This window comes from Pseudochaenichthys georgianus, chromosome 17 (assembly GCF_902827115.2).
Source record: "Pseudochaenichthys georgianus chromosome 17, fPseGeo1.2, whole genome shotgun sequence".
NCBI classification, from domain to species: Eukaryota; Metazoa; Chordata; class Actinopteri; order Perciformes; family Channichthyidae; genus Pseudochaenichthys; species Pseudochaenichthys georgianus.
Genome location: NC_047519.1, coordinates 2,440,114 through 2,512,202, shown reverse-complemented (window position 1 = coordinate 2,512,202; position 72,089 = coordinate 2,440,114). Strand labels below are relative to the sequence as shown.

Genomic DNA, 72,089 nt, shown 5'->3' with positions numbered 1-72,089 from the left:
GGTTTGGACCTACTTTTTCTTCAAATAAACTGATCTCACCTTTTGGATTGGGACAATAAAAGGGAAAATCTGTGCTCTCCTCCCCTGCTTCAAAGGTAAGATTGCACCCTGCCACACACATGTTTAGGTAGGAACACACCCCATTTACTGATATCAAAATCCTTCGGGATCGCTTAAACAGATTAAAAAGAGTTGTCTGAATAGAAACAGCAGTTAATTGAACCTGGTTCTTCGGGGAGTTAATAGAGGTGAGATCTTGCTGACGTTGGTGGATCTGAGCCAAGCAGTACACTTACATAGACTCAGTAACTTCGGTCAGGTCAATTAGTAGGTCAGAGTAATTTACCGGAATAAATTATCAGGACCTCACCTATACTCTAAACAGACCGCAGCAACAGGATCATCCATGACTCCGAATCCCGGCGTATATAGACACCAAAAAGAAAGACATTTGGGGAAGCTGGGTTAATCGGAACATGAGAGTACACAGGTATAGACAGAGAGAAGGAAGAAGTAACATGTCCCCCGACAAACTAAGCCTATATCAGCAAAACTAGGGGCTGAATCTAATCAGCCCTAACTTTAAGCTTTATCAAAAAGGAAGGTCTTAAGCGCACTCTTAAAAACGGATAGGGTGTCTGCCGCCCGAACACAAACTGGAAGCTGATTCCACAAAAGTGGAGCTTGATAAGAAAAGGCTCTGGCTCCCATTGTACTTTTAGAGACTCTAGGAACAACCAACAACCCTGCATTCTTGGAACGCAATGCCCTAGTTGGACAGTAGGGTATAATGAGTTATTTAAGGTAAGAGGGCTTTGTAGGCGAGAAGAAGAATTTTAAATTCTATCCTGTGTTCTATAGGGAGCCAGTGTAAGGCAGCCAGAACAAGAGTAATGTGGTCCCTTTTCCTAACTCTGGTTAGTACACGAGCTGCAGCATTTTGAATCAGCTGAAGCGACTTGACTGACTTCTTGGTACACCCTGATAATAAAGAGATACAATAATCCAGCCTTGAAGTAACAAATGCATGGACTAGTTTCTCTGCATCGTTTCGAGGCAAGATATGCCTGATTTTTGCAATGTTACGTAGATGGAAGTAGGCGGTCCTTAAAATTGATTTTATGTAGGCGTTAAAGGATAAATCCTGATAAAATATAACACCAAGATTCCTTACAGTCTCACTGGAGGCCAAATTAATGCCATCCATAGTTAGTATATCTTTAGATAATTTGTTTCGTAGATTCTTAGGGCCAAGTACAATAACTTCAGTTTTGGTCGTGTTTAACATCAAAAAGTTTAAGGTCATCCACGTTTTTAAGTCCTTGAGGCAGTCTTGAATTTTATTTAGATGATTAATTTCATCAGGCTTGATTGATAAATATAGTTGGGTATCATCCGCATAACAATGAAAATTTACAAAATGATTCCTTATAATATTGCCTAAACGGAAGCATATATAATGTGAACAAAATAGGTCCGAGCACTGAGCCCTGTGCCACTCCATGGCTAACTTTGGTTTGCGTGGAAGATTCATCGTTGACACGTACAAACTGAGAGCGTTCAGATAGATAGGACCTAAACCAGCCTAAAGCAGTTCCCTGTATGCCAACTAAGTGCTCTAGTCTTTGCAATAGGATATCATGGTCGATAGTATCAAATGCAGCGCTGAGATGAAACAAAACAAGATTAGAGACAAGTCCTTTGTCTGAGGCTATTAGAAGGTCATTTGTGACTTTAACCAGAGCTGTCTCTGTGCTATGATGTGTTCTAAAGTCAGACTGAAAATCTTCAAAGAAATCATTGTTTTTTAAGTAATCACACAACTGTTTTGCGACTGCTTTCTCAATAATTTTTGAGAGGAATGGAAGATTAGAAATAGGTCTCTAGTTGGCTAAAACCTCTGGATCGAGGTTGTGTTAGTTTTAACACTGCTACTTTTAATGATTGTGGAACATAGCCTGATAATAAAAACATATTCATAATATTTAATAAAGAAGTGCTAATTAATGGAAAAACTTCCTTCAATAGCTTAGTTGGAATTGGGTCTAAGATACACGTTGGTGGTTTAGAAGAGAGAATCATTGAATTTAATTGTTCAAGGTTAATGGCTGAAAAGCATTCTACACTGAACAAAAATATAAATGCAACACTTTTGTTTTTGCTCCCATTTTTCATGAGATGAACTCAAAGATCTAAAACATTTTCGAAATACACAAAATAACTATTTCTCTCAAATATTGTTCACAAATCTGAAAAAATCTGTGATCGTGAGCACTTCTCCTTTGCCGAGATAATCCATCCCACCTCACAGGTGTGGCATATCAAGATGCTGAATAGACAGCATGATTATTGCACAGGTGTGCCTTAGGCTGGCCACAATAAAAGGCCACTCTAAAATGTTCAGTTTTATCACACAGCACAATGCCACAGATGTCGCAAGTTTTGAGGGAGCGTGCAATTGCCATGCTGACAGCAGCAATGTCCACCAGAGCTGTTGCCCGTGAATTGAATGTTCATTTCTCTACCATAAGCCGTCTCCAAAGGCGTTTCAGAGAATTTGGCAGTACATCCAACCGGCCTCACAACCGCAGACCACGTGTAACCACACCAGCCCAGGACCTCCACATCCAGCATGTTCACCTCCAAGATCGTCTGAGACCAGCCACTCCGACAGCTGCTGCAACAATCGGTTTGCATAACCAAAGAATTTCTGCACAAACTGTCAGAAACCGTCTCAGGGAAGCTCATCTGCATGCTCGTCGTCCTCATCGGGGTCTCGACCTGACTCCGGTTCGTCGTCGTAACCGACTTGAAAGGGCAAATGCTCACATTCGATGGCGTCTGGCACGTTGGAGAGGTGTTCTCTTCACAGATGAATCCCGGTTTTCACTGTTCAGGGCAGATGGCAGACAGCGTCTGTGGCATTGTGTGGGTGAGCGGTTTTCTGATGTCAATGTTGTGAATCGAGTGGCCCATGGTGGTGGTGGGGTTATGGTATGGGCAGGCGTATGTTATGGACGATGAACACAGGTGCATTTTATTGATGGCATTGTGAATGCACAGAGATACCGTGACGAGATCCAGAGGCCCATTGTTGTGCCATTCAACCACGACCATCACCTCATGTTGCAGCATGATAATGCACGGCCCCATGTTGCAAGGATCTGTACACAATTCCCGGAGGCTGAAAACATCCCAGTTCTTGCATGGCCAGCATACTCACCGGACATGTCACCCATTGAGCATGTTTAGGATGCTCTGGATCGGCGTATACGACCGCGTGTTCCAGTTCCTGCCAATATCCAGCAACTTCGCACAGCCATTGAAGAGGAGTGGACCAACATTCCACAGGCCACAATCAACAACCTGATCAACTCTATGCGAAGGAGATGTGTTGCACTGCGTGAGGCAAATGGTGGTCACACCAGATACTGACTGGTTTTCGGACCCCCCCAATAAAGCAAAACTGCACGTTTCAGAGTGGCCTTTTATTGTGGCCAGCCTAAGGCACACCTGTGCAATAATCATGCTGTCTAATCAGCATCTTGATATGCCATACCTGTGAGGTGGGATGGATTATCTCGGCAAAGGAGAAGTTCTCACTATCACAGTTTTTTTCAGATTTGTGAGCAATATTTGAAAGAAATGGTTATTTTGTGTATATAGAAAATGTTTTAGATCTTTGAGTTCATCTCATGAAAAATAGGAGCAAAAACAAAAGTGTTGCATTTATATTTTTGTTCAGTGTAGTTTACTATCTAGTGTAATATTAGAACTTACGTTTCCGTGAGCTGTTGATAACACTATACTGGTCAAAGGCAAGAGGTTATTCATTTTGTTTCTAAGAGTAACAATTTTATCTAAGGCTCAATCGAGCTGTGGCTCTCTGTCAGCCTGGCTACAGTGCTGAAAAGAAATCTTGCATTATTCTTATTCTCATCTATTAATGAAGAGTAGTAAGCTGCTCTCGCTTTACGCAGTGCTTTCTTATATTCATTGAAAGTAATATGTCAAATTAAACGAGATTCTTCAAGTTTAGTGGAACGCCACATCTTTTTAAGTTGTCTCGACTTTTGCTTTATTTTGCGGGTTTCGGCATTATGCCATGGAGCTAATCTATGTTGTTTTATTTTCTTCTTTTTCAAAGGAGCAACAGAGTCTAATTTTATTCGCAGCGCATCTGTAGCACTATCAACAACATGATCAATTTGGGGTGGTGTACATTTTGTATAAGTTTCCTCCCTTACATGCAGACATGCTAACGAGTTAAGTATTGGTGGAATCTCTTCCTTAAATTTGGCTATAGCACTAACAGATAGGTTTCTGCTGCAGGAGCTTTTGACTAATGCTTTGTAGTCTAGTAACAGTACTTCAAAAGTTACTAAGAAATGGTCGGATAAAGCAGGATTATGCGGTTCGACTAATAGTTGCTCAATTGCAATACCATAAATCAGAACAAGGTTGAGTGTGATTATAGCAGTTCATTTACACTCTGACAGAAACCAACATAATCTAATATAGAGTTAAATGCAACAGTAAGGCTATTTTTATCATCGTCAACATGAATATTAAAGTCACCTACGATAATTACTTTATCTGTTTTAAGTACCAAAGTTGATAAAAACTCAGAGAATTCTGATAAGAATAAGGACCTGGTGCACGGTACACTGTAACAAATAAGATTGGCTGCAAAGTTTTCCAGGTCGGATGCGTAAGACTAAAAATGAGGCTTTCAAAGGATGTATAATTTAATTTTGGTTTAGTATTGATAAGTAAACTTGAGTCAAAGATTGCTGCAACTCCACCTCCTCGGTCCGTGCCTCGAGCAATATGAGTGTTGACATGGCTGGGTGGAGTGGCCTCATTTATGCTGACATATTCTTCATGTCTCAACCAAGTTTCAGTGAGACAGCATATATCAATATTATAATCTGATATTAAATCATTTACCAATATTGCTTTAGATGCTAGAGATCTTATGTTTAAGAGACCACATTTAATCTTCCTGTTTTGTTGCACTGTAGTAGTTGTTACATTTACTTTATTAGGTTATTATGTATGACACCTCTATTAGGTTTTACCTTAAATTGTCCTTGGGCAGACACACACCGTTAATATTGGGTATTTTATTGGGTTTGGGATTCCTATGGATGACTGCACAGGAGAGAGCGCAGAGAAGCGTGTAACGGACCGTCCACACAGCGGCGTGCGTTGACTCTTGGCGGTGGGCGTGTCTGAAGCTTGGGAAGTCAACGCGACCAACAAACAATCACATGAATCTCCCGCCCCCGACATAGCAAAAAAGGAAAAGCCTGGTTCTTCTCCACTATTGCCAAAATGGATGCCGGTTTTGTAGCAAGGGTAGCATGGGTAAGTATAGTAGCAATGGTGGCTTTAGTGTATGCAATGTCTCGTAGGAGGCCATGCAGTGTGCGTCGCTGTTGGGTACATCCGATACTCAGAAAACGTCTGCAACGGGGGGAATACCACATTCTGGTCCAAGAGTTCCGCCTGGATGATGTACTGTTTCAGCAGCAACACCCATATGCGTTTGTCAATCGGACCCGCCGAGCGACTCACCATCTGCCTACGGTACGTTTTGTGTATAAAGAGAGAGAATGCATGCCATGGATGAATGATGAATGAAGTCTGTGATTTAGTTCAGATGGATGACTTCAATTAACATAGCTAGGTAAATACAGTATTGCTCCCCTGTGTACATGGCGTGTGTGTGTGGGGGGGTCTGTGTGTGTGTGTGTGTGTGTGTGTCTCTGTGGTCTGTGTGGGGTCTGTGTGTGTGTCTGTGGTATGTGTGTGTTGGGGGGGTGGTCTGAGGGGGTCTGTGTGTGTGGGGTGTGTGTCTCTGTGGTCTGTGTGTGTTGGGGGGTGGTCTGGGGGGGTCTGTGTGTGTGGGGGGTCTGTGTGCCTGTGGTCTGTGTGTGGGGTCTGTGTCTGTGTGTGGGGGGGTCTGTGTGTGTGTCTGTGGTCTGTGTGTGTGTGTGTGGGGACATATACTTTTTTTTTAATCATGTATATTATTTTTTTCTCAGGTACCTGGCAACCGGTGACTCACACAGGACCATAGCATTCAGCTATCGGGTCGGGCATGCAACCGTGGCTGTCATTGTCAGGGAGGTTGCGGGTGCCATCTGGACCGCCCTGGTTGAGGAAACCATGCCGGTACCACAGACCGAGGACTGGAGAGCCATCGCTGCTGGGTTCCAGGAGCGCTGGAACTTTCCGAATTGCGTTGGTGCCATTGATGGGAAGCACGTGGCTCCGGCACATTCTGGGTCCCTGTACTTCAACTATAAGTCCACCCACTCCTTGGTACTGCTGGCTGTCGTGGATGCCCAGTACCTCTTCAGGGTAGGGATGGGAACGATTAATCGAATATTCGAATATTCGAAATGATTCAGGTATTCGAATAATTATTCATGAGTTATGAATATTTTTATTAATTTTTTTTTTGTATTAATTTTTTTTTTTGGGAGATGCCTAAGTTGATTACATATTATCAAATTGAATAATTCAATGTATACGACACTGCCATAGCTAAATGTGTTAGGTGAAGGTTATACTTCACTTGCGTTTATGTCCAAATCCATCAGATCTAGCTAGTTCTAGCCAAAGATATGGCTGCTGCCCCTGCCTGCACGCAGATCACGCAGACTCAAACCTCATCTTAGGCCCAAATGTGGCGCAAATGAGCTCCGCAGCCGTTGTGAGGTTCCGGCGCTAACAGTTCATGAGCGTGCTCCCCCGCCCCCTGTCAACACTCGCGACACATGGCCAGCCTAAACAACAATAAGCGCTGCTTGGCAACCGTGTGTGGCGGCAAAGTACATAGACATTTTGACTGGAGAGATTTAGTTTTGCCGGTATTCAACATATTTTACCAGTCATAATCCGGTAATTATTTACACTCCAAGAAGAGTCCTACACAGACATGGAGGAAAAGGAGTAATGTGTGGAAATATTTCGACCAGGTTAGTGAGTGCGGTGTAGAGGTCAAACTATGCCAAATTAAACTTTTAACATGCTATACCTTGCTATACCCGCAACCTCCGTTCCAGCTGAGAGGGTCTTCTCTACAGCTGGCCTGATTGTGAATCGCCTCCACATGAAAGCTGTAGGTTTATAGCTGTCAAACTGTGATCACCAGTTCAATACATTTGACAAATTCAACTTGGTTTCTACACTTATTTGAACATGTATGTATTTAAAAAAAAATATTGAAAAAAAATTGGGTATTGTTTTTTTTTACCCAATTTTATTTTTTATACGATGTGTACATTTCGGTTAACCGGTTAACCGTTTTTTGGGGGGTCGAATATTCGAATATACATTTGCTTTCAAATTCCCATCCCTACTTCAGGGTAGTGGATGTCGGAGGCTTTGGAAGGAGCAGCGACGGTGGGAGCCTGCGGAATTCTGCATTTGGAGAGAGCCTCAGAGATGGCAGTCTGCAGCTACCACCTGACACCGTCATCCAGGAGCAGAGCGGCTCGGCCTTCTTCCCCATGTGTTTGTTGGAGATGAGGCTTTTCCGCTGATGGACAACCTGCTGCGTCCGTTCCCTGGACGTCACCTCACACGCGAAAAGAGGATGTTCAACTACCGCCTCAGCTGGGCCAGGTTGGTGGTTGAATGTGCGTTTGGCATCCTCTCATCCCAGTGGAGAATGTTCCGGCGTGTCATCACCACCAGCCCGGAGGTAGCAGAGTTGTGTGTGAAGGCCACCTGTGTGTTGCACAACTTCCTCCGCAGGAAGACGATAGGAAGGACATCCCGCACACCTATCGCAAAGTCCACGGATGAAGCTCCAGGTACTCCAACCCTGCGTAATGCACCGAGGATGGGCTCCAACAACGCCACACGCAGAATCATCCAACTGCGGGACACCTTCTGCAGCTATTTCAATGAGGAGGGTGCAGTGCCATGGCAGCAGAATGTGGTGTAGGGTCACCATGGCTCTTTTAAGAGCCTCCAAACCAAAAGCTCTTTTAAGAGCTACCCATATTTTCTTTAAAAAGCAAATATTCCAAATGAGCCATTTTAAAACAAACATTCCTAATAAACATGTTTCTTAAATTGATATTATGCATTGCTAACAACCTTTTTCCTTCAGCCCTGTTTTTACTGATAAACCACTCGTGATTTCAACAGGTTTTCACATGAACAATTATACAGAAGACAGCACATTATACATCGACATACATGAAGCTTCTGTATCTTCCGTATGTTGTAACTGACAAACGACATAAACAAATGAAGACACAGTATAGCCATAACATACTTTAAATATCTTTTATTTATAATAATGTATATATTGTGAGTGAAGTGTGTGCAGTGATGAGTGCAGTGATGAGTGTAAAACATGTAGTGTGGATCAGTATGGCTGTAAATAACAAAAAAAAAAGTGATTAATCAGTCTTCCTCCTGCTCTGCTTCAAAAAATGCCTTATGAATGGCAAATTTCAGCCTTATCTTCTTTGCCATGGACATCCTTCGCAATGAAGGCAAGAGGCCCCGGAGAAACAACTCGTCCTCGTCCTCCTCCACCACTGGACGAGGTTGAGGTAGTGGCATGGAGAGAACAGGAGCGATGGCTGACAGCAACCCTTTCTCAAAGGCGGACATCTCCCTTCCCCTTCTCCTTTTTCCCCGGCCCTCAACATTATCCTCCTCCTCTCCAGTCTGCCCTGCCTCCTCTCCTGTCTGCCTTGCCTCAGCTTGCTGGCTGCTGGCTGGCTGAGTCTCACCAAGGCTTTCATCTAGCTGGCTTTGGCTCTCATCCTCTGGCACCTGGCTGGGGTCAGGAGTAGTACAGGGGGGTAGAGGCAGGGTTTGCCGGGGGATATTGCTGGACGTCTCACGGTCAATGAGAAATGGGGTTAAAAAACCCATCACTGCCGTGAAACGCCAGGGCTTATATCCCCCTGACGACCCTGCCCCGCTTCTTTTTGCCTCCTTCTCACTAGCTTTCTCCTTCCGGAACCTATCCCTCAGAGACTTCCACCTTGTCCTGCACAATTCCTCTAATGAAATGAAATAATAAAGTTAATTTGTTGAACTACTTGAAGAATTGACTAAATTATTCCTACATTAATGAAAAGCAAATCCCTTTATCACTGTCATTTGCATAAAAGGTTTTACATTCACACTTTATATGATGAACATTTATGACATTAATGTCTATGGTGCTATTTTATGCTACATTCCATGCTGGCTAAATATACTGTCTATGCCTGCAAGCTGTCCATTCAATGTTAAAATTAAGTACACTGGATATATCAAATCAAGTTTTATTTATATAGCACATTTATAAACATTTATAAACGATTTTTGGTCGAGCCAAAGTGCTGTACATATAATAAAACTAGCCTACAGTAGAGACACGTTACAGCTAATACAACAGCACAGTTTGTTCAGAATATCATATATAATATTAAAACTGCGTTCGCACTTGTACGCTCAGTGATGATTGGGCCCTCGCGTCCGTGCGCCTGTCGGGGAGGGCAGCCGGTCGTCCCGGCGTCAAGCAGTCGCGCGCGAGTCCAGGGAAATTAGCCGTTTCTCATTTTCTATAACTTTCCCAGACTCCCAGGTCCTCCGGCAGCGACCCGGAAACGGATGACGGCGCGCCGTCTCGAAGGAAAACAAATGTCTCTAAAGGCTCGTCGAGGATCGATTATCGAGGAGGCTGTCTGGAGGAGCCGTAACCGAGGATACACTGATTTAGAGGAGAGAGGAGTGTCTCTAGAGGAGCTATAACCGAGGGTACACTGAAGTATTCTCCTGAGACGATTTCAGCCAACAGTGATGTTTAAAAGAGGTGTGACGCATGGCTGGACTTCTGTCAACGAAGCACAGCTCTGCAAACTGTTCCCGTTGTGATTATAAGTTATTTGAGATGATCAAATGTGCATCAGACTTTCTGCCCTTTACCGTTTGTTTACTCACTAATCACATCTCCCCTGGATGTTAGGCTATTTTTTTTCAATACAACTGCTTTCATTGTGACGCGATGTTTACAGTGAGAACAGCTGCTAAGGTCAGTGCAGAAACTAGAACAGTGTGTAAAATATATATCGCTCAATAATAAATGTAACAGGCCTACATTTCACACTTTATTTGTAGGCTTTAGGAGATATCTACAAATAAAGAGTAGGGTTAGGGTTAGGGAGTGTATAGGTGTCTGTTGTAATGCATATGCCGCCAGCAAAGGGCATTGTTTGACTAACAGTATGTGTGTGTGTGTGTGTGTGTGTGTGTGTGTGTGTGTGTGTGTGTGTGTGTGTGTGTGTGTGTGTGAGTTGATGTACCAGGCAGACAGGCAGGCCTCAGTGGCTTATCTGACATATAATTGGTAAAAAATGGTACATTCTCCGTTAGCCTACGAGCTCCCCGTTTGAGCAAAGGACTATTCCTTATTAATGTAGCATGACATTGGATATGCTCTGAAGTTGTCCTAGATTGGACTTTTTCCGATCATTCCCCTATGAGGAGTTTGCAGAAATGTGCTTAAAATGCATGAAAAATGCACATTTTTCAAAATGGCCAACTTTTTGAGGGGCGGGGCTAATGGAAGGCAATTTGAAATATGTGTGAAATTATAATAGCAATATGTATACAGTGTTTCGTGAATATTGGAAAAACTATATGCGAGTAGTTTGGAGTCATTTGGAGTCATTTGCGACATGTAAATCGTCAAAAATGGTGTATTCGCTGTTAGCTTACGACCTCCATGATTGAGCTATCAAACATTTTCTTCTCAATTTAGCATAAAATTGGATATGCGCTGAAGTTGTCCTGGATTGGACTTTTTCCGATCATTCCCCTATGAGGAGTTTGCAGAAATGTGCTTAAATTGCAGGAAAAACGCAAATTTTTCAAAATGGCCGACTTTTTGGGGGGCGGGGCTAATGGAAGGCAATTTGAAATATGTGTGCAATCATAATAGTAATGTGTATACAGCGTTTCGTGAATATCGGAAAAACTATTTGCGAGCAGTTTGGAGCAATTTGCGCCATGTGAATCGTCAAAAATGGTGTATTCGCTGTTAGCTTATGACCTCCACGAGTAATTTTTCAAAAATGTGCTCCTCAATTAAAGGAGACCTATCATGCTATATTTAAATGATATAGTGTATGACCATACCTATATAAGGTATATTTATACATTTTATTTTTCAAAATACCAAACAGATCATTTTTTAGACATGCCTCGTTTCGCTAATTTTCGCTCTATTCCAAGCCCGTCTTTGAAAATTCTGAGCAGCAGCTGACCACGCCCCCCTGCAGAAGAGCAGCCATGAGCCGGCGAGAGTCACTTTACCATGCTTGCTGTGATTACGAGTGTCGAATAAACATGTCATCTCAGAGCAATGCATGTGTTCAAGCATATTATCAATTTGATCCAGAAACTGACCCTGAAGCAGCGGAGGTTTTGGTGGAGGTGCAAAAATCTCGGTTGCAGCAGGACGTTTCTGAATGGTTAGCTGACAAGCTGTTGTCCCTATTTATTTTACTCTGTTACGATGCTTGCTCCTTATTCCGTTCATATTTTGGCTAATTAGCAAGAATGCAATGTGTACAGTTTGTAACGCAAAAACAGCGATATATATATATTTATAAAGGGAGACATTCATATTTTCAGCATATATACAATGGCCTCATTGCATTTATTAATAGTTTACAGTCCTTTTCTTCCAACATCGTGCAACAACCGTTGGAAAGTTGAATAACTTAGGATGATCAAAAGTATAACTCCAACAACACCTCAGTTGTCAGCAATGTGTGTAGTTTCATGTGTTTTTAAAAGCTCAGTTATTGACGTCTTTGTGCAAATTGTGCCACGATGCCTTCTGAACGGAGAATGTGTGCTGCATGGAGATACCACAGGTAACATTTTTGACAGCTTTACTAAGTTGTCTGTTTAAATACATTTTTCACATGTCATTCAATATATGTTTATCACAATGTGTCAAGACGGATGCAGTAACCTGTATGGTGGACCATCCTGGATTGGAGCCTGTGTGCCTGAATGTGTTCTCCCTGCAGAATGCGTTGAATATTTACAGAGCTGAACATGGTGGACTACAGTTGAGGCAAATACAGCAGTGAGTGGTTTGTTTGTTTTGACTGAAATTGTAAAACGAATGCTAATATTGTTCATGGAAATAAATACTGGTGTATATGGCTTTATGCAATCTTTCATTCTGTCATTGTACTATTATATTATATACTACACAGCAATGGCATAACACACCCATGTGTACGACAAAAAAGTCCACACACAACCTTATGCTTTTGAAATCAGAATATTCTTTACCCATCCAAACATGAATAATCACGACACATTTTGATATCAACTCGGAACTTTATTGTCAAAATCAACGGTTAAAAAAACCCATAAAAAAAAACTAAATGTAGCCTACTTGTATTTTGTATAAATGACACTAAATATTTTTACAGAAGCTTTGTGAGCTGGTGCTGGGGCTTCCTTGGACGCAGGATCAGAGTGGTGATTCCGGCCTGCGTTGTCCTCAGGATACGCAGGGAGTTTCCTGATCCGTGAAATGTCGATGTTGGGTTCAGACAGCAGCCAAATTGAACCGTGTAGCATACCCGGCGATGACCTCCTCCCTGTCAGGTCGCTCATAATGGTGCAGGGTCCACAAAGACTTGGTCGAAGATGAGGTCCATCAAGTTGGCCACGTAGGGCTGTGCAATGGTAAAAAAAGCACAACAAAAAATGTGGTTTAGATTAGTATATGCATGTAAAAAACTGAAACTTCTTTCTAATTTTTTTATTTTATATTTGTAAATAGTTGTATAATAAATATGTTAAACACTTACGGAATGTGGGGTCAGTCTTTACTGGTTTTGCTCTGCATTCTCCCTTCCTGGCCTTTGGGAACTGCAGTTTATACAGAGGGTTTCCAGTGGATGTAGTGGCTTGTGCACGCTCAGCGTTTTCATTGTAGTGCAGGGCTGCCAAGTACAGTCTTTCATTTCCGCCATGATAAAGAAAAATGTAAATAATAGCAAAGGATGTACAAATTGTCACTAATTAGTAAGTATGTGAGGTGCTGGCCTGTAAAGAAGAATACATAGTTAGAACAAAATCATCTCAACTTAGTATTCAGGATGAGAAAATACTATTTGGATAAATATAGTCTGAAATCCCAAAAGATGGGGCTAAAACTCTCTATTTAGCAAAGCTCTTTGCTTAGCCTTTTCCAATCTGAGTTAGTTTTGAACCGTAACGTGCATGCTGTGTTTCTGACTCAATACAGATGATGTGTTGGAGAGGGGCTGAGCTCAGTAGACTGACTGTAATGAGTGCTAGCCACTAATTAGCCTGTTGCTAGAGGTAAGGCCTTGTCAACAACAACAGACCAACGGGGCTTTAGCTCAGTTTTACTCATGGTGTGTGTCCCCCCTCGCATACATACACAGTGATGTATCCTAACACACCCCCATTTATATTCATGTGCGCAAACAAGTAAACACACAAAAGCTTTTACATATAACGCTGCAAAAAACGGCATGTCTCATTAGCGTAGCGTAGCTTAGCTTACAGATCGATGATATCTGATCGTTCTTACAGACTACAATCACAAAAGCTTTTACATATAACGCTGGAAAAAACGGAATGTCTCATTAGCGTAGCGTAGCTTAGCTTACAGATCGATGATATCTGATCGTTCTTACAGACTACAATCACAAAAGTTTTTACATATAACGCTGGAAAAAACGGCTCTTGCCTACAGAAGATTACGTTTGTTATTATAACTTACTCAATATGATTTTAGAGGATACAAAATACTAATAAATAGGAGAATAAATACTTGTGTTATCGCCTAGGGCGTGGCTTTACAGCCTTCACACAGATCGCCATTACGGCAGTATGCCTGAACATGTTAGCAAATGCCTGATAATTCAAATAAAAGACAAAGCAAAGACAAGAGCGTACAAAATAAAATGCTACAAAAATATATAAACACCTAACCGATTACTATTTGGGTTTGAGGCGACAATTGATACGGCGAAGCTACATGCTACATGCTACAAGCTAGAGATAGCTTTATCAGGAAAAACACCGCTAAATAAAAACTTACAGCTTCAAAATTGGATGTGTCCTCACTGGCCTGGTCCCGGATGGTTGGTATTGATCCCGGGTTTAGCATTACTTTGGAGGCATATCCGTGTTGGACTTGAGATAAGTTCATAAACATGTCCGTCGTAAAATGTTTGGAACACACAAACAGAAATCTGCCGTGGTCTTCTGGCACATGTCCCTTGTAAATGAAGTCGAGCCACAGATTCATTTCTTTTTCCACTGATGGCATTGCTTGCAGTCCCCTGTCCCGAGTCTTGCAGCCAACAACAGCACAACGTTTAACTATCTTAGACATCCTGGCAAGAGCAGGCAAAAACACAGATGTGGGTTGATTTAGCCTGCCGATAGCCTATATGCGAATGAGAGGTTTGGCAATGCACGTGGCCGTGGCTCATTCCCCTGATAGGTGGAGAGTTGACCAATAAGCCGAGGACTTCTCTGTGACGTAGAAAAGTGTTGAAATCTGGATCCGTTTTTTTCAGATCCGTTGCAGCCCCTTTTTTAGAGGAGGAAAATAGAGAGGGTTGTGTTTTCTGACACTTGGTGAGTTCCCTGGAACACCGGGGACACATATTCATGTATAAAAGACGTACAAAGGTGCATTTTGCATGATAGGTCCCCTTTAAGTATCATATTGGTATCACTAAGCCATCAGGGTGGGAGGAGGGGGTCAGGAGGACGGGACTGAACTGACCGCCCAGGGGCAAGGCAGAGGACCAGGAAGGGGTCTTGGGCGGACGGCCCGGGGGTAAGGCAGAGTCCAAAAAGGGGGATTCGGGCGGACGGCCCGGGGGCAAGGCAGAGGACCAGGAAGGGGTCTCGGGCGGACGGCCCGGGGGCAAGGCAGAGTCCAAAAAGGGGGATTCGGGCGGACGGCCCGGGGGCAAGACAGAGTCCAAGGTGGGGACCATGGAGGGGCGAAGGCAGCGGCAGGAAGAGTCAGGGGGCCGGGCCCGAGGGCGAGGACCACTGCACTCAGGGGGCCGGGCTAGAGGGCGAATACCAGACAGCTCTGCAGGCTGGGCAGGAAGGCACTGACGGGACAGTGCCGGAGGCCGGGCAGGACCCGGTGTCGGAGCTGGTGGGACAGGCCTCGGCAGGATCCCCCACCGAAGTGGACCAGGACACGGGATTGGCAGGACCCCCGGCAGGAGAGCAGTCGGCGGGGCCTCCAACAGCACAGGACAAAGGGTTGGCAGGACCCCCGGCAGGAGAGCAGTCGGCGGGACCCCCAACGAGACAGGACACGGAGCCGGCAGGACCCCCGGCAGGAGAGCAGACGGCGGGACCCCCAACGGGACAGGACAAAGGGTCGGCAGGACCCCCGGCAGGAGAGCAGTCGGCGGGGCCTCCAACGGCACAGGACAAAGGGTTGGCAGGACCCCCGGCAGGAGAGTAGTCGGCGGGACCTCCAACGAGACAGGACAAGGAGCTGGCAGGACCCCCGGCAGGAGAGTAGACGGCATGACCCCCAACGGGACAAGACAAAGGGTTGGCAGGACCCCCGGCAGGAGAGTAGTCGGCGGGGCCTCCAACGGCACAGGACTAAGAGTTGGCAGGACCCCCGGCAGAAGAGCAGTCTGCGGGACCTCCAACGGCACAGGACATGGGGTTGGCAGGACCCCCGGCAGAAGAGTAGTCTGCGGGACCTCCAACGGCACAGGACCTGGGGTTGGCAGGACCCCCAGCAGAAGAGTAGTCTGCGGGACCTCCAACAGCACTTCAGTAGGGACTTGAGATGGGACTAGAGAAGGGACTAGGAAAGTGACCTGAGGAGGGACTAGGGAAGGGACTACAGAGGGGACCAGAGGAGGAACTAGAGAACGAAACTCGAGAGGAGACTCGAGAGGGGAACTAGAGAGGGTACTCGAGGAGGGACTAGAGGAGGGACTAGAGGAGGGACTAGAGGAGAGACTATTGGAGTGCTTAGAGGAGGGACTAGAGGAGGGAACTTGAGAGGGGACTCGAGAGGGGAACTAGAGAGGGGACTCGAGAAGTGACTAGAGATGGGACTAGGGAATTGACTAGAGGCGGGACTAGAGATGGAACTTGAGAGGTGACTCGAGAGGGGACTGGAGACGGGACTAGAGAAGGGACTTGGGAAGGGACTAGAGGAGAGACTAGAGGAGGGCCTCGGGAAGGGACCAGAGGAGGGACTAGAGAGGTGACTAAAGGGGGGACTGGAGAAGGGACTAGGGAAGTGACTAGAGAAGGGACTTGAGAAGGGACTTGAGAAGGGAATTGAGTAGGGACTATGGCAGCTGGGACCAGGACTGGGGCCGGAACCATGGCTGCTGGGGCCAGAACTGGGGCTGTAACCATGGCTGTAAAGTCCGGTTCCGGAGCAGGGACCATGGCTGCTGGGACCGGCACTGGAGCCGGAACCATGGCTGCTGGGCAGGGAACCGGAACACGGATCCATGGCTGTGTGGGGTGGTACTGGAGCACGGTACCATGGCTATGTGGGATGGTACTGGGGAACGGAACCATGACTGCTCGGGGTGAACTGGTTCTGGAACCCTGTCCCTTTGGGCTCGTGCTGCCAACCTGGCCTTGCGACCCCTTCCTTTAGGAGCCGTTTGGAGGCTCCGTGGACCTCCAAAGGCCAGACGAGTACCAGCGAATGGCTCCTGGACAGTAGCAAACACTGGGTGAGAAGCAGGGGCTGACGCCAGACGGACCACACCACACCGATGCGTGTGGTGTCAAAACAGGAGTTGGGAGACCTGGGTCTGTCAGGATCGGGAAAACAAATTGTGAGGTAATCCAAAAGCCTGGCAGGTAAGAATTTCACCAAACTTTGATTCCTCAGTGTAAGGTGGACTGCATCTGCCAGAGCAGCATCTCACTGCGGAACCCTGACCGCTCCTATCCATTGATCAGAGCAGGTAGCCAAAGAAAAAGTAAAATCCAATAATTCCTGCTCAAAAGGATCTGCTGGGCCCATATTTGAGGTCGGGTTGTAATGTTACGGTGTGTGAAGCAGGTAGGACCCAAATGCAGATTAAAGTCAAAATAATTCCTTTATTTCAAGGCTATATATACACAGACAGAACACTCACAGAGGACAAGCCAAATCACAAGACAACCCGACAAAGAGAGACAGAAAACCCAGAACTTAAATACACCCAGGACTAATCACATAAACACGAGACAGGTGAGGAGGGAGGAGAAAACGCATAGGTACCAGGTGAACACAATTGGGTAATCAGAGAGGGAAACCGACAGAAAGCAAACAGGCAGGAAACGGGGGTGAACACTTTACAAAATAAAATAGGAAACCCAAAGATAGAAAAGGACACGAAAAATACAAACACAGACAAATCCTAACAGGCCCACCTTTTTGCGAGTACGTTTGAATTGATGGCGGAAATATTTATCGTTTGAACATGTTCATCTCCTAGGGTAATGTGTCTCACCCTCCACCGATGCTGTATACAAAGTTTGGTGTTGAAAAACTGAACATTTAAATTTAAATAAATATTAACTGTTTATGTAAATTATGCTAATAAAAAAAAATATGTAGGCGGAGCTTTGTGTTCCAAGACGATTATTTCTAGTGCAGGTCCTCCCGGATATGTGTGCAAAATTTCAGGTCATTCTGAGTTACGGTGCGACTTTGTAAATGTATTCCGAATTGGGATTTTGATAGGTGGCGCTAGCGAGCAAGTTGGACAATTTGAACCCATTGACTCCAGAATAAGGTAGTTTTCACCAGTCCTGGCGTCCGTGCAAAATTATACAACTTTGTCAGCGTCCTAAAGGCCTCAAAAACAGGAAACGCCAGCAGAAAAAAATAAATAATTAAAACTGCGGTCGCACTTGTGCGCGCAGTGATGAGCGGGCCCTCGCGTCCGTGCGCCCAGTCCTCCGAAATGAGCCGTTTGTCATCCCTCTAAATTGTTAACCTGACTTTGCGCTCCTTTGTTTCTGACCAGGAAATCTTAGGCATGTGCGCCAGTTCTGTTGGTACCATTTTTCCTGCATCAACCAGTTAGCGATATGCCGACAGTGAAGAATAAACATATTTAAAAGTAGTTTAGCTAGCTCCAGAGGTAGATGGAATAGCTACGTGTGTTTGGTCTAACTGTTAGTGTGTGTTTTGCTCAGCTCCGCAGTCTGTCACAGCAACAATTAAAATGTAAACCTAAGACGCAAAGAAGTGCAAGATAACAGATAAATATAAACAACCATAATGTAGATTCAATGATATGAGAGAAGTTGTAGATTAAGTGTAGACAGTATTTAAAAAAAAAGACAATGTAATAAGTATATACAGTATATGCAAAATGACAAGTACTATATGGCACACAGATTTAATTTTTTAATTATAAGTAAAAGTATGTAAGGCTGAAGTGACAGCAGTGATGAGCTCTACACGTCTACACTCATATGTCTGTACTGCAGTCAGCGGAGGTTTGGGTGGATGATGTTCCTGAGCGCTGTTCCAGCTTGCTTTATCCAGCACCTCAGGTGGCAGCTCTGTCCTTCTGATTGGCCGTGCACTTTTCAAAGTAGGGGTCGTTCCCCAGCAGATCCATTTCTCCAGAATTGTGGTAATCACAGTGAAAACAAGAGATCATAATAAAGACATGGTTGCTAAAGCATAATTGAACAATGTAACTGTAAGTCTTATAGACAGAGAAAGTGTTTGTGTGGGGGAGGGGGGGTGTGTTTATTTGTAGGCTTTAGGAGATTTTTCATGAAACCATATCGTGCTTCACATAATAAATACAAGGGCTGTAGCCTAATATTTATATTTATTATATGCTTTAGGAGCTGTTTGTGTTTGTTGTAGAACGTGTAGGTGTGTGTTGTAGAACGTGTATGTGTATTTGTGTGTCTGTGTGTGTGTGTGTGTGTGTTTGTGAGCGTTGATGTGCCAGGCAGACAGGCAGGATTCAGTAGGTTATCTGACATATAAATGTTCCAAAAAGGTGGAACATTAATAATAATAGCCAATTTGAAATATGTCCACAATCATAAGAGCAATGCGTATACAGTGTTTCGTGAATATCGGAATAACTATAGTAGTTTTGTGTCATTTGGAGTAATTTGTGACATGTAAATCGTCAAAAATGGTACATTCTCCGTTAGCTTACGAGCTCCCCGTTTGAGCTAGCAACTATTTTTTTCACAATTTAGCATCATATTGGATAGGGGCTGAACCTGTCCTGCATTGGAATTTTTACGATCATTCCCCTAGGAGGAGTTTGCAAGAACGTGCTTAAAATGGCTGAGAAACGCACATTTTTCAAAATGGCCGACTTTCTGGGGGGCGGGGCTAATGGAAGGCAATTTGAAATATGTGTGCAATCATAATAGCAATACGTATACAGCGTTTCGTGAATATCGGAATAACTATATCTAAGTAGTTTGGAGTAATTCGCGACATGTAAATCGTCAAAAATGGTGTATTCGCTGTTAGCTTACGACCTCCACGAGTAATTTTTTAAATATATGCTCCTCAATTAACCTGTTAAGCCCCGAGCCTGTTTTTCAGGTTTCAGGCTCGAAAATGACATTCCCAGAACAAATGACTATAACTTCACTTCTAAAAGGTTTATATGAATATTTTTTGTTATCAAAGCAAGGTTACATCTGTGAGTTGGATGTAGAAGTGTCAGAATCAATATAGATTTTTCTGTGTCAGAGTAAATTCAGATGGAACATGGCAAAAAAATGTAAATTCCTGTCTCCGCCTAAAGAAAACCCATTACTTCTAGTGAAGACCAACCTTGAATGATGGGTTACTAGCCTAAAAGCTTTAGGAATCCAAAGTATAACATATAATAAGTACCCTGTATCAGGATTGAGGCAAAACAAGTGACATTTGACCTTTTTAGAGAGGTTTATGAAAATAAAGTCCAGGCGGAATAAGCTTTGGGCACATTTGGGCACATTTGGTTCCATCAGTGCCATTTGACCTTTTTCAGGTACCAGACTATAAAAATCATTGTATTACATTGAATCATCACTATAGGTATTCATTCCACTCGGGGGGGGGGGGGGGGTGGTGGTGGTGGTGGGGGGGGGGGGGGTGGTGGTGGTGGTGGTGGTGGAGGAGGAGGGGGTGGAGGTGGAGGGGGTGGTGGAGGTGCAGGGCCTTCAGCAAACTCCAACAATTCTGCAGCAAGCTGCTCCCTGAAAGTCTTCTGGGTGTGTGGCGTTGTCCTGCTGGGGTCACACCCCATCTAACAAATGTGGAAAAACAAAGAGATTCGATTAATTCACTGGCTTATACTTATAGGATAATATTGGACTATAAATGAATAATTTTATACATGTATACATGTATTCACTGGCCATTCATTTAGAAAATGTAACTCCAAAAAGGCAAGTAACACTATTTAGCATTTTGGCTAATCATTCCTGTTGGCTAAGCTAACACTGTGATGCAGGTCCACCAAACACAAAAGCAATACATAAAAAGGATAATATTGGACAATAAATGAATAATACTACAACAAATAAATAAGTAAACATATATATATATATTCATTCACTGGCCATTCATTTAGAAAATGTAACTCCAAAAAGGCAAGTAACACTATTTAGCATTTTGCCTAATCATTCCTGTAGCTTCTTGGCTAAGCTAGCACTGTGAGGCAGTTCCACCGACCACATAATATATAAAAACAGAGAGATTACATACCTTTCCCGTGGTGGAAGTTCAACATCCGAGTCACTACTGTCCGGATCCAGGTCTGGCTGGAGGAGATCTTCATCATCCGACGAAGAGTCATCTGGTATGATCATAGCTATCGTCAGCTAGCATCTCTTGCAGCTGCTCTGTGGTGAATCTCTCCCTTCTGGCTGAGTAATGCATAATGGAGCCGGAGCAGGCGTAGTTTATACTACGAAGGATCATATCTTTGGAACCCATTGGTCGATTTGGGTGATTGACACCTTTTCTGAACCGTTAGAGCCAATAGAATCGAGTGACAGTTAATAAGTCCCGCTAAACACTTACGTCAAGTAAAGAGAGGTTTGCGTAAACAGCATGTGAGACAGCATTACCTCCGGACTGCGAAACTTTATAACTACTCTGCTGCCATGAATGTAATGATAGATTATCAGGAACAATTCTAAAGTGACTAAGAGACATTGGATTAACCTTAAACAGCGTTTTTATTCCCTTGAACAAGAGCTTTGATCACAAAACAGCAACGGTAAGACATATTTATTGTTATGGTTTTGAAAATTGCTGTTTTTTCTCTTCTCTGTTCTGGCTGCTAGCTCAGTAAGTTTGTGTACTACAGTGATGATACTTATAACCAAATAATCTGTGGAGTATCAGCTTTCAGATGATATGTAGTTTGTGCAGAAAATATTAAGTTGTAAAGATCGTTTTGCTAGTTAGCACCGGAAGTAGCATCTGCCCGTTTTAGCTAAGGGCTAATGCTAACGCTTCTTGTGAGACTTGTGTTTTGTTTCTGTAAAAATGGTTCATATAGTCAGTTAGCTGAGATTCTTCTCGTTAACACGGACTAAGGAGCTCCAGGATCCCTCCCTGCCATGAGCAAACAGGCTATTTCACACTGCAAGGCACATCTATGGTGATAAGATACAATTTATAACCGAAAATAGCATGCTAAACGTGGGTAGATTAGTTTCAAAGGTCGGGGGGACAGTTTTAATTCAGTTTGAAATTAAAATGGGTCATTCAGAATGTGCTATTTCTGAATAAATAGCATATTCTGAACACATGTCAAACAGACATTCCTGTTCAAAGTTATCAATTAGTAGCACGATCGGACATGAACACTCTCTCCTCTCCTCTCACCTCTCTATGGCCGCTCCAAGACCCCCACAACACGGACTAAGGAGCTCCAGGATCCCTCCCTGCCTTGAGCAAACAGGCTATTTCACACTTCCATTACATACACCGACAAAGCCACCTCTTTGGGGCCGCTCCAAGACCCCCACAACACGGACTAAGGAGCTCCAGGATCCCTCCCTGCCTTGAGCAAACAGGCTATTTCACACTTCCATTACGTACACCGACAAAACCACCTCTTTGGGGCCGCTCCAAGACCCCAAAAACACGGACTAAGGAGCTCCAGGATCCCTCCCTGCCATGAGCAAACAGGCTATTTCACAATTCCATTACGTACACCGACATTAAAAGTGCATGAAATGTACAGGAATCTGTCCATTTCATCCACATTTGACAACTCATTAAAAGTGCATGAAATGTACAGGAATCTGTCCATTTCATCCACATTTGACGACTCATTAAAAGTGCATGAAATGTACAGGAATCTGTCCATTTCATCCAGGGTGATGCATATGGCTTTCTTACCCAGGAATTAGTGTGTGAAAGATGGGTACAATTACTGTGAATACAGGGATGCACATGGCTTTCTTACCCAGGAATTAGTGTGTGAAAGCTGGGTAAGATTGCTGTGAATATAGGGAGGATATGTCCATTTCCTCCACATTTGACGACTCATTAAAAGTGCATGAAATGGACAGGAATCTGTCCATTTCATCCACATTTGACAACTCATTAAAAGTGCATGAAATGTACAGGAATCTGTCCATCCAGGGTGATGCACATGGCTTTATTACCCAGGAATTAGTGTGTGAAAGATGGGTAAAATCACTGTGAATACAGGGATGCACATGGCTTTCTTACCCAGACACAGATACCTAAAATCACCTATGTGTAGCTGCTCCAAGACCCCCAAAACACGGAATAAGGAGCTCCAGGATCCCTCCCTTTCATGAGCAAACAGGCTATTTCACACTTCCATTACGTACACCGACAAAACCACCTCTTTGGGGCCGCTCCAAGACCATATTCGGCCTTATTCACAGCACCACCTGCCCTGCTGGAGGTTCACACTTTAACTTTTTTTACCCTCTTCTGCCTTACACATCCTCCCACACTTGAGCACTCCTCACTCGGACTAAACATATTCATGCACACCACCAGAACATCGTGCCCCTGGGGACCTTAAAGGGAAAAAACCCATATTGGGTTTTAAAAACAGAGGACAAAGTAAGTAATTTTAACAAACTTTATTTACAGAAATATATACATTGACACTTTATTACATAATAAAATTATTCACTCATCCAGCACAAGGGGATTGAGTACAACAAAACATTGCATATTTACAAGTTGGTCACTGGCAACATTGTCCGTATCGGGTGAAGTTGGTGCAGAGTATAGCACCCTCTCCTCACCCATGTCTGAGGGACTGTGTTCGGCCATTGACTGTTCCCTCTTCGCCGCTCTCCAAGCGTTGACATTTTTGTAGAATTCTTCATCTGACGTCTCGGCATCGGTGGAGTCTTGGTAGGGAGAGGGGCTATGCTCCTCTCCGGAGCTGTCACTGTCGATGTCAATATTCCCCAAATTGTCTTCACTCCCCCCTGATGCTGCTGCTGCTGCTTCCGCCGCTGCTGCTTGCAGTGACTCTGTGAAGAGCAGCCGTATGTCCGCAGCCTCCTTCAAAGAAGGATTCTTGGCATAAAATGTGTCTGCAGTCGCAGTGTTGTGACACATGAAATCACTCACTCTTTGGCGGTTGCCTTTGTCCTGAAACCTCTTCGCATTATCTGCGTGGACTGTGCGGAGGTCGGTGAAGTTAATGGGACCTTGTAGCCCGACATCAGCCCATGCCAACCTCAGGAAGTAGGCAAGGTTCCTCGAAGAGTTCTTTCCCGCTGTGTATAGGAAGTAGCGGTTCTGGGTGCAGGTCAGCGTACCCTTGATTTCCAGCCACCTCTTCATCCATCCAAATTCTTCTATGGTGAGGTACAGCTGCGCTTCCCCGAACGCGTTGGCCGTCTTGTGGTTGCTTACCTGTTATGACAGAGGTAGAGAGCGTCAATACAAGTATCAATCATGCACAACATGTATATCACTGCCAGAATAAATACATTTTTAATAGCACTCACATGGATGAGGTAGCCAAAGGCAGTGCCAGTTGTATCCGCCTTTCGGACCTCTGCGCTGGTCATGTTGGAGTAGACCCCCGGACGGTGGCCATAAATGCAGCTCCAATGGAGGGTCATGTATCCATAGAGCAGTAGCCGGGTTGCGGTAGTCGGATTGCTGGCCATCACGTCCAGGAGCTGAGGGATGCAAGTTTTGGTCGAAGTCAAACATGCCATGATGTATTTATGGCTCGGCAGACCTTCCATCTTGTCCCGCTTCACTTGCATCTGGTGGATAAGAACCTTCTTCTTCAGGGACTTCAGGATGGCAACAAATTCCCGTTTGATTAAAATCATGTCGTTTTGGCTGAGCCTGCTCCCCTTGCATGGTGTGTCTGCCATGTACTTGAGAAAGTGTGATATATTTTTGATATAGAAGTCAGAGGTAGGCTTGACTTTATCAGGCTCTGGGACTACCCACGTATCCTCTTCAGATCCCTCAGAAAGAGCCAGTCAGACAGGCGATTGAAACCGTGAGCCATGAAGCTTAGGAACGATTTCACTCTGCTTATTTTGGAGACTGCGTTTTCTTGGAGCCTCACTGTTGGGTCGATGCCCACATAATGCTCCCGGTATCCTTGCAGATAGTCCTCTGTGAAACATAAAACAGTATTTTAATGACAACACATTGTATGTTACAGAAACTGCATTTGTGACATATTCAACACACTTACCCATGATGCGTGGGAATGTTATGTCCCGCATTATATTCCCCCGGCCCCTGCCGCTGAACCAGGGGGAATGTATGGGAGGGGAGGTTGACGAGGCCTCGGTATACATGGATGCAGGTTCTGAGGAGCTGGATGAATGTGTGTGAGAGGCAATGGGGGACTTGCTGCTGGCGGGAATGGGAGACTTGCTGCAGGCGGGAATGGGAGACTTTCTGCAGGCGGGAATGGGAGACTTGCTGCAGGAGGGACCTTTCGACAGCCTCTTTGGTGTAGACTCTGTTCGGGGTCGTTTCTTTAGAAACACCCGCTCTCGTTCCTCCCCATCCTCAAACCCATGCATGTCCCCGGCCCGCAGGTCCATCCTCTGTCGCTTATGTTTTATCCTCTGCTGCAGCTTGCAGCGCAGGGATTTCACCTCAGCAGCATATCTGTCCGCTGAGCCCTCATTGTGTTTGCCTCCATCCTCCATTCCTTACAGTCCGGGTTGTCACATTCAATCACCAGGGACAAGGGTGGAGGTTGTGACAGGACCTCATCACCCACAGTGTCCATATCCCAAGAGGTAATCATTCCTACTGTGGGGTTTGTCAATCGGAGTTCATGAAGCTCCTTCGTTGCCACTGTCATTTTTAGTTTATTTACAACCACATATATTTCCTCCCGGGACAGCTCAACATGGTCTTTGTCCATGTGGCGGTCCAGCCTTGTCCCGCTGCACTCGCATCCTGCAATGGTACAGGGATGGAGCCTAATGTTTGTCCGTCCGTTGACCAACAACAGCAGAATTTTTCTTTCAACCAAGTTACGCACACTATGGTTCCTCTGCAGGTGCTTGCTCAGGGCGCGGTAGGAACTCTTACAGATCGGACAACCGACCGCCATCCGATCTGTATTCTTGAGCATTTTGGTACCGGGAAATGTCACCAGTAGAAGGTATAGTACCGGGGGCGACAAAGAAGGAAACGTGAAAAAACTCAGGAAAGGTGCACTCAGCTCACTAGAAAGACCCCATGTCAAATCTCTCAAGTTTATTTTCAAAACATTGTTTTTTTTATTTGCATCATCGTGCAAAAGGTGTCCCATGTAGGCACTCGTTAGGCGGGCAGAGATCCCTGTCATGTCTTGGTCTTATAATCCAGACAAGGCGGGGGCCAAAACTGGATGAAATTGACCAAAAAGTTAAAAATAAATACAATAATTCATCCATGGAAAGATGCATGAAAGTGAAAAAAAGTATCCGAAAATAGTGGATCAAAATGTGGGTAGAGTCCCCTGACAACTCCCCTCACTTTCCTCCAGAGTCTGGAAATACTCTGTTATCTTTTGGGAGAACCAGAGGAAAGGGGTGAAAATGGATTAAATGTATCCGAAAATAGTGTATCTTAAATCCCCTGGTAACTCCCCGTACTTTCATCCAGAGTCTGGAAATACTCTGTTATCTTTTTGGGAGAACCATGAAAACCGGCCAAATGTATCCCAAAATACTGCATCTAAATGCCGGTACAGTCCCCTGACAACTGCCCTTACATTCCTCCAGAGTCTGGAAATACTATGTTATCTTTTGGGAGAACCATGAAATCCGGCCAAATGTATCCCAAAATACTGCATCTAAATGCCGGTACAGTCCCCTGACAACTGCCCTTACATTCCTCCAGAGTCTGGAAATACTATGTTATCTTTTGGGAGAACCATGAAATCCGGCCAAATGTATCCCAAAATACTGCATCTAAATGCCGGTACAGTCCCCTGACAACTGCCCTTACATTCCTCCAGAGTCTGGAAATACTATGTTATCTTTTGGGAGAACCATGAAAACCGGCCAAATGTATCCCAAAATACTGCATCTAAATGCCGGTACAGTCCCCTGACAACTGCCCTTACATTCCTCCAGAGTCTGGAAATACTATGTTATATTTTGGGAGAACCAGAGGAAAGGGGTGAAAATGGATCAAATGTATCCAAAAATAGTGTCTCTTAAGGCGGATAGAGTCCCCTGACAACTCTCCTTACATTCCTCCAGAGGCAGAAAAAGTCTAAGTTATCTTTTGGGAGAACCAGAGGAAAGCGGTGAAAATGGAGAAATTGTATCCCAAAATACTGCATCTAAATGCCGGTACAGTCCCCTGACAACTGCCCTTACATTCCTCCAGAGTCTGGAAATACTATGTTATCTTTTTGGGAGAACCATGAAAACCGGCCAAATGTATCCCAAATTACTGCATCTTAATGCCGGTACAGTCCCCTGACAACTGCCCTTACATTCCTCCAGAGTCTGGAAATACTATGTTATCTTTTTGGGAGAACCAGAGAAAAGGGTGAAAATGGATATATTGTATCCGAAAATAGTGTCTCTTGAGGCGGGTAGTGTCCCCTGACAACTCCCCCTACATTCCTCCAGAGTCAGAAAAAGTACAAGTTAACTTTTGGAAGAACCAGAGAAAAGGGTGAAAATTGATAAAATGTATCCGAAAATAGTGTCTCGTTATTCCGTGGCAACTCCCCTTGAATTCCTCCAGAGACCAGTTCAAAAACTTAAAGTTTTGTAAGAACCATGATTGGGGGTCCTCCAGGCAACAAATGTATCCGAAAATAGTGTCTCGTTATTCCGTGACAACTCCCCTTGAATTCCTCCAGAGACCAGTTCAAAAACTTAAAGTTTTGTAAGAACCATGATTGGGGTCCTCCAGGCAACAATTTTATCCGATCCAAAGTGCTCATGTTGCGGATGCATTCCTCCATGATTTCCCCATCATGTGAAAATAGCTCGTTTTTTTCTAAGTGCTCTCAAAAACCGGGTTTCCGATTTCGTGCAGATGGTAGCTTGGAAAAGATGAATGCATTTTTTGGACGGAGGAAGGGAGGTCTTGATTCCCCTCTCCGTTGTAAATTGCAACGGGGGAGTGCAAATATCTCCGGGGCTTCCGCCCGAAGCGCCGAAGACTTGAGCTTTTTGCAGCCCCTCCCCCGTTGGCACTTAGCCGTTTTTTCGAGAATTTTTCAAAACTTCATTTTTGATTATTTTAAGATATAATTGACCGTTTTCTTTACTTTTTTTTGCTTTCCACGGGTGGGGGCGCATGGCAGGCCGCCTATGAGCTCCCAAATTCGGCCTGGAACTTCCGGGAATTGTGGCCTAAGCTCCATAAACTGACAAAGTCATTAAAAGTGAAATGTACAGGACTCTGTCCATTTCATCCACATTTGACGACCCATCAAAAGTGCATGAAATGTACAGGACTAAATAACTGTTCACAGACTAAATAACTTATCAATTGTACCCCAAAATAGTGTATCTTAAGGCGGGTAAAAGTTATGTGAATATGGGGTGACACCAGAGTCAGAAAAAGTCTAAGTCAACTTTTGGAAGAACCAGAGAAAAGGGTGAAAATGGATAAATTGTATCCGAAAATAGTGTCTCTTAAGGCGGGTAAAAGTTATGTGAATATGGGGTGACACCAGCTCCTCCATAACCTTGGGCACCAGGCGAACCTGTGTACCCACACTTAAGCACTCCCCCACGGAGTAAACCAAGAGGGAACACCGGTCAGAAGTTTGTGCCCCTGGTAACACTGAATAACAAAAAAAATGGGGGAATGCCATTATTTTACCCTCAGACACATGCATAGAGCACCCCCAAGTCTTGCATGTGTGTAGGCACAGTTGGTCAAATTTGTCCTGCCGCTGGCAGGGACTTTGCATCGGAAGTTGACATCACATTTCCATTGTGCGGACAAGTGTACATTTGAAGGACAAGTCCCACGTTAACTCTGTCTATAAGGCAGACATTTCCCATATATATATGTGAAACCAACACGTGCTCACTCCCAACCCGTCACATGTTGACGGTCAGGGCCCCTCTCTGTCACTTTATTACGCACAGGGTACCCCTTGAGAGTCAGTTTTCAACGGGCAGGGCATCCCATAGACTTGTATAGAGCTCCCTGAACGTTGGTAATAGATGAGTTGGGATCGCGGAGAAATGCTCGCCGCAGATCCATTCTCACAGCGTTTATCAACCTTTTTCTTACTCAATGTCAAGCCACACTTATAGTTTTTACTTCTTTATTTTAATTGAATAATGTAGGACTTTTGTTGCCGCCAGTTATGGCGAGAGTAGGAGCTCAGAAAACTGAAATCTGTATTGTTTCATCGTTTTTTCCTTCTAATTTTGTATTCTTTTCTAAACCACACACTGTTATTTACTCAACAATAAGACATAATTATCCTTGTGTTTATTTATTTGTTTGATTGTATAATGTCAGACTTTTGGAGTCCGTCAGGACCGAGGGTCGGAGCAGATCATAGTAGTTGCTTTAGAGAATTTTACACCCAGAAGTAAGTATTCTCTCCGCTCCGCTTGACAAACCCCGTGATAGTCCTCAAGCTCTGTGATTGGATGTTAGAGTGTGCGCCGAGGGTTATGCCGAGCGTCGGACAGCACTTTGATATGGGATGGAACCACGGCAGACTGTCCAAAACTGGATTTGATTGGGTATTTCGTGAGGCCTTCTAAAATGTTTTTAAATATAATTAGGGTTGTAGTTGAAGAGTTTGTAAATTATTGCACGTCCATTAATTCCACATCCACACACATTACATTACATTGCATTTAGCTGACGCTTTTATCCAAAGCGACTTACAATAATTGCGTTCGACTCATGGATTAACATCGATTTAATACATTAATGTAGCCTTTGTTTCTGCTAAAAGAGGTGTCGACTAGCTGGGGCACCAACAAAAATATCGGCGAAATCGAGTGTGACTATTAAAAAATAAATCATCATTATATTAATATTGACAATAATAACCGACCGTTGGGGAGCGTTCTCATGGCGTCTATTATCAACGCTATGGGAGGTCTATGAAGGTCTATGGGACGCCCTGCACGTTGAAAACTGATGCTCAAGGGGTACCCTGTCTGTAATAGAGTGACGGGAGGGGCCCTGACCGTCCGTCAACATGTGACGGGTTGGGAGTGAGAACGTGTTGGTGAAACACACCGGATACTAAAATGATCAACATGCATTTAACAGGTGCTTTTACACAAGGACTCTGTGGATCCTTTAGATTATAAATACAGTCCACATGCAGCGGACATTTCTGAAGACATTAACATCATGTCTATCATGTTAAAGTACAGCCAGGTGAATGTTTTCCACACATTGTATCTTTAGTTCCTTTGCACAATTAAAAAATACACAAACCTAACAGATAAGAATTATAATTAAGTGCAGGAAGTATAAAATAGATTTTGAACTGCTCAGGAACACGCCCCCCTCACCTGAAGGTAAGTGAAAAGTTACTGAAATACAGAAGCAGATGAGAGAGAACACTGATCGGGTTGCAGTTCTAAAAATAAAATCAACGTCCACTGCTCCAATGTCCAGACGCTATAATGTGGACATCAAACACATCATGTGTTCACTGTGCTCTTTACTGAGGTGGTACCTTCACTGCACTGAGCTGGTGCAGGGAGGCTCCTCTGTGTTCCCTAAATCTCTGGGCTCTTCAGGATACCATGAGACATCTTGTTTCCAGTTTAACTTCTTGAATATTTAAATATTCTTATTCAAAGAGTGTTCAGCAAGGTAGCAGGAGTCATTCTAATAATGTAAATGTGAAATATAAATGCAACAAAAGTGAGGTAAAATAAAATTGCAACAGTAATCTGTCAGCGCACAATAAAGGGTTCGGCCCTGTCCCTTCAGGACACATTGGGACTAAACAACACACAGATTTGATATCCTTGTTCTAACAAGCCTTTCCTTAACTTCAAAGTCCTGCTGCATCCTGCCTTCTTCAGTTAGGGAGGCCTTTTCAAATAAAAAAAGCGATGGAGCAAAACTTCCTTTGTCAGCCGGCTCTGCTGTGCTGCAGCCCGGGGTCCACAGCCCGGGGTCTACAGCCCGGGGTCCACAGCCCGGGGTCCACAGCCCGGGGTCTACAGCCCGGGGTCCACAGCCCGGGGTCCACAGCCCGGGGTCTACAGCCCGGGGTCCACAGCCCGGGGTCCACAGCCCGGGGTCCGGCTCTAATCCTCGTGCTGAAAGCAGCCCCAGCACTGTGGCACCCGGGCTGCTTTCAGCACGAGGATTAGAGCCGGCACTGAGAACAGACAGCCTGCTAAAGGCCTCTAACCACAGCAGAGACACAGAGACAGAGTTACTCATCAGACAGTGAAATCTAAAAGCTACACTCACTCTTGCTTTTACTAAAGATTAAAACATGTTAGTAAGTTGCTGACCTGCTGTACTGTTCACTTTGTTTTTCCTGCTTTTGTAGATCGACATTTTTGCCTGCCCCACAATACAATTCGACAGTTCCCACTTCCCTGCATTCTGTATCTTGTAGCCAGCACCAACAATAAAAGAAACAGAGAAACATTGAGAGTGTACTGAAGACTATCACAGCGCACTAAGATTTGTCACAAATTGTAAAGCGCTTGCTCATCACTGTACCCTGTATGCCAAGGCAGGTTTGCCATCACTTACTGTAAAGAGGCTCAGTCATTGATACACGTTTATTTTAGAGCCGGGACTCGATTAAAAAAATTAATCTAATTAATTAGAGGCTTTGTAATTAATTAATCGAAATTAATCGCATTTTTAATCAAATATACATATTTGACCTGAGAACAGTGAGAAGCAATTTTCACATGGATTTTACTCCAAGTGGTCTACAGTCCAAGTGCATGACATTAAGGATTTTGGGAGATGGCCCTGTGGGCCATCTAAGCTAATTTACAGATGGCCCTGAGCCCAGTAGAGATTGCCCTGAAAAATGCACGCGGACGAAATGGCACGAAGGGTTTGGGGGGCCTCCGTCCCCTAGAATTTTGATTTTTGCAGGTCTTAGATGCTGTCTGGTGCATTCTCTAGACTGAAAGATGAACCACCACAATATTATATTGTACAATTTCAATTTTATTCTTCATTTCACTTGTTTGTTTGTTCTTGTTTGTGTTTGCTCGCTTGCATGCCCTGCATAGCTATAAGAAATACTTAAGTTGTTGGTCAAAACACTTTCCATCTGATGAAGGCAAATGCCTTCCCAGATGGAAAAAAGTAGAAAACATTACATTCAGTTATAACTGCCAAAACAAACATTATTTACACTATTATGGCCCCTGTTAAAAATGTTTCTAATGTTAACTACTGTAAGTTGGTCGAATGAATGCCTCCTCATCCGGAAGCTGACCGAGCAGACCCGAGCAGCAGCCGAGAGGAGCCGAGCGCATCCGCGAAGCACACGTCAGAGTTCCCGTTAGCCGGCAAATCTAAATATCTTCGGTCAAAATAATTTCCCTTTAGAGCAATACCGCTTCAGTTGCGCCACTTATGTGACAGACAAGAAGAGTATGTGACAGACAAGAATAGTCAACTCTAATGTCTAACACTTAATGTGGAGAAAGAGATGTCCTGTATGGGTTGATTGTGCGTTGATCTGTTGGTAATGCCTCGGTTCCGGTGGGCATGTAAACAGATGCATAATGCTGCGCTATACTTTGTGGCCTCACCCGGTTGCATTGCGACACTTATTGTGTAGTTGTCTTTTAATAAGCAGGTAGTCATATCATTAGCTAGAACTAGCTGGATCTGATCCATATGGACATAAACGCGAGTGAAGTCTAATCTGACGGGAGAGAGAGATCAGCTGCTGCTGACGAGTCGAGACTCGACATGCAGCTCTGCATAACCACATGAGCGGAACAAAACACACACATCAGGTTAGAATATCACACGTAGCTATTTTAATTACATCTCAAACTACCTAAACTAGTTATAGATATGTTTAGTTTTACTGTCGGGTCACTCATTGCTGGATCCGCGAGCTGCATGATACTGGCATAATAGATTGCCCGATCGGGCAACCAGCAGGTGAGGCTTCATTGCCCGAGCTAAATACTAGATGGCCCCGGGCCTTCGGGCAGTCCTTAATGTCGAGCCCTGCAGCCAGGGAGTTGGTTATTTTCTCAGACGTGGACTTACTTATCCCTGAAACCAGTCATCTGGTTGAGTGTGGGTTGGGTCGGGCTAACGTCCACGCTAGCTGCTACATGCTTTGCATTTAGGTGATACTTTAGGCTTGATGTGCTGCGGTGATATGCAAATTCTTTTTTGCATAATTTGCACACAACCGTGCTCTTATCGACGCTTCCATCCGTCCGTTTTTTAAAACAAAATTTCCCATCCACAGGGCCGACCAAAGCGGTCTCATCAGCTTGTTCGTTCATGTTTGACTATTGTTCACCGTGGTTTGTTGTTGTTTGAAGTCCCATGCTGAAGTCATGAACGTTCGTTGGTGCTCCAGTATAAAATAAGTACGATTAAAATGCGTTAATTTTTTTTAACGCGTTAATTTTTGTGTAATTAATTAATCTTAATTAACGCGTTAAAGTCCCGGCCCTAGTTTATTTATAAAGCTTTGTTGGGTAAACTCCCGTATTATATCTGCTCTCTGATCACACAGAGAGTTGCAAGCAGCTATTGTATTGTCTGAGATCACATGATGTAGTCTTGTTAGATGTGCCAAGAGCAAGGACTGTCTTAGGTAAGACAGCTTTTATGTGCGCAGCTCCACTTGCTTGGAACAATCTTCAGCAAGAATTGAAACTGAGCAATCTCATTCCTCTGCATGTTTTTAAAGCTAGACTAAATGAAATGCTCGTTGATACTATGGGCACTTGTAATTGTCTATAACTATGTAAATGTATCCTGTAAATATAATGTATGATGTCCTTTATTGTTTTATGTTTCATGTGGAACCTATATGCTGCAGGTCTCTCTTGAAAAAGAGATCTATGATCTCAATGGGACCAATCTGGTTAAATAAAGGTTTGAAATGAAGACAAAGCTGCTTGATGTCGGCTTTCCCACAATCAGCTGTAACTTCCCTTTCAGTTTCTTCAAATGATAAAACTCCTGCTCAGTAAAGCCCTTATCCCCTTTTAGATTAATCTGTGCTTTAACAAATTATAAAAGCAAACTCTTCCTCCTCATCCTCCTCCTTTTCCTCCATCATTCCTTCTTCACTTCCTTCCACCTCTGCCCCCTTCACCTCCTGCACCTCCCTCTCCTCCTCCTTTTCCTCCTCCTCACTCACTGCCACTTTCTTGGCCTGAGAGCCATTTTCCTTCCCTTTCTGTTTTCTTTTTTTTGTAGAAGCTTCCATTTTCCCTTCACTTACAGCAGATCCAAAGCGTTCTGCTGTCTCCAGCTTATTTTCCCCAGAGTTTTCTCCAGCCTGCTTCCGGGGCTTTGAGGGACCCTCAGCCTGCTTCAGGGACTCTTGGGGGCCCTCAGCCTGCTTCGGGGGCTCTTGGGGGCCTCTCAGCCTGCTTCGGGGGATTTGGGGGACTCTCAGCCTGCTTCAGAGTAGAGATGGCAAATCCGGATCATTTTATGGACTCGGAGTCTTCTGAGTCAATCATTGAAGAGATCCGGATCATACGAGTCATTTGAGTCATTTGAGTCATATGAGTCAGCATGACCAAGACCGTAGAAATCCTACCGGTGAAACCGAAAAGTTGTTGCATTTAACCAGCATATTAAACTAACGTTACATTAACCTCCGCTACACAGTGTCTTTTGCTTTAATAAAACATGTGTGTGTGTGTGCATTTTAAAAAATAAGTGTTTTGCATTATATGTATATAGTTATTTTAATATGTTCCTGTACTTAAGCTAATTTTGCACAATTGTGTTTTCATTTAATAATAATAATAATAATAATAATAATAATAATTGTATAATTACATTTTATATATTCTAACTGTTTTGCAATTTTCTATCATTTGTTTCTTTTTGTGTGCCATGTTCAAAATAAACGAGTTTCCAAGTAAGATCCTTATTGGAAATGCAGATATTATTACAGGAGACTGTTGCACAACATGACCATTTTGTTAGAAGTCTACACTGAAACTTAATTTAGAGCCGGAAAAATCGCGGGATCCGTGAATCCAGGTCAATGATCGAGAGAGACCAGTAGCCTACGAGGACTCAGAGCCGTAACATATAGCAGGCAGCAGATCCAGAGATCCAGCAGACTCGTCCCCATGCACGAATCTACAGCAGACTCAGCCCCTCCTCCGGCTCGCACGGCTCCCGCGAGCCCCACGGCTCCCGCGAGTCCCACGGCTCCCTCGACGAGTCGCAGCAGACTCAGAGATTTGCGGACTCACGGCTCACTCACGGCTCACGGCTCACTCACGGCTCACGGCTCACTCACGGCTCACTCACGGCTCACGGCTCACTCACGGCTCCCGCGAGTCCAACGACTCACGGCTCACTCACGGCTCACGGGACTCTCGCGGGAGCCGGAGGAGGGGCTGAATTTGCTGTTGATTCGTGCATGGCAACGAGTCTGCTGGATCTCTGGATACAACAACGTTGTAATGTGATTGTACACGTTATAAAGAGAGTAAAGAGTGACGCAATTTATAGTTTTAATTGTTACGTCACATCAGGTGTAGGACTCAAAGGACTCCGGTTAATCGAGAGGGAGACTCGTCACGACCGGCTCATTACTAGGATCCGGGTTAATGATCCGGATGAATCATGACTCGCCCATCTCTACTTCAGAGGCTTTGAGGAACCCTCAGCCTGCTTCGGAGTCTTTTGGGGGCCCTCAGTGGGGTTCTCCGCTGCTGTTGTCTCAGCAGGAGTCTTTTCTGGATTTTTTCTGCGTTTGGCATCCTCTCATCTCAGTGGAGAATGTTCAGGCGTGTCATCACCACCAGCCCGGAGGTAGCAGAGTTGTGTGTGAAGGCCACCTGTGTGTTGCACAACTTCCTCCACAGGAAGACGATAAGAAGGACATCCACGACAGCCAGCAGTACCAAGGAGTGGGTGGACTTATAGTTGAAGTACAGGGACCCAGAATTTGCCGGAGCCTGGATCACCACGTGCTTCCCATCAATGGCACCAACGCAATTCGGAAAGTTCCAGCGCTCCTGGAACCCAGCAGCGATGGCTCTCCAGTCCTCGGTCTGTGGTACCGGCATGGTTTCCTCAACCAGGGCGGTCCAGATGGCACCCGCAACCTCCCTGACAATGACAGCCACGGTTGCATGCCCGACCCGATAGCTGAATGCTATGGTCCTGTATGAGTCACCGGTTGCCAGGTACCTGAAAAAATAATAATATACATGATTAAAAAAAAGTGTCCCCACACACACACACACACACACACACACACACACACACACACACACACACACACACACACACACACACACACACACACACACACACACACACACACACACACACACACACACACACACACACACACACACACACACACACACACACACACACACACACACACACACACACACACACCACAGACACACACACAGACCCCCCACACACACACCCCACACACACAGACCCCCCCAGTCTTGCCCTTATCCCATTGAAAGAAAGAACCAGGGGTGAGGATGTGTACAAGGCATTCAAGGACTATGTTCGTGAGTACAAGATTCCCATTCATAAAATAGTGTCCTTCACAACCGATGGGGCACCAGCGATGCTCGGTGTTCGTTCAGGATTTGTTGTGCTGGGCAGAAAAGACCCAGACTTTCCACCATTTGTAAACTATCACTGTGTGATACATCAACAGGCATTGACAGCTAAAGCAATTGACATGTCACATGTAATGAATGTTGTAGTTAAGATTGTCAACTCAATTCGCGCAAAAGCACTCCAGCACCGGCTATTTAAGTCTTTATTGGACGAGCTCGACTCTGTATATGGAGATTTGATCCTTCACGCAGATGTAAGGTGGCTCAGTCGGGGCAAGGTGCTCCAGCGTTTTCTGGATTTGCTGCCAGAGATCATCAGTTTTCTGAAGTCGAGGAACGAGGAGTATGAGCAGCTGTCCGACGATACTTGGTTATTGGACTTTGGGTTCCTTACCGATCTGACTGCAAAACTCAATGACCGTAACCGAGAATTGCAAGGGAAATACCGAGAGCTTGGTCACATGATTAGCGCAGTGGAGGCATTCAATCAATCAATCAATCAATCAATGTTTATTTATATAGCCCAATATCACAAATGTTACATTTGTCTCAGTGGTCTTCACAGTGTGTACAGAATATCAGTATGACAATACGACACCCTCTGTCCTTAGACCCTCACATCGTACAAGGAAAAACTTCCAAAGAAAACCCAGTTTAAAGGGAAAAATGGGAGAAACCTCAGGGAGAGCAACAGAGGAGGGATCCCTCTCCCAGGACGGACAGACGTGCAATAGATGCCGTGTGTAAATTGAAAAAAGTGAAGCTCAGTTTGTGGACCACTCAGTTAAGACATGCGAGGCTGACACACTTCCCAAATCTTGAAAAGGTGTCACAAAACCTCACAGACAAAACTGCTTTCCATCCTGAACAATTCTGCGCCCATTTGAACAAACTGACATCAGAATTTGGTGCTCGATTTGTGGAGCTACAAGACATGGGGCAAGTAGTTGGTTTTGTATCAAACCCTTTCTCAGCGTTGACATTGAACAGCTGTCAGCTAAAATGCAGGAGGTGTTTACATTACTTATGGGTGTTGACATGGAGATCATTGAAATGCAAAGCGACATTGAATTGAAGGCCAGAGCAAGAGATCAGGACTTTTGGTCACTCGTGAGTAGAGAGAGGTATGAGCTGATTATAAGCAGCTGCAGAGTGAATGTATACATACCCAGTCTTCCTAAAAGAACTTGTGCTGAGCTTCATATAGTGAGTCAGACTCATGGTCAGAATGCTGGTTGGGAGGCTCAGTTCTTCCTGTTGACAGAAGATGGCACTTTTCTGAGAGGGAGACAGAGCTAGCAGCAGCAGCTAGCTGCCGTGGCCGCCTCATTATCTATGCTCGTTATTTGTTAATATCAAATCCATCATAACAATCCAGAACGCGCGGTGCTGTTACGTGTACGCAAATTGATGTGCTTGATGTGAACGAGCCTTTTGGGGGGCATGGTTAAAGTTGCGCATGCTCTATGAGCACGCATACGGGTACTTCTCAAGCATGCTGGGTAATCTGTGACGTTTCACTCTCTCAAAAGTTGGGCCATTTTGTCATCATGCGCCAATGAGCAAATCTCAGCAATGTTTCACAGCAAAGAAATGGGAATTTAGCCTCAGATGTATTAGTGTTGCACCAGCTGAAAAGTATATCCAATTAATAGAACCACAAAGTGGTTCTCAGACTTATTCAGAAATGTATACAAAGTGTCATCGCAAACACTGCAGCATTTTCTGCTTCTATTTCATTGTATGCTTCAGAATAGTATTATATATTGATATAGTGCTTGTGAAGGACATATATTTTTATATATATATAAAAATAAGAGGGACATAATATACAAACAGCACCCAGCACCCTAACCCTAGTGGTTCTCAAACTTTTCTGTCAGGCTCCCCCTTTGGAGAAAAAAGAAAGTCGGGCTCCCCCCAACACAAATAGTCAGGCTCAGTGGCGGCGCCAGAGATTTCTTTTGTGGGTGCTGTGGGGTAGCTTGACATTTCATAGAGGGTGTTCAAACATTTAGGGTTTCCCAGAGCCATAGAGAGATAAGAGTTACGACACTCCCATAGACCTCCGTTGTAAAAAATGGCGGCGCCTACTTCCGGTGTATGGACATCGAAATAGTTCAAAATATTGTCATTTGGGCGTTGGACCTCATTCACTTACATTACGGCGCGTCGATTAGTTCCAGAGGTAAGTTGCTAAAATATCGAACTCTTTTGAATTGTCAACTGTCTATATTGTATCAGAGGCCCTTTATGATGCTTATACTGGTCTTCATTTGTATATGCACAGCGTAATTATCTATATTTTATCTTGGTTGTTACAACCAATTTTGCTAGCATTGCCTGCTAGTTAGCTAGCGCGACTTCGTCAGCTTTGAAGGTAAGATTTCAGTAATGAATCGCTAGCAGCTTATATATCAATGACTAACACGCAGGATTTAGATTGATTATGTGTTTTTTAGATTGATTATGTGTTTTTATTGTTATTTTGGTTTTTATCTGCTGAACCTGACCGTGTCAGCCATCCTTAGTCAGCTTTTTCTGTATGATATGACTTAACTGCTAGCACTAGTAGAAATGAGGTGGCGTTTGTGATAAATCAATCAATCAATCAATGTTTATTTATATAGCCCAATATCACAAATGTTACATTTGTCTCAGTGGTCTTCACAGTGTGTACAGAATATCAGTATGACAATACGACACCCTCTGTCCTTAGACCCTCACATCGTACAAGGAAAAACTTCCAAAGAAAACCCAGTTTAAAGGGAAAAATGGGAGAAACCTCAGGGAGAGCAACAGAGGAGGGATCCCTCTCCCAGGATGGACAGACGTGCAATAGATGCCGTGTGTAAATTGAAAAGATAATACATTTGCAACATAGGTAGTCCAAATGTTTGGAAATGCATGTGTGTATAATAGGAAGATGAATCCACGAGGATATCCATCCAGGACCACAGCCACGGCTCAAGATCCAGCGCTCGCGATCCAGGACACAGGACCGCCGGATCATCCATGACTCCGGATCCCGGCGTATATAGACACCAAAAAGAAAGACATTTGGGGAAGCTGGGTTAATCGGAACATGAGTGTACACGGGTATAGACAGAGAGAAGGAAGAAGTAAGATGTCCCCCGACAAACTAAGCCTATATCAGCAAAACTAGGGGCTGAATCTAATCAGCCCTAACTATAAGCTTTATCAAAAAGGAAGGTCTTAAGCACACTCTTAAAAACGGATAGGGTGTCTGCCGCCCGAACACAAACTGGAAGCTGATTCCACAAATGTGGAGCTTGATAAGAAAAGGCTCTGGCTCCCATTGTACTTTTAGAGATTCTAGGAACAACCAACAACCCTGCATTCTTGGAACGCAATGCCCTAGTAGGACAGTAGGATATAATGAGTTCTTTAAGGTAAGATGGTGCCTGCCCATTAAGGGCTTTGTAGGCGAGAAGAAGAATTTTAAATTCTATCCTGTGTTCTATAGGGAGCCAGTGTAAGCCAGCCAGAACAGGAGTAATGTGGTCCCTTTTCCTAACTCTGGTTAGTACACGAGCCGCAGCATTTTGAATCAGCTGAAGCGACTTGACTGACTTCTTGGTACTGCCTGATAATAAAGAGTTACAATAATCCAGCCTAGAAGTAACAAATGCATGGACTAGTTTCTCTGCATCGTTTTGAGGCAAGATATGCCTGATTTTTGCAATGTTACGTAGATGGAAGTAGGCGGTCCTTGAAATTGATTTTATGTGGGCGTTAAAGGATAAATCCTGATCAAATATAACACCAAGATTCCTTATAGTCTCACTGGAGGCCAAATTAATGCCATCCATAGTTAGTATATCTTTAGATAATTTGTTTCGTAGATTCTTCGGGCCAAGTACAATAACTTCAGTTTTGGTCGTGTTTAACATCAAAAAGTTTAAGGTCATCCACGTTTTTAAGTCCTTGAGGCAGTCTTGAATTTTATTTAGATGATTAATTTCATCAGGCTTGATTGATAAATATAGTTGAGTATCATCCGCATAACAATGAAAGTTTACAGAATGATTCCTTATAATATTGCCTAACGGAAGCATATATAATGTGAACAAAATAGGTCCGAGCACTGAGCCCTGTGGCACTCCATGGCTAACTTTGGTTTGCGTGGAAGATTCATCGTTAACACGTACAAACTGAGAGCGTTCAGATAGATAGGACCTAAACCAGCCTAAAGCAGTTCCCTGTATGCCAACTAAGTGCTCTAGTCTTTGCAATAGGATATCATGGTCGATAGTATCAAATGCAGCACTGAGATCGAGCAAAACAAGAATAGAGACAAGTCCCTTGTCTGAGGCTATTAGAATATCATTTGTGACTTTAACCAGAGCTGTCTCTGTGCTATGATGTGTTCTAAAGCCAGACTGAAAATCTTCAAATAAATCATTGTTTTTTAAGTAATCACACAACTGTTTTGCGACCGCTTTCTCAATAATTTTTGAGAGGAACGGAAGATTAGAAATAGGTCTATAGTTGGCTAAAACCTCTGGATCGAGGTTGTGCTTTTTAAGAAGCGGTTTTATCACTGCTACTTTGAATGATTGTGGAACATAGCCTGATAATAAAGACATATTCATAATATTTAATAAAGAAGTGCTAATTAATGGAAAAACTTCCTTCAACAGCTCAGTTGGAATTGGGTCTAACATGCACGTTGATGGTTTAGAAGAGAGAATCATTGAATGTAATTGTTCAAGGTTAATGGCTGAAAAGCATTCTAGTTTACTATCTAGTGTAATATTAGAACTTTATAATTCTATATTAGAACTTATAATTCATTTAGTATTTCATTGAATTTTGGGATATACTAACATTTCATTATGTGACATGTTGACTGTACTTAGTTTTTGTGTACTGTTCCGTGTTAACTCATCTGTACTGTACAACTAGCCTAGCGTTACTTTTTAATGCTTGATGGCATGCTAGGATAGATTCCTTTGTATTGTAATATACACACTAGTTTAATGATTGTTCTTCAAAGGTATTATTCAGACTTAAACAAATAATAGCCTACTGAATAGGCTACTCTACAGCAGTGAATGAAGGATGAGCCTAAAACATGGTCATGCATCCAAAATGTTTATTTTTAACAAAATAAACACTTTAAAAAAAATAATTAGCACTTTTTTTTATTCAGCCTCATATGTCAGCCTCATTTGGCTGTTGCTGCTGCTGCTGCTGGCGGAGGCTGCTGCTGCTGAAGGAGGGGGCTGCTGCTGGAGGAGGGTACTGCTGCTGGAGGAAGAGGAGGCTGGAGGCTGCTGACGGAGGACCGGGAATGGAGATGCCAAGTACATCGATGGCAACGAGTAAGGTGTTTGGCAGTGGCCTAGATGTTATGACCTTCGGTTTTATATCCTGTAGTGCCACAACAGAACCTTAGTTGTTTTGCTTTTTTCACGGTTTCTTTCCCCCACCGTATCCCACCTTTTTTTGATTGCCCAAGTGCTCTAATTTGGTCTGTGTTGAAGATTTTTTGAAACTTTAGATTAATCAAATTGTCCTTTTTTTTTAATGCCGAATTAATCCTCTTCTGGTTTACCAGAGCCCTCTCGGCTCTCTTTCTTAGTAATCTCTCCCTTCTCAGTTGCCTCATTAGATCCTCCATGTGAGCCCGGTCACAACTGGCCCTGGAGCACCTGACCCTGGCAAACTGGCCTCTTCACAGCTGACCCCTGACTGGCTCCTGGCACACTGATCTCTGGTAAGGTGGCCTCTTGATTGTCGGCCCCTGACATACTGGCCCCTGGCAGTCTGCTGACATCTGTCTCACTCTCTCTGTCTGTGATGTCCCTTTCATTCCCTTGGAACTCCACCTCAATATCTCCCTGAATCTCTGTAACAATAACAAGGCAATTGCTGTTATATGTGTATGCTGCCTTTACATGTGCACCTATTGTCATTTAAGGGTACACTACACTCCTATAGTGACATTCATCTACGTTCGTCTATTGGCAATGTTAAAGTATGAAGAAATCTGTAGATTATGTACATGTGGTATATGAGTCTTCAGAGAATCCCTGAACCCTTGTAGTTTTGAAGCTGTATAATCTGAAGGTTGCATTAGGAGTGTAGTCTATCCTTGAATGATATAACATGGGAAACATTGTTAGCTTCATATATCCTGCCAATGTTTGATGTGCAGTAATAGGTGTGGTCATTATTCCTGACAGCTGGAGGCATACTCCTTGACGTGAATTTTCTCCTTTTCGGCTTAGGCCGATGTATAAATACTAGGGCCGGGACTTTAACGCGTTAATTAAGATTAATTAATTACACAAAAATTAACGCGTTAAAAAAATTAACGCATTTTAATCGCACTTTAATCGCACTTATTTTTGCACAGCGGAACGTTTCTCATTGGATGAGTTTCAGGCGTACCGATTATACTGGAGCACCAACTAACGTTCATGACTTCAGCATGGGACTTCAAACAACAACAAACCACGGTGAACAATAGTCAAACATGAACGAACAAGCTGATGAGACTGCTTTGGTCAGCCCCGTGGATGGGACATTTTGTTTTAAAAAACGGACGGATGGAAGCGTCGATAAGAGCACGGTTGTGTGCAAATTATGCAAAAAAGAATTTGCATATCACCGCAGCACATCAAGCCTAAAGTATCACCTAAATGCAAAGCATGTAGCAGCTAGCATGTAGCAGTTAGCCCGACTCCGAGTGCAAGGAACCACACCCTGACCCAACCCACACTCAACCAGATGACTGGTTTCTGGGCCAGGATAAGTAAGTCCACGTCTGAGAAAATAACCAACTCCCTGGCTCACTGGATTGCACTCGACTGTAGACCACTTGGAGTAAAATCCATGTGAGAATTGCTTCTCACTGTTCTCAGGTCAAATATGTATATTTGATTAAAAATGCGATTAATTTCGATTCATTAATTACAAAGCCTCCAATTAATTAGATTAATTTTTTTAATCGAGTCCCAGCTCTAATAAATACTGTTGGAACAGCATCTGGCCTCAACCTCAAATGTCCTCCTGATTTGTTGCCAATATATTGGTCGTCTTCAAAGTGTACCTGTGGGTAGGTAGGTTTGATCAGTTTCCCCTGCACACTTCAAATGTCATTGAAGAGTCATAATTCTCTACACTTGGAAATATGATGCCCTTTAACATGTTAACAAGTCATGTCACCTCTGTGAACATTACTTACATAACAGAGTTTTCTGCTGTTGTTGTCCTCTTTCAGACACAGGTTTTGTCTGTTGACCATTGCCATCCATCTCTTCCTTCTCTCTACGTCCTTAGGGAAGCCATACATCCGGAACCCCTTCTCGGATCGATTAGAGCAGGGGTGGCCAACCCGCGGCTCTCGAGCCGCATGCGGCTCTTTGCCTAGTTTCATGCGGCTCTTCAGTTCATATCGAATTGTAGTGTGAGTTTGGGGGAGAGACACTGACTCCTGACTAGTGTTGCACGGTGTACCGATACTTGAAAGGTACCGCGATACCCTGCCGTTAAAAACGTTACGATTCCTCCGTTTCATTAGTATCGGTACTTTAAGAATGACGGGGAAAAGTACTCCGGTGACAAAACGCCGTTTTAATAAGAGCCGTGTGTGTTCAGCGCTCTGCTTCCACTCCCTGCACTGCAGCCGTGCCTGCAGTCCCGCCCCCTCTCAAGCACGCTCTACGTGCCTCCCCTCTCTCGTGCACGCGCTAGCTGCCAGAGCATGTGAGAAAACGAGAAGCATGGCTGCAAGTGGGAGATGGGTCTGTCTGCAGACCGCAGCAAGGAGGCGTTTCCTATAGGGGCGTTTCCTAACTTTTTTTATCCAGCTGCTTTTATAAATCCTTGCAGAAGAAGTCATTGTTCTAGTGATGGGAATTCCGGCTCTTCTTGCTGAGCCGGATCATTTCAATAGAGTCTGTCTGCAGACCGCAGCAAGGAGGCGTTTCCTATAGGGGCGTTTCCTATAGGGGCGTTTCCTATAGTGAACGACGGGAGCCGGCTCTCGCCCGCGAACGAGACGTTTTTTGTTTTTGCGGAGGGATCTAGATCAGCATGAAGGCACATTATGCAATGTGCAATGTGGACATTATCCCGCTTATTACACATGGCCACATTCTCAACAAAGTAACGACATGACTCCCAATAATAATTGAAATGCTTTTATGGATTTAGAAAAAGATTTTATTGATTTAAAAAATAGTTTTCTGTATTGATTTAAATTGACATGCATCCGCTAAGAAAAGTAGTCCGTTGTTACTGTTTGAACTAACGTAACAACGGCAGGAACTGCTTCTATAGTGTTTATGAGGAGCTTTTTGATTACAGATTTGAAAACATCGTTGCTTGCTTTAAAAGTAGCACAATTCATTATGTCAAACCTTGAAAGATATCCCTGCCCTATGTCTGGACCGCTGCGTAAAAAGGAGGGTTTCTGATTACTTCTCTTCCTACTTTTTGTCCCCCTCTTCTCCCCGCTGCAGCCTAGCAGTTGATCTCAAAGCACGCTCCCCTCTCCTGCAGGGAGAAAAACTATATTTATATACTTTATATAGGTTGATACAGTAGCCCCTTTTTTTAAATAGTTTTTATAGGTGTTGCCATCTGTTTTGTGTAGCGTGGTTCTACAAGCAAGTCAATGCATTAATTGGGTGGTATCAGAGAGTTACACGGGTCTGTAAATGCAATGAAAACAATTGGCCACAGCAAATAATTTATATTAAACATGTAATTTTTACTTTTAAATACTTTAGTACAAAGGATGTCTTGAATAATTTAAGTGATATATGTGTACACATATAAATCATTAGTCAAAACAGCGCTACATTTGATTTAATTAAAAGGTATAATATGTGGTAAACTGAAGAGCCCTTTGGGAGCCGAAAGAGCCGGCTCTTCTTGGTGAGCCAAATGATCCGGCTCAGCAAGAAGAGCCGGAATTCCCATCACTAGAACAATGACTTCTTCTGCGAGGATTTATAAAAGCAGCTGGATAAAAAAAGTTAGGAAACGCCCCTATAGGAAACGCCCTTATAGGAAACGCCCCTATAGGAAACGCCCCTATAGGAAACGCCTCCTTGCTGCGGTCTGCAGACAGACCCATCGATCATTTGGCTCACCAAGAACATTTGGTGCATTTTCAAGCTGCTGCAGCTTGTGGAATCCAGCTTGTTCAAACCTCTCTATGAATTGAGTATTCACTGTGTCCAAGGCATTATAGAATTGGACTCTGTACAAGGACTGGGCATCGGGATGGATATGGGCTGCAGCCTGACCCGTGTAACGCTTTGTAGGTTTGCGGACATGAGGGATCTGAATTGGTTGTAGGTCCAACTTTGTTGACACAGCAGTTGCTTTCGAGAACAATACATCCAAATGCTCCTCCGTTCGTTTGACCTGCATGCTTGTTTTGACATGGTCTACAGCCTCCAACATGCCTGAAACGGTCTGTTTCCTAAGCTGCAGGGAGGTGTTCAGGCACTCCAAATCCCCCATCAGGTCTTCAGCCATTAAAAGGCCGAGCACAGTGTTCCCTTTAAGAAATGTTCCATGAAGACCATTGGCCTTGGCTGAAGTTTCAGGTGAGCTGCATGATGCCATTTCTTCAAGGGCCATCAGCACTGACTCATACTGCTTGAGAACTGAGCGGATGGCAGGGGTACGTACAGTCCACCTGGTGGGATAGAGAGGCTTCAATGAGGTGAAAGTTGAACCATGCTCTGATTTTGCGATATTCTGGAAAATCAACTTGAACTTGCCAGATTGATTAAAGAAGCCCCCCAATTCATGGACCAGACCCATTGCATCTCTTACTAGTGGAGAGGCTCCACAGGCAGCCTGCGTAATTAAGTTCACGCAGTGGGGACCACAGTGACAATACACAGCCAGCGGTTGTTCTTTCCTTAAAATGGCTTGTACTCCCTGCAATCGTCCAGCCATGTTTGCGGCACCATCATAAGTTTGTCCTCGGAGTTGAGACAGAGGAAGCTGTAGGCGCGTCATCACATCACATGCCATCTTGGCTATATTTTGCCCTGTTGTTGATGACACTTGGTAGATTCCCAGGAATTCTTCCTTTGGTTGTAGATCTGCATCTACAGAGCGCACACATATTGACTCCTGCTCAACTCCTGATATATCTTGGGTGCCATCAATGATAATTGCGAACTGGACCACTGGCATTGATGTTATTTCCGACACAATTTCTTTGACGATTGTATTGGCCATCACCTTCAACAGTTCGTTCTGCAATTCCGGACTGATGAAATCGAGGGGACCTTTTAGCCAGGAGGTCAGCTCTGCATCGCCCGTTGCCTTGTACTTTAGAAGCTGGCTTAGATTCCCACTCTCCTTCTGATCACCTCGAAAAGCTAGACCTTGCCGCGCCAAGTACCTCACACCCTCAACAATCTTCATCAGATTTCTTCTTGCTTGTTCCTGCCGTCTTTCAAGCTCACGTGAAAGTTGCACATTAACAGGCTCTGGCTCCTGAATCCTAGTCATCACAGATAATTTGTGACACTGGCTGTGTTTATGCACACTAAATTTCTCCAGTGCCTTCTTCCAATTGTTAAAACCAGTCTTGACAAACGCTGAATCTGCTTTTGACGCAAGCTTAGACTTTTGTGCTGCAAAGTATTTAGCACAATAGAAACAGAGGACCCCTTTTACAGAGGGGCTGTAATGGAGCCATGTATGATCTTCAAACCACTTCTCTTGAAAGTAGAGTATTCTATTTGATAGGGTTTGACTGGGTATGACTTTCACATTTGGATGATTTGGGCAAAGTCCAAGCTCCTCCCCTTCCTTTCCTGTACCTTCATTTTCGCCTGCCTGGCTGCTCTCTCTCTCATTGTCAAACTCACTCTCCCTGCTTGATGGTATTATCTGAAATACATATGAGGATGATCTCATTTTAAATTAACATTAACATTAGACTGCTATGTTGTCATTATTCTGTCTTAACCATCAATATAGCTCCTTTCTGACTTACCTCCATGTCACCAGCGCACACTCTCCATGTCTGGTCGCCATGCTCACATTCTCTCTCTCTCTTTACTCTGAACACACCAGAGTGAACATGGAAGAAATATCAGTAAACTATTGACTAGAAAGACTGTTGATACACATTATACATATGGGGGGGGACAGGAGTCTGTACATTAAAGTGGACCTATCATGCTATATTTGAATAATATAGTGTAGGACCATACCTATATAAGGCATATTTATACTTTTTTTTTCTCAAATTACCAAACAGATCATGCATTTTAGCCATTCCTCATTTCGCTCAAATTAACACTGAGCCTGACATTTTGGATTCAGTGAGAACAGCACCATCTTTTGGCCTTTTAAATGTACTACAGCTTCTACAGCTTCTCCAGCGCTTTAGAACGGCAAAGCACGTGGCTGTCTTCTCCTGATTGGTGGAGTTGGCCCAATAGCCGTAGCGCCACCGTCCTGACATCAGGACAGTGCTCAATCTGGATCCGTTTTTTTCAGATCCGTTGTTGCAACCCCTTTTTTAGAGATTTGGGCACAGAGGAAAATAGAGAGGGTTGTGTTTTCTGACTCTTGGTGAGTTCCCTGATGCACCGGGGACACATATTCATGTTTAAAAGACGTACAAAGGTGCATTTTGCATGATAGGTCCCCTTTAACATTAGACTGCTATGTTGTCATTATTCTGTCTTAACCATCAATATAGCTCCTTTCTGACTTACCTCCATGTCACCAGCACACACTCTCCCTGTCTGGTCGCCATGCTCACATTCTCTCTCTCCCTCTCTCTCTTTACTCTGAACACACCAGAGTGAACATGGAAGAAATATTATCAGTAAACAAGCTATCTGACTGGAAACAATACTCACTTTCTCACTGCTCTTAACTTACTTTTTTTCTTTTCTGAGGCTGCCCAAAAAACTGTCTAATGTCACTGCCACCCTTCCTCTTGCTCATGCTTACAGCTTGACCTCTGCGATCTGCAGTTGCTGATGTGATGAATACGGGTCAGCAGCGCTGGATATAAGATCATTAAACATGTTTATTAGCAATTCTGAGCGTTCTAAACCCAGCACAAGCTATGATGCACACTGCAAACCTCCTGCGTGTGAGTATCTTTTAAATGCTTCTGACGATTACTATTACATCTGAAATACTATTTCATAATAATTGTAGAATATTTATTATTTAATTAATTCTGGCACCTTTGGTATTCCATAGGTGTCTCACATCACAGTTTTAAATCTTTCCACACCCTACAAATTACAAAATAAAATAGAAAAAATCCACATGAATAAATATCTATTGGATTACATCCAAAACGACACCGTCATTTTCCACATAGCTGACACTAGCCCGCCAAACCCTGGCTAACAACTGAAACCAGCTAGCCCACAGCTAGTTAGCTACTATTCCTGAAAAGTTCGGTTTTAACATCAGAACTACAAGTTACTTACACAAAGAAGCTAAACGGAGGGTTCATTAACATTACCATTACGAAATAAAATAATATAGATTACTTTAGGGCTAACTAGAAAAGATACCAGAACTGATGGAGGGCAAATTAAAACATGACTGACCTGCTTGGAGCATCAAGCTAACTGAAGGTGGACGCAGACGTGCAACAGGGAAATACACCCCCGGGTACAAAATAAGGAACCAATTTACATATGAAAAGAAATATCATTTTGGTGAAGTTCACAATAACAGAAAATATAGATTTTCAAGTATACAAATAACCAAAATAAAGAAGTTATAGAATAGCAATTTTATTTTAATTTTAAAAATCAAAACATTTAAACTTTTTTTTTTGTTGCTATTTATTGGGGGGGACATTTGGAGTGTATCTGAATATTGGGGGGGATGTGTCCCCCCCAATGTATATGGTGAATACGGCCCTGTATATATATATATATATATATATATATAGCAGCGAATGTATTGCAATGATGTTAATTATATTGATATATTGCACATGAACACATCTGGTACCTACACCGGCATACATAAACCATGTGACCGGCTGGCGGCGACATCAAAGAGTGTCGTAACTCTTATCTCTCCATGGCTCTGGGGTTTCCCATTAAAGTACCGGGCGCTACAGTGGAATTTTCTACTGCAACACTCCCCACACGCATATACACAGTGTGACAGTTACAATGAAGGCTCGATAATCAGCTCACGGCATATAGGTGTAAGCAGGGGTAAAGTCAGGGGCGGACTGGGACTACAAATCAGCCCGGGACTCTCGACCGGCCAACTTCGGTACCGCCGGCCCACCGGGGTACCGCAAGTAAATACCGCTAGTAAATTGTCGACGGGGGGGGTGCTAGTGACTTACCGCAGAGGTAGACATTAAGGGTAAAATGCCACTGGCCCTCTGTTCATATTTGGTTTATTAAAATAATGATATTGTGGTCATTGTTAAAACATGTCTGCTATTTTTATGAGTATTATTATTTGTATAATGCGCTTTCTGCCTTCCTGTCATTAGGAGTTAGACATGTAATGGCTATGTAATTGATTTGATTAGAACCTTCATTATCCTAAACTGCTGAGACATTTCGCCAATACCTTTACATTTTCTACTCTTCACTTACTTGTCAGCATAGGTCGGCATTGATGTACAGAGCCGACAGAAGACCTTGTTTATATTGGCATCATATTGAGAGGTGACGCGTCCTGAAACCAGGAAGTAAGCTGCTGGTTCCCTCGACAAAAAGCCATGTGATTTCTCCACAGGGTTTTGGAAAATAGCTGGAAAGGTCTGTGGAAAACAAACCTGTTTGATAAATGCACGTTTTGTTCAGCCGGATAATCTCCACATGTCTACCATACTTTTATAATTTCCGAATCATAAATCTAATCGATAGATTATAAAAGGGTTTTAGGACGCGTGACCGCACCACTCTATAGAAGCCAACTCCATCGATCAAGCTGAAACTTTCTCTCCCTCTTCTTCTCATGCTCCCTGTCACTCTCCTTTAACTCCTCCGGTGACTTTCTTTTATTTGAAGATTGTTTTTTTCCCAGCGCTTGGCCGGTTACCGCTGGTATTAAAAACATTTTGGCGAATGGTTAGGTGGCGCGATAGTCTGTAGTGAAGGAGCGCGCCACAGGAGCCTGCTCGCGCTGCGCTCCGCAGCAAACAGCTGTTTGCTTTTCACCCAACAACGACAACCGACTGACGGAACGCTATGTTGTAGCATTGATAAACGAAACAATTTAACTAAATTGCTAGTCAAAATACCGATACCACAGGACAATTTTTTTAAAGCAATATTTTTAGTGGCCCGAGCGGGCAAGTGGAAAGTACGTTATGCTGGCCCGGGGTGTCTTAATAGTGCTTCCGGGCCAGCGGGCCATTTATAATGTCGAGCCCTGCCGGTTACCGGCCGGCCCACATCGTCCGACCGGCCCACTTCAATACCGGCCCATCGGGATTCGTCCCGAACGTCCCGATGGCCAGTCCGCCCCTGGGTAAAGTGCTATTTTTATAGGTGGTGTGTGGACCTAACATAGGGGGGATCCGGTGGCAAGCTCCCCCGGGAAGATTTATTTTTAAATATTGAAGTTAAAAGCATCAATCTGGTGCACTTTGAGAGCAAAATGAAGAGATCTATGGATACATCTCTCAACACCCATATGAAAAAAAACAGATTTACTTTTTCTTTATGGATATTTTACAAATCACCCTTTTAAACTTTATTCTTTTTTCATATAGTATTTCATACCTGTTTTTCATTTATTCTCTTGTTTTTTTATAACTATAATGATCATATAAACGTGTGCCTCGGAAATAATTGTTTAGATCAAAACGTTTGAGACCCACTGATATAACCAGAGTTGGGTGTAACGCGTTACAAAGTAACGCGATACTGTAATAATATTACTTTGTCGGTAACGGAGTAGTGTAACGCGTTACTTTTATAATTCAGTAATCACACTACAGTTACTAACATTGCCCCGACACGCGTTACTTCGTTACTTTCTAAAATCAGTCATAATCAAACCTCAACAAACACCGGCAAAGAACACATGCTAAGGTGAAGCTAACGCACATAGCTGTTGTTTATTTATATCACATACGTAGTCTGTTCTTCTTCTCTGTTTTCCGGTTGTTGCCTGTTTTGAATGACGAATACACACTACCGCCGCCTGCTGGTAAGGAGAGTTATTGCCACTCACGCATGCGCAGTTCGTACGTGCTCGGCTGAAGTCTTTGCGGTGTGCTCCAGTCTGGCTCCAGTGCAACACATGGCCAACACGCAGGAGAACACGCTGACGCAACAGCGTGAGCAGAGATAGACTGCGCAAAATATACAGATAGCAGGAGACAGAGGACAGCCACGGTCAGATAGCAGGGGACAGAGGACAGCCACGGTCAGATAGCAGGAGACAGAGAACAGCCACGGTCAGATATGAAAACATTCAGGATCTGGATCAGTCTTATGCGACAATGGAAACCGAACTAAAGAGAACATTTGAAACTTTAGCAGTCTGCGTGATCTGCCTGCAGGGAGGGGCGGGCCGGCCCTGTGAGTAAAGTAACGAGTAAAGTAACGAATTACTTTATGTAGAGAGTAACGAAGTAGTGTAATATATTACTTTTTTTTAAAGTAATATGTAATATGTAATATATAACTTTTTTTTAAAGTAATATGTAATATGTAATATATTACTTTTTTTTAAAGTAATATGTAATATATTACTTTTTTTTAATAACGACCCCATCTCTGGATATAACTTAGATTAAAGTTAACTATCTAAACCAGGGGTCGGCAACCCCGTAACCAGTGGCACACTAGGAATAAGTGGAATAATTGTGCAAAACAGCTGTGTGTTGAACTTTCCTGTCGGCTCCAAGACCAGAGTCGAGGAGGGCAGAAGCAACAAGCTTCAGGTTCAATAACCCACTCTAGCTTAAATGACTGGAGAGAGGCGAGCTCTTCTTGGGAGGCCGTTGCATTTATTTAGCTGTTCTTCTGTTTCACAAAATACATCACAGACATCTGTTTTTCTGCTGCCTCGTTTCACTTCCAGAAACATACACACGCTCTCTCACTGTCGCTCTGCCATCCACACACACACACACACACACACACACACACACACACACACACACACACACACACACACACACACACACACACACACACACACACACACACACACACACACACACACACACACACACACGCACACGCACGCACGCACACACGCACGCACGCGCACACACACACACACGTACACACACATGCACAAGCCACACCCCCCTCTCTCTCTCTTAAAGGGACAGCGATCTCATCTCACTCTGCATGACCCTAATATCATAACATGTGTGTTCTGGAGAATCACAGAACGGACGATCGTCCTTATTATTATTATGCCGTTTAAACCAATTATTTAAATTTGTTTGTTAAATTCGGCATCATGTAAGTTGCGCTGACAGGTCCACACACTGCTTCCCCGCAGCGAGGCTCCCCCCTCATTACTGCAGGAAGACAGATGAAGAGGGAAACAACTGGAGAAAGTGACAGCCCTGAGCTCCAGGCCGGAGAGGAAGTAAAGATTGACAGCTGTTGTTGCATTTCTTCTAAAGAGCTGCTCTGGGATCTGCTGATCTGGGCTCTGCTGATCTGGGCATGTTGATCTGGGCCTGCTGATCTGGGTTCTTGTGCTGATCTGGGTTCTGCTGCTCTGGGATCTGCTGATATGGGATCTGCTGATCTGGGCTCTGCTGATCTGGGTTCTGCTGATCTGGGTTCTGCTGATCTGGGCTCAGATCTTCTCGGGATGATCTGCTGGTCACAGGTCAGCCGGCTTCTTCATGTCCCTTTGCCGATAGAGCCAGAATGTGTCCCTGCACTAATTCCCTCCATGCATACACAGGCAGACAGAGTGGAAGAGGAAGTGTCCCATAACCTCCGGGGCCCCCTCGCCCCCCCTCGGGGAGGTTTTGTAATGCGGACAGGAAGCTGATGGTCCCAGCTTTGTCTCTCGGCTCATCTCACATCTGGGCACCACAACACAATGTGGAGACAGCAGCATTCAGAGGCACAAAGCATGCACTCCCCCCCCCCCCCCTCACTGCACATTCAGGCTGTGATATGGAAATGGAAATTGTTATTAGAGATATGTCGAGGACAACCTGATCTCACCAGAATGCGTGACTCCACCACGACTTCTTAACACCACAATGCGTGGTGGAGTCACGAACTTTGTTACATGTACGTGTCGGCACCACGCAAACAACCCCAATGTAAAGTGAATGAGGCTCCTTTGTCGTGGTGCACACACGCATTTCTACAACATCCCGCAGTGAGCTTGTATTCTATAAAACGTTTTTTAAATCTACTTTATAGCTTGTAGTAACTCACGGGAGGCTTCTTTCATATTATTTGTATTCATAATAATTTGTATTTTTCGTCAGAATGTAAACATTACATTAGTTACGAATTGTTGTTCTCAAAAAACAGTGCGTTGTGTGTAATGCAACTGTGATTTTTATTAAATTAGTTAGTTTTTAAGGAAGGCCAGAGCTTCAGCTGTGTCAAATAGATTGTTCCCTTTAGTTAACGTTATTTAAAAGATAATGATCATGTCCCCTGTATTGTATTACGAGCGTCCATTCCCATTGGATAACGGAGAATTTTACACCCGGAAGTAAGTATTCTCCTTACTGTCGATGTATTTTACAATGATATCTGCACTACTCATCGACTAAAAAACACCAGATTATCCTTGTTAATTACACAACATTGATTGGTTTGAATTGTGTACAATGCTTTTGTATTTTCCCCCTTCGATTCGGAGAAACACATATTTTCTCTGAGTTTTAGGATAGCCGAAGACACTACACTACCCAGAATCCTCAGCGTTTTATAGAATAAAAGCTCACTGCGGGACGTTGTAGAAATGCGTGTGTGCACCACGACAAAGGAGCCTCATTCACTTTACATTGGGGTTGTTTGCGTGGTGCCGACACGTACATGTAACAAAGTTCGTGACTCCACCACGCATTGTGGTGTTAAGAAGTCGTGGTGGAGTCACGCATTCTGGTGAGATCAGGTTGGTCGAGGATGATAAGGCTCTGCAGGTCAGGACCATAGACTGTATATATAAATGGACGTAGGGTCCGTGACGTCACCCATAGGATTCTGCAGAGTTGCCGTGAAGCCCTTAGTAGGCGGAGTTGGCCACTAACGGCTCGACAGTGACGTCAGAGTCTACCTCCCGCCTTCTCCCGCCTGCTCCAAATAAGGGCATAGAGGCGGTGCTGAGGCGGTGCTGAGGCGGGACAGAGCGGGACCTGCTGCCACCGAGCGTGACGTTCCAGACCTAGCTCAGGCTAAGAAGCTAAGCTAACATGCTCTTAGTATTAAGCTAACAACACAGTCTATGCTAACAACCCAGCTTGCGGTCACTGCTCCTCGTTCCCGGCATATTCTGAAGGTAAGATACCCTGTAACTTTACAAAACTTGTCCTTTTGATTTAAATGTTCTTGAACCTACACTATACAATTGTTTTTTAAGTGCTTCACCGTTTTTCAAATATAAATGCCATTTGTAACTAAACTTTGTAAACTAGCAGAGATATGGCTTGCGTGAATTAAATGTAATTAATGAAATATGACTGTAGAAAAAGAAAGATGCTTTTATATTGATTAAACCATTTTTATTTATTTCAGCATTAAGAAAAGAGAAGATGGCAACCTCCTCCACGCCAAACTGCACAACCTGTAAGTTGATGGTCCTGGCTTACTTTACATGACTTCAGATGGTTGACATTACACACAAACATACTATAACATATATGTATATACATGTGTGCACAATTGTAGATAAACAGCACACAGTATATATATATATATATATATATAAACTGTGTGCTGTTAATCTGTTTTTTGAGGTTTTGCTCTCTTGTTACTTTTAACCATACAGGTGTGATTTCATAGTTATGTTGTATGTTATTGTCAAAGGAACAAAATGAGCAACCCTTTATACTTAATACTGAAGCATTTGTTACTCTCGTTTATTTTCCTCCCATAGTGACTGTATGGATAATCGGAGACAGCTATGTCCGGCGTGGAGCCCAGAGAGCTACAGAGACCATCGGCAGCAACCTTGGCCTCGACCTGAGGGTGTGCTGGTTCGGTTGGGGTGGACTGCGCTGGAGAGGTGTCCTCCCTTTCTTTTCCTACTCCCTGCGAGGAAGAGCAGTCCCGGATGTCCTCCTCATCCACTGTGGCGGCAATGACTTGGGGGATGTGCCCAGTGTTCAGTTGCTGAACCAGCTGAAGGAGGACCTGGACCAGTTTCACCATCGGCACCCTGGCATGAAGATCATGCTCTCCCAGAGGCGCCGGTGGAGGGCTGGTGCAAATCCTGTCAAAATTGACAAAGCCTGGAAGTTTGTTAACAGTGTTATGGCTACTTTTGTTCACAGCCTAAATGGTGTCATTGTTGACCACTCCAACATTAGACATGACAGTCCTGGGCGCTTTTTGCGAGATGGAGTTCATTTCACCCCGAGGGGAAATGATATTTTTTTAAAGTCACTAGCCACTTGCCTGAAAGACCACCTCCAAAGACTGTGAACTGCTAAAATGTCAGTATCACTATCTTTGGCCTTTAGAGTATGTATTCTAAGGCCCTTGCTAAGCCCAGACTGTCATGGCTAATGTTGAGTTAGATATTACATCTGTAGCCATAACACTGTTAACAGGCTCTTCCTCTTCCCCACATCCCACCCCCCCTCTTCCCCCAATGGACTCTGTAGCTCTCCAGGCCCATGCTGGGCATGGCTGTCTGTCAAACCTTTTATTTTGTATTTGTTATGATGTTTTTTGTTATTTTATTTGTTAAAATAATTCTGTATTTATGTAAATATTGAAAATAAATTACATTCATATTTTCACTTCTTTTGTCTACTGCTTACTGAAAATGTTAGCTATCACATCCAAATGGGACTATCAAATGAAAGGATAAGCTTACCATACAATACAGAAAACATTACACGTTAAGGCTCAAATCTTTTCCCAAGCAGTCTGAAAAGAGTCCCAAGTTTAAAAACACAACATCTTGACAATGAATACTACGCTGTCATGTATCAGTGACAATGCAAACAACAGGAAGGTCTCCCCTAGTCCCATGTATGTTGGCATCAATGTCATAAGCATACCATAGAATGTAATTATGAAGTGAAATACCCACAATCCCTACAGGGTCGCAACGTCACAGAAGATAATACCTTTTAGAGAGTTTTGAAATTGTTCAGCATGCAGATAAATATTTGTTTTACAATAGAAACATTTTTCTCCATAAATGTTCCCACATGTTGTGAGCATCAACTTTAAGTCTTTTGTCAACAAATAAAAAACATCTTAATTTCCTTTAGGACAACATTTTGTTTATAACACCACTACATTAACAATAAGCATAGGAAAATGATAAATGTCAACATTTAAGATTGTGCTTTTACTCTTTATTTAATCAGATCTATTTCACATTGAAAATGTGATAAATACACATAGAAAGTTACATCTTGCATTTTATGAAAAGTAAAGGTTTCGAATCATTGTATGACTTAAGTACACTAGAAAATAAATTAAAGATGTGCAACAACTGTATCAGTAATTAAAATGATATAACTTATGTACAGGGTTGGGAGGGCTACTTGCCAAAAACACAACCAGTAACTTCATGTGAGTATCAAGATATAAAAGTAATGTAACCTGATAACTTTCTTTTTGTTTTGGATTACCTCAATATCAAATGCAATACAAATAAACACAGGAGAGAAGAAATATTAATATGATTTTTTTACTTAAATGTATAATATAATACCATAAAGCAGATTCAGGCAGTAGGTGTACAGATTCACAATTAAAGTATTATCCTCCAGAACAGTACGGCTTCCAGAGAAGAGATACCATTTGATCATTTTACAACAAACACTATATGCTCTTTTTAGGTTTTGAATAAGATTGTAATCCTGAGTTTCCCTATTATTAAAAAAAGTCAAACTAATCCGATTACATCTTTTCCTATGTATCTAAGGATTAGACTTTCCTTTTTCTCTATACGATCTTGATTCGTGTTAGATGTAATCCATTACTGCCCAAGCCAATACAAGTCATCACTTTTGGAAAATGGTCTCAAGTTATAAATGATGCCTTCAATGTCTTTCACGTGGAGAAGACATCCCATTGGCCGAGGCGTTGCAACTTCCCTCAAGCGTCCTACATGAAAGAAAGATCACATGTTAGAAATGTGTGCACAAACTATTCAGTATGACCCGTCTTAGTTTAAAGCCCAAGTGTGAGAGTGAACAGAGGCGGAGTTCCGTTGTTGGCTGCTGCGTCCCAAACCAACATCCTCCTCACAAGCATTGGCTGTTGGAACGTCATTACGCTCCACATGTGGAACAACAAAGGCTTCTTCAGGCGTGCCTTGTATCATAATGATATTGCTCTGATCAGCAGCAAGACTGTTTTCACCACTACCATGGTCGACATCTGCAACCTCCTCCTCCTTGCTGTTAACAGTCGAACTAGGAGTGTCACTTACCTCGTCATTGTTACTCACCCTGCTTTTCCATCTAGGCCAGTGTTTCTCAAACTTTTTCATACCAAGGACCACTTAACCAATAAAAAAACACTCGTGGACCACCTAACTCCACAAATATAAAAAAACAATTACAAATCACCTGGAAATGGTACAAACAGGTGGCAACATGTGTGACGAAGGTGTTGCACTGGGATATCTCATGCAATCGTAAGTGAAACGTAAGCTTGCTCCATTGCGGAGATATTCCCACGAGAGTGCGGAAAACTTAAATGTATTTATTTATTTATTTCAAATGTGAAATGTTACCAATATACTCATGGACCACTAGGGGGCGCTCACGGACCACCAGTGGTCCGCGGACCACAGTTTGAGAAGCACTGTTCTAGGCTGTTGTTCTTTGGTGAAATACAAAATGGTGGGCACTGCAGTGTTTTTCAGGCATCTCCTTCCCTAATAAAAATAATAAACAAAAACACATCAAATAACTTTGTGAGGTCTGTAGATATTCAACTTTCTTTTGAATAATGTTGTTTTAAATTTAAGAGTGCATTGTAAAAGACAATAGAGGGCCAACATGTTAACTATGCAGTAAATCCATTCTACAATGACGTGTTTCCAAGATTCAGATTCAAAGGATTTATGTCATAGCACATAGGCTACAGTGTAGGAATGGCAATGAAAATCATCTGTCCCGAGCTCCTCCAACAATGCAACATAGTTATATAAGACATAAAACAATAAAAGAAATTCAAAATTAAATTAAGAATAATAAATTAGTGCAGGCAGAAATCTATATACACGTAAATATAATAAGACATAATGTAAGAACAGAATGTAAAGATAAATATTGTATGGTAAAATGAAATGAAATCATGTTTTTTTTTTACAGTGATAGCTGTTAAGATAAATAAGTTATAAGATGACAACAGATGAATGAATGTTGCTATTAAAATAATGTAAAAAAAGGTAATATAATTCATCTGTTTTTAACATAGAATATGTGGGGGGGGAATGGCAATTCTCTATCTATGATAAAGAGTCTTTGCATAAATTGAAGAGAAATGTGATGGTTTGCAAAAAAATTCGATTTTTATGTTTCTTTACTTAACTGGCAAAATCTTAATTTGGCCTTTAATCAAAAGAACATTACTCATCACTGATGTGCAAGCTGTGCCATAACAATTATTTAGCATTGTATGATGTATAACATGTATTTAATTAGTAACAACAATTTACACTCACAAATGGAACCAAGTTATTATTTTTTTCAAAGGATCTGTACCCATGAGTCCGTGCTGAAGGGATGACTCTCAAAGTGTTGCACAGGCGAGAAGAAACGTTGGGGGTCCATTTATTCCTCCGGATGTTCAGCACCCACTGGATACATGAAAACCGACCCAAAGACAACAGGAGGGTTAATGCCATATTCACTTAATAACGCATGAACAACTTTTACAAATATTTCTATATAGTCTGTGTTGGTAAATGTAATCTAGGTTGCACATTTCCTGCTGAAATACATGCATGAGCCTACCAAGTTACTTTTATCAAAACCCACGCACTTTGGTTTCGATAAAACAGTGTAGTTCCACTATATAAACGTTACATTCATAATCAAACGAGACAATACGCAAGATAAATAGCTATTTGTTGTTATTCTTAATGCTTGTCATTCACACGTTAAGAAAATAAAATAAGTACCGATACATAGCAGAACAATTGTGGCGATGTTCAGCTTAATAAGCCTTGTTCAACATCATTTCTTTAGCTAATACTATAGCAGGCTGCAGGCGAACCAAGTCCGCGTTTCGCTGCATTCCTTGATCTCCAGTTATAAGGCCGGGCTCCGCCGCTGGCCGAAGCTAACGGAGCCGCAAAGGGCTAGCTACGGCTCCGGTTAGCTTCGGCGGCGGACTCCGGCGGCCACCACTGGGATAATTGTGTCCCCTTTTAACATTTGCTCCCATTTAGCATTATGGGCGTCATAGCCATAGACTATAAAAGTCTTACCCAAGGCTGAATCATAAACTAAACTGTATATATATATATATACACATGTATAAAGGGTTACGTCCTTAGCTGGCTAATAAGCTACATAACAAGCTAAGCTAACAAGCACACAAACACCTGGGGTTAACATGTATAATATTATCATTTTACTCACCGAAAAAAGCTGAAAGTAGACTTCTTGGAAGTTCTGTTAGTACATTCAAGCGCACAGCACGACATCTTAATTGTCTGGTATTTGTAACAATATTCCCACAATCACCACGAACACGGCTAAAGCTAAAGGGCCAAGTACAGTAACTACGACTAACTAACGTTGTAGCCTCTATGGTTGTAGCCTAGCAGAGTGGACAAGTTGCTGTTAGCTGACAGTGAGGCATGTACGTGTCCATCAACGCCTAATTTATGCAAAAACTTTAAGACCTAATATAAATAAAAGGGTCGTGTTAGAAAACAATTCACTCACAGATCCATAATCATGAAGGTGGAATCTAACTATATCGATAATAAAAATGTATGGAGCCAGGCAGGCCCGGACTGGCCATCGGGAGGACCGGGAGGTTTCCCGATGGCCTGGCCTGTTAAGTGGCCTGCTGGCCTGAGGATTTTTTTTTTTAAATGTAGGCCTATGTATTGTGAACGCAATGCTGCGCAAATGTGGGTCTGACTCTGCCTCACAGAGGGTAACTGGCTGTCTACATGATGTGGCCTGCCGACATGGCCACTTTCATACGGATCATACACTAATGCCCTCGATTGGTCTCTGTGTGTCATTCAAGCTGGGGAGGGTGTGTATGTGGCGCGAGCGAGCGAGAGAGAAAGCGCGAGCACCGGTTACGTGTATTGTTGTTGTTAGCATCTGGTGCTAGCTAGCGGCGCTAACGGATATAATGAGCTGTCAACAAGGTGGAGGAGAGTCCTCTCCTGTCAGACTGAGAGACTGATAACTACAGCTCAGGTGAGGTAAAGGACTCTGAGTGTTTAGATAGTTAACTTAGTCTAAGTTCTCTGTGGGTCTCAAACGGTTTGGTCACCATTTATGTAAACACATATTTACATTTGAGGGGGGAGCGATTAGTAAAATATGCATGAATAATAATAAAAAATGTTAACGAGGTGAAAAAAGGCAAGATACACTTTAAAAACTTGTTGAGAGCTAAAACTAGTCTTTGCTGCTGCTTCAAAGAGGAGCAGGGGGAGAGGGGGAGACAGGAGAGGCTGGTTCAGGAGCACAGACACACTCACAACTATAAATGAACCAAAAACAAATAAACAAGTTTCAATGTTTTTTCATATTGGATATGGTATGGTATTGGTGATGGCCATGTTCTTATGATTATTTAAATGTATACAGTTCTGTTTTATATGGAGTCTCTTTGTTTCCCCCTCAAAATGCACCAGATTGATGCATTTAAGTCCAACATTAAAAAAAAAAAATATGTTCACATGGATAGGTTCCTAAATAGATGTGCACATTTTTTTTAAATAGTAACCCATGTCCATATGTTTATTCTGGGGTAGTAGATTTCAAGTTTAGGGCTATCACTATGGGCAGCAATGCTGTAAATATTGACAAATAAATCCAGGAAAATGGTACAAAAGAAAACTGGTAGTGGCCTGGCAGGGTGTATAATTCCCGGCTTGATTTATTGTCCCAGTCCGGCCCTGGAGCCAGGGGTAGAAACATGTTTTTTTCTGCTGTAAAGTTGGGCATTTTAACATGGGGATCTATGGAAATTGCTCCTTTCTGCAGCCGTCGCCTATCGGCCAATATATGAACTGCAGTGTGTGGCACTTCCGTATTGGCTTCCCGGCTCTTCCCCAGAGTTTGCCGCTACTGTATATATAAAGGTCAGAACCTGTGTTCTCACTACTGTAGCGTTAAAAGTCTGCACTCATCTGACATTTCTCTCCATCCTTCTGCCTGTATACTTATGTTCTTCAGAAATTCTCTGATATGTTAGTCATGATGAACTGTTTTTTTAATAAATACTGATATGTGGGTCAATTTGAAAGTTCAAATCTGGTATGAAAGGATTCTCTCAGCGACACAGGATCAGACAGAAGCAGCACGTGTTCCTTTACTGTCTGGTTCTAATGCTCTTGCATCCTTCCATTAATTTAATAATGGAAGGGTATACCATGCAGTAGCCTATGTATAGCATTATCAAAACTAGTGCATAACACGTATAACACTTATTAAAGCTGAAATCATAAACTGAAATCATTAACGTCAGTTTATGTGCAACACCTTTCTAAAAAAGCCTTAAAGTCCTCAGGTATTCACAGGCTGCATGACTTAGATTAAGAGTCGGCTGTGTAATACGCAGCGCGGCCGGACAGTGAAGGCAACACTCCGGTTCCCGTCACAAACAATTGAGAGAACCAGGAGAATCTCAGAACGCAGCGCAACTCTCCGTCTTCCTCTATTATTAATGATTTCAATTTTTTCAGATCATTCTCCTTCAGTCAGGATTAGCACAGAGACCGCTCTTTTAAGTGAATACAATACACCATAACGGTCCTGATATCTCTTACGTTTCCAATCAACATCATGTGCAATATTGTATACATTAAATAACAATACGTTACTATTAAGATTGCGTAGGCCTAGTAATAGTAGCCTACATAGGTACACACGGAAATCGAACAGGAGAGCGGCATATAGAGAGCGGGTTGTGTCCCTCATGTTTTACGCGTACCGCATGTCTGTAATAAATACTCATAACTGTGTCACCCCTGAACTCTCTGTGTAACAGTTGGAAGTGCAATATTAAGAAAAATACTACTTAAGTGTTTTGATGGATTTGGTTTTCTTAATCTCGTTTTTGTCATAGATGTATGTCCTTTGTTTAAATTGGAAATTAGGCACATTTGTGACATTTTCATCCGCGTTTCTGTTTTTTGTTGAAGGTTCAATCAAATGAACGAACACTTTGTAAATGAGCTCTTCAACAGCACATGTTGTTATCTGTTACAACTCATCGAACAAATGGGGTTTTTTAAAAGGACGGTTGAGTGAAATATATCCCCATGGTCAGCGGCTTTCAATTAGGGTTACAAAATAAATCATTAAGCTTTCTTTAGCAATTTAATTTGAGCCCTCATCTAAGTTCACCTGCAGTGCTAGTATTTTAGAGATTGTGATTCTGAATAACGGCAGAGACCCCGCGAGGCCCCCCAACACCGCGCTGTCAGGAAACAGAGGTTTTAGTAATTGGTCATTTGGCAGAATCAATATGACATATTTCTCCTTATATGATTATTCTTCCTTCATGCATGCGATCATTATTCCTGAACTCTCTCGGCCTCATAAAAACATCAACTCTAAACTGCATTGTCATTTTTGACTATTTACATTTTGAGACTTTTAACTTTAAAAAAATATTTCAGAGTCCGATATGAATAATACATATTAGTATAATTGTTTTTATTTCCCATTTATTACCTTCAGTCGCCACCAATACAGTCATATTTTTTTATGCATACGAACGTGAAACAGAAGTGTTTTTTTAACGATGTAGCCTAAAAAGAGAGAGAGTGTGTGTGTGTGTGTGTGTGTGTGTGTGTGTGTGTGTGTGTGTGTGTGTGCGTGCGTGTGTGTGTGTGTGTGTGTGTGTGTGTGTGTGTGTGTGTGTGTGTGAGCGGGCGACTCATTTCACGCGGGTGTGAGCGAACTGAAGCGAAATCCTGTTCGCCTGATCCAAAGACAAAATGATTTATTGGCCCATGCTTGCACGCGACGAATAGAAAGTCCTCAGATTATACTTTATATCGTTTATTATTATATAATCTATATAATTATACTGCAGTGTAACAATACTCAGTTACAAGGAACAGTCCTGCATTCCTAATTGTATTTAAGTTAAGGTATGGCTACTAGCATCAAAATATACTTGATCCATAATGGCACATTTAAGCACCATGTAAATGGTTGTGATCATCACTTTAATGGTGCACTTGGTTTTAGTTGGATTTATTTGTCTCACTTTATATAGTAGTTTAATCTATAATAGTATATAATAATGTAGTTGTTGATTCAGTAAAGCTAAGTAAATAAGTGATTGAGTAAAAGGTACAACATTTGCCTACAAAATATATTGAGTAAAAGTATAAAGTATCATACTTTCCACTACTGCATAGACCTAAGAAACAAACACATGGGTTGGAGCAGGCTTGTTGTTATATTTTAAATGAACCAGAAGAGGAAAATACCCCATCTCACAGTTCTATAGGAACGTTGCCCTAAGGCTACATACCCCCGCCGAGCCCCCCAGCGGACAGGCTGTTATCAGCGCCCTACAGAATGACAACCCACACAGTCTGCAGGACACTGCTCCACCATAACCAACGCATGGTGCTTTGGCCCAGGTGCTATGATCTCCAGATGGACTTGAACACTCCTGGAAGCAGGCTGGTTATTGGTCCACAGGTCCAATGATGGAGTGCAGGCAGAGCATGCACCTGCTGTAAATATGAGAGGAATGAATTCAGACTTTTACACATGTTCAGCTCCATGTAATATTATTCAGCTGTATTTCAATTAAAGATGCAAAGCCTTCATTGTCCAAGGTGCAGCATGCAATGCAGATCTGATGTCCCAGGATCGACCTGCAGTGAAACATGCAACAAACTAAAGACTTCAAAACAAACATGGAAAACTTGAAATGAAGTAGTGCTAGACAATAGTGCAAGTGACACAATGTGCACGTAATACAAAAATAAGCTACATTGAAAAGAGAATAAGATAAAAACTGAATGTAAAATGTTAAATAATGTACAGTGTAAAATACAATCTGTAAAATACAACTGGTTCTTTTAGGCTACCAATGCAATGGTGTCCATCCCACAAACACCGGCGCCCAGCAGCTGATGTGTTGCTGGGACAGTGTGGACCCATCTTATAAGACACGCTGATAGGCTATCACTCAAAGCTGGGCTGATCACTGTTTTCCGTTAGGAGCTACATTAACCATAACACTAAAATCCTTTAAATGTTTAAATAATTAGGCTACACATTTCCGCTGTAACCTGAATGCATCATAAACCATTATTCTCCGTCTCCAGGGAATTCCGGGAAGATCACATGACACCAATTTTGCACCTCTATTGGTCCGAGGCACGTGTCTAGGAGAGCCGGAGTACAACGTCATCACAACCTCATCAGCCAATCAGAAATGAAAACCAAATTCCGTAGTGAAAGTATTTGAGCGGCGTCTTTATCAGAGCACTTTAGTCCTGCTAGAAGCATCAAAACTAGTGTGCAGGGACTGCAAAGAAATTCTTTTTTTCCCCACCACTTTTACGATTTTGAAGTAAATAAAAATATGGCATCAAGTCCTGGCATGAGGCTTTTTATTAGAAGCTGAGCATGCCTTTATTCTGTCCTTATTCTAAGCGGCGCGTCAGCAAAAACAAAAGAAAGTATTGTGCCAAAAAAAGGAACTAGTCCAGGTTCTTCAAGGTTTGGTGTTCCGGTCAAAAAAGGGTATCATTAATCATCGAAAATAAAGTGAAGCGGACCACAGCACATAGGAGTTACTTTGTGTTGAGGGCCCAGAGGCAGAGGCTGAGGGGGATCCGGATCCATCACTATGGAAGGAAAGGCTCGCAGAGACCCGCAGCGCCCACAGGACTCCGGCCAGGAGTCCAACCGGGCCATCCTGCCCCTCCTGCAGCCACCTGTCCAGCAGCAGGCCCACAGGGTCACCAACTTCTATATAGACAACATCTTAAGACCGGACTTCGGACGAAAGAGGAAGGACGGGACTCTGGTCCGGGATGGGGGCAGTCTGGCAGTGATCCTCCGCAGAGAGGAGCAGACAGGGAGGAAGTCGAGAACTGGAAATGCGCAGCAGCGCGGAGCGGGAGGCGAGGAGGAGCAGGACGAGACGGGAGAATCCGACCAGCAGGACCCGGACACTGTGGCCGAAAGGCCGGAGCTGAGAGCCGGGGAGGAGGCGATCGAGGGCCGGGGGGAGGCCAGCTCGGCCCCCGCCTCCAAGCCGATGCTGTGGCCGGCCTGGGTTTATTGTACCCGCTACTCAGACCGCCCGTCAGCAGGTTGGTGGAAATATCGCTGGTCCACTTTTCGTTAAATTAAAATAACTGAAATAAATTAAAGGAATGTTTAAGGTCCGTTCAACTGAAAACAGATAGGCCTACATGTTTTTCAGAGAATAAATACTCCCAGGATATCTTTATCCGGTTTCAAAGCTCTCGAGGATAGCACTTCTTAGAGAAAGAGAATGTCATTTTATTCTCTGAGCTTTGCGACCCCCAACCTTATCTTTTATTGCACCATCATATAATCATCTTATTATTTAATCATTTCAATAATAAAAAACCGAGCCGAGACCTATTTAAATAAAACAAACTACTCTAAACGCAAATGAGAAAGTCTCGGATGGGAATGTTTGCTTTAAAATCACCTTCAAGTTGACAACACGACTTAATGTTTCAGCAAGCGACATGAAAACGAAGTTATAGTTAAATACAAGTCGAAAGTTAAGTTACAATATGGAGAAGCGAACTAAAACCAAGTTTAACGCCATTGTTCATCAGTCTTCTTTGTTGATATACCATTAGCATATTTTTTTTGACAATGGCGGGGTCTAAAAAGTGAGGGCCGTGTGTCCCAAAAGAGAAAGATTCGATGTGAAATGCTGAATAAAACTTCAAAGCCCTTTAACCCGCCAACGAAATAAACAAGTCATTTTTTATAGCGTTTCTATTTTACGAACATCCTCGAAGTGAAGCGGTGACCTCTGTCTCTGCGCCGCCGGGGGGGCTCGGACCGCTTTAACACACATGTTGTATCATGTTGTATCATGTTGTATCATGTTGTATCATGTTTTATCATGAACACAGTATGGCTGCTCGCAGTGTTATGTTCTGAGTGGACGCATGGTGCACTTGGACTTTCCTTTGTCGTGATTTATATGCAACTGATTAATAATGTTCAAAACTAGAAACCCAGCAGAGGAAGGGGATTTGCGATCTGTTGGAGGGGCGGGAGGAAAAAGCCCAAAACGAAGCGAAAACCGTGAGAATGATAGTTTGTGTTGTTGTATGGAAACTCAAAAAAAGTTCCATCGAGGTCCAGGCCCGACATATGGAAGTGACCACAAAGAGGCAGGGAGCTGCATGGGTAGGACTATTACACTGTGGGAATTAGTGAGAAAGGTTTTATAAATTGATTAAAGATGTAGCTTGGTGTCCCTGTTGTTTCACCTATTACAACTGTTGGATGGTAAAATATGTAGGCCTAGCTCTTCTTTATTTTACGCACCGAGGCCCAGGCAGAATGTTCCTTCTCTTTATTTCCGCTTTGCCTTTATCGTGAAATGTCAGAATATTATATTAGTAACGAAAAGAGATATGGCTAATTTTAGGAAAGTACTTTTTTTTTAAATGGAGTTCCTATGGTAACAGGGAGAGAAAGAGGCGCCTAACTCCCCATCCTCCATCCTAACCCCACCCCCATCTGCACGTCCTCCCTCCTCCCTGAGCCACATGATAACAGACCATATTCCCCCTTACAGCTGTGATTAAATGTGTCTGTGGATTTTTTATTTATTTAAATTACACTTAAAAGCGAGTATTTTCCCCAAAGCGTGTAGTTCCTTATGACCCAAAGTCACCATTCCGTTCCAAACAAAGGTAGGCCTAATATATATGCTACATTCAAATAGTTGGTTTAATAGCAGGGACTTAATAATACTGAACATGTTTCTCCACCTGCTGAGAGCCTTTCTCTCAGGGTGGTGCAGGGACGCGTTCATGGAGCACTCTGTTTTCACGGGACCAGCTCACACTTTAATAAAACACCTGTGATTTTTAAATATGAAAAATATTAACTGAACTTTACACCTCAAGGGCCCAGATCCCGCAAACCAAAGAAGGCCCTGACCCCCAGCCCGGAGGACAAGCGACCCCGCACGGCCTTCACGGCGGAGCAGCTGCAGCGGCTGAAGACGGAGTTCCAGGGGAACCGGTACCTGACGGAGCAGCGGCGGCAGGCCCTGGCCGGGGAGCTGGGCCTCAACGAGTCCCAGATCAAGATCTGGTTCCAGAACAAACGGGCCAAAATCAAGAAAGCCACCGGGAATAAAAACGCTCTGGCGCTGCACCTCATGGCGCAGGGACTGTACAACCACGCCGGGGCCAAGGAGGACAAGTCGGACAGCGACTAGAGGAGACCCGGGGACCATGCCATAAAATCACTCCAGTACCAGCATTCATATTTAAACTCAGCCAGAGACTGTGTGTGTGTGTGTGTGTGCGTGTGTGTGTGTGTGTGTGTGTGTGTGTGTGTGTGTGTGTGTGTGTGTGTGTGTGTGTGAAGGGATGCTCATTAATGACGATGTCCAAAATGTCCAAAAACTCCAAAGTGGTGGTGCGTTCGTGTTGCGCCCAAGAGTCAAAACAAACAAACCAATTTCTACGATGTAACGTCCAATAAAGAAGAGCCATGCTGCCGGTGCACTGCTAACTCCATCCCGCCGTTAGTGGCCGGGAAATGGCTCTGGGTCTGGTCTGAAACCAAACCCCTGGAGGGAAGGGAGGCCTGTCGGCTGCCAATAGCAAACCCTGTCACCTGAAGGTATAACCTGTCCCAGGTGAGGCAGTCAAGGTTATGTATTTTTGGGATAACATATGCGTTTTGAAATCATTTTGATTGGGCTACTAAAAAAAGTATTATCATAATTATTCATATTGTTACTCGGATGTTTCTTTTTAGAGTGAAATTCCGGTCACATTATCTCAGAGAAGTCTCTTGTATTTCCATCTATAACAGGAATATGTTGACATGAAGGGGTGCGGGGTGGGGGTCTGCTCCGGGGTCCAAACACGGCCCAAAGGTGGACAGCCCCAATCGATCAGGGTCAAATATGGACATGAAATCGTGGCCTGACGTCACATTAACTGTATTAGCGAGAAGTCAGCCAATAAGAGCTGAGAACCCGAACTGGAGGCCGACAGAGGCGGATGGACGCGCCATCCCGCGCAGCCTGTGTGCGTGTGCGGTGGCTGAGGAACGTTTTGTATTGATTATCAAAATCTTTATGCTGAAATCCAAAGATTGTGTCTCCTGCAGCATGGAGACTGTGAGGGTACTTTGTGTTGTGTTTTCTCTTTCGCTGTTTCCTTTTCTCTCTGTGTGTGTGTGTGTGTGTGTGTGTGTGTGTGTGTGTGTGTGTGTGTGTGTTAGATGGTGCCATGCAACGTTGAGGAATGTAATGTTATCTGAAATGAAAGGTCTGCTTTTTAGAAGCTGTCTGTTTAAACTGTCTGATGTCTGATTTGAGCCTATCGTGCTGAGAGACTGACATGCTTTTCTTTAAGATAATACATTCATTCATATTCTTTTTCTATAAACCCTTTTTATAAAATGTGTCCAGAACCTTTGTCGCCTGAAGCCTTTAAACAGACTGTCCGCTGCAGCTTCGCCGGGAAGCCTCTCTACGAATGTTCAAAGACCTTTTTATTATTATTTATAATACAGTGAACCTCTGCAGTCGCGTTCACGGTGCTGGAGTGTTTGCATAACTTATTTTTACTACCTTTTTTGAATGCTACATGTAGGCCTTGCCGGGTCTCCTCGATGCAGATCCAAACCGAATGGTGGTCTTACGATGCTGTGAATGTCCCTGTTGTATCTCTCTGCTGTCATAGGGCTCGGCTCTCATCCAACTGGGAGGAGCTTCTGCCTTACGCTTTCATGAGAACAAATAATGAACATGTAGTGGTTTTCTCCTCAGCTAAATATCTCTTTTATATGATCCTATGTCAATAATTTATATTATAATGTTGTGATGGTCAATAAAAGACAACAATGCAAATGTGTATTTTCAGAAGCTTTCTTTGTATTCTATGCTGGACACACGGAGAAAGGAAGTATCTTCTGTGGAGATGGGTCTGCTTCACAATGATGGGGATGGCAGGGGGCTTCATCTCTGAGACCTCTAGCTTAACGCCACTGCAATAAGAACACAACACTCATAGCCCATAAGTGCAACCCACCATCTCACTGAAAGTAGAATCATCTTTAGTACAAAACAAAATGATAATAAAGCTGTGATAACTGAAGCACTGCAGGCTTCTAAACCTTTGGAGATATAACCATCGTTGGAAGAATACTCCTTTACTTAAGTAAAAGTAGAAATACTTTGCTCTGAAAATACTTAATTACAAGTACAATTCCTGAATTCAAAATATTGCATAGAAGTATAAGTATTGCCAGCTAAATGTAATTTAAGTATCAAAAGTAATTACTCATTATAGACCATGGCTCTTTTGAAAATGATATTATTTTAGAATATTAAGTTATTCCTCCTTCTAATTGCTTACAATCACATGTAAGAGCATTCACTTGTTGTAGTGTGTTCATTTTAAACATGCATACTGTTGGTGCCATGCTGCATTATATCCTATCATAATGTCATGTGTTTTATATGGGAACAGTAGCTGGGATAGTGTCAAATGAATGTAGATAAGTACAAAGTAAAATAAATGAGTAGAAGTACAAAGTAGCACAACATGGAAATACTCAAGTAAAGTACAAGTTTGACAAATTAGTACTTAAGTTGAATACTTGATTAAATGTACCAGACAAGGTATCTCTTTTATTTAGATAGAATTGTTGACACATTTGGAACAATTAGTTTGCGTCTCCCTCCCTGTGCGTGAACGTAGCATGCTCAGATACACACACTTCTTCCAGACCGAGCTGCTGTTCTTGCCCTAAAATAGAGCCAGATTCCAGAAAGTAGCTGAACTATAATTAAGGCTGAAAATAATTGTCCATTCTTCAAGTATTTAGGCTATTGTGTCAAATGAGACAAAACGACAAGAACAGGTTGATATTAAATGGAAAACTCACATAGTGAAATGTAGTCTCTGCATTGAACCCGTCCAATACGGAGCAGGGTGCACACAGCGAGGAGCAGCGGGAGAGGAGGGAGAGGGGGGAGACAGGAGAGGCTGGTTCAGGAGCACAGACACTCACAACTATAAATGAACCAAAAACAAATAAATAAACAAGTTTCAATGTTTTTTCATATTGGAAATGGGATGTTATTGGTTATGGCCATGCTCTTATGATTGTATGATTATTGAAATGTATACAGTTCTGTGGGTGTAGTCTCTTTATTTCCCCCTCAAAGTGCACCAGATTCATGCATTTAAGTCCAACATTTAAAAAAAAGCAACGCTGTAAATATTGACAAATAAATCCAGGAAAATGGCACAAAGAAAACTGGTAGTGGCCTGGCTGGGTGTATCATTCTTATTGTCCCAGTCCAGCCCTGGTTTGAGTTGAGTTACTTGACAAACTAAAGTGAAACTTGATTTATTTTATTGTGAGGTCTGATTATTAAATGTCCTTGTTCATTTGTGAGACGCAGTGGCACAAAGAAAATGCCTACTTTGTTTGGTAGTACTCGTAGGTACAAAAACACTGCTTGTTCTTGTTCCAGTCTGTTACTGTCACTTTGTTTTTGACACTTTAAAATACTACTATCCTACTAAAATGCTGTACAAATCAGATAACTAAATACATTTCAAAATAAACGTTTTTTATTTTTCAATATTGCGATAAATACCGTACCGTGGACTTGTTATTGCGATATTATCGTACCGTGAGTTGTTGGCATGGTTACATCCCTAGTATACACATCATTGACCTGATCAGTTAGTCCAAGCAGCAAAGTCTGCTACACAATAGAAGAAACACAAAACACACACGACTAGAACCCACTCACTAAAGTTAAAAACGGTTCAAATCAAAATGATTTGCAAACCCAAAACACACACAGAGGATCCAGCAGTGAAATGGACCTTTACACAGAAATCATTTCTGTATATTGTTTACCTGAACCTCGTAATGACTTGGAGAAAAGTAGGGACAAATTAAAAAGATAAAAAGATAAAATGATGGAGAGCAATAGGAGATCTGTGTTCTGTGACTCCTGCACTGCAGCGGCTCTGTGAATGGCTGCGGTCTCATCTGCATTTCCTTTCTTGGCTGGCTATGTGGAAGTAGCACCCAACGGTCGCTGGCTCCATGAGCTGAGCTGCTGCTGACTGGAGTAGAGAGGGGGGGGAGCTTGGTTTATATGCACAGTGTGGGGCTGTCAGTCTGGATAACCGCCAGAGAACCTGGATGAAGGTCAACATGTGTTGGACGTTGATTCAGAAAGCAGCAGGTGACAACACTT

At 43.1% G+C, this 72,089-nt stretch overlaps 1 protein-coding gene and 1 long non-coding RNA gene across 2 annotated transcripts; both read left to right on the top strand.

Moving 5' to 3' along the window:
• The first annotated feature begins 54,986 nt into the window (after positions 1 to 54,986).
• LOC139435610 (uncharacterized) lies at positions 54,987 to 56,213 on the top strand. The gene is made up of 2 exons (XR_011644836.1): positions 54,987 to 55,031; positions 55,342 to 56,213. It is a non-coding gene; the product is annotated as an uncharacterized lncRNA (long non-coding RNA).
• Positions 56,214 to 65,125: 8,912 nt separating this feature from the next.
• On the top strand, positions 65,126 to 68,637 carry LOC117461997 (homeobox protein engrailed-2b-like). The gene is made up of 2 exons (XM_034104019.2): positions 65,126 to 65,931; positions 67,747 to 68,637. The coding sequence occupies exons 1-2, from the start codon at positions 65,463 to 65,465 to the stop codon at positions 68,061 to 68,063; spliced, it is 786 nt and encodes a 261-aa protein (XP_033959910.1). The 5' UTR covers positions 65,126 to 65,462; the 3' UTR covers positions 68,064 to 68,637.
• The last annotated feature ends 3,452 nt before the right edge of the window (positions 68,638 to 72,089 follow it).

What these genes read in the sequence shown, in the direction of transcription:
- LOC117461997 (XM_034104019.2), top strand. Translation starts at nt 65,463, where the DNA reads ATGGAAGGAAAGGCTCGCAGAGACCCGCAGCGCCCACAGGACTCCGGC. An exon ending in CTCAGACCGCCCGTCAGCAG is followed by an intron (nt 65,932 to 67,746) that starts GTTGGTGGAAAT and finishes TTACACCTCAAG; the next exon opens with GGCCCAGATCCCGCAAACCA.